The sequence below is a fragment of the Podarcis melisellensis genome (assembly GCF_964234715.1).
Source record: "Podarcis melisellensis genome assembly, chromosome: 10".
NCBI classification, from domain to species: domain Eukaryota; kingdom Metazoa; phylum Chordata; class Lepidosauria; order Squamata; family Lacertidae; genus Podarcis; species Podarcis melisellensis.
In genome coordinates, this window is record NC_138542.1 from 74,319,899 (window position 1) to 74,382,394 (window position 62,496).

The 62,496-nt window shown below is 45.4% G+C and overlaps 7 protein-coding genes across 7 annotated transcripts; all 7 read left to right on the forward strand.

Annotated features, from left to right (window-relative positions):
- Positions 1-4,036: 4,036 nt before the first annotated feature.
- On the forward strand, positions 4,037-5,032 carry LOC309379809 (olfactory receptor 5V1-like; the record flags this gene model as incomplete). Its single annotated transcript, XM_081929262.1, has 1 exon — positions 4,037-5,032. The coding sequence occupies one exon, from the start codon at positions 4,037-4,039 to the stop codon at positions 5,030-5,032; it is 996 nt and encodes a 331-aa protein (XP_081785388.1).
- Positions 5,033-8,421: 3,389 nt separating this feature from the next.
- On the forward strand, positions 8,422-9,357 carry LOC309378759 (olfactory receptor 5V1-like; the record flags this gene model as incomplete). The annotated part of the gene is made up of 1 exon (XM_081927394.1): positions 8,422-9,357. The coding sequence occupies one exon, from the start codon at positions 8,422-8,424 to the stop codon at positions 9,355-9,357; it is 936 nt and encodes a 311-aa protein (XP_081783520.1).
- Positions 9,358-18,716: 9,359 nt separating this feature from the next.
- Positions 18,717-19,652, forward strand: LOC309378760 (olfactory receptor 5V1-like; the record flags this gene model as incomplete). Its single annotated transcript, XM_081927395.1, has 1 exon — positions 18,717-19,652. One exon carries the CDS (start codon positions 18,717-18,719, stop codon positions 19,650-19,652), a length of 936 nt encoding a protein of 311 aa, XP_081783521.1.
- A 4,414-nt stretch (positions 19,653-24,066) lies between these two features.
- On the forward strand, positions 24,067-25,002 carry LOC309379384 (olfactory receptor 5B21-like; the record flags this gene model as incomplete). Its single annotated transcript, XM_081928499.1, has 1 exon — positions 24,067-25,002. One exon carries the CDS (start codon positions 24,067-24,069, stop codon positions 25,000-25,002), a length of 936 nt encoding a protein of 311 aa, XP_081784625.1.
- Positions 25,003-28,270: 3,268 nt separating this feature from the next.
- Positions 28,271-51,149, forward strand: LOC309378749 (olfactory receptor 5G9-like; the record flags this gene model as incomplete). The annotated part of the gene is made up of 2 exons (XM_081927380.1): positions 28,271-28,349; positions 50,194-51,149. The coding sequence occupies exons 1-2, from the start codon at positions 28,343-28,345 to the stop codon at positions 51,147-51,149; spliced, it is 963 nt and encodes a 320-aa protein (XP_081783506.1). The 5' UTR covers positions 28,271-28,342.
- LOC309378758 (olfactory receptor 5V1-like) lies at positions 38,985-40,551 on the forward strand (the record flags this gene model as incomplete). The annotated part of the gene is made up of 2 exons (XM_081927393.1): positions 38,985-39,963; positions 40,511-40,551. One exon carries the CDS (start codon positions 38,985-38,987, stop codon positions 39,918-39,920), a length of 936 nt encoding a protein of 311 aa, XP_081783519.1. The 3' UTR covers positions 39,921-39,963; positions 40,511-40,551.
- Positions 51,150-56,334: 5,185 nt separating the features above from the next.
- LOC309378763 (olfactory receptor 5V1-like) lies at positions 56,335-57,240 on the forward strand (the record flags this gene model as incomplete). Its single annotated transcript, XM_081927403.1, has 1 exon — positions 56,335-57,240. The coding sequence occupies one exon, from the start codon at positions 56,335-56,337 to the stop codon at positions 57,238-57,240; it is 906 nt and encodes a 301-aa protein (XP_081783529.1).
- Between the last annotated feature and the right edge of the window lie 5,256 nt (positions 57,241-62,496).

Below are 62,496 nucleotides of genomic sequence, written 5' to 3' on the forward strand. Positions count from 1 at the left end.
CCGTCGTCCCTTCTCCTTGTGCCCTCCATCTTTCCCAGCATCAGGGTCTTTTCCAGGGAGTCTTCTCTTCTCATGAGGTGGCCAAAGTCTTATCATGCTGACTATAATAATAAGGCCAGAAGGAGCCTGGGTTTCACTTTTCTCTCTTTCGGTCTCTCTTTCTGTCTGGTGTGGTGTTCTGTACATAATGTTAAGGTTTAGACTTATTCTAATTTGTTCTAAGTTTAAGTTAAGTCTGCTGCAACTGGATTCCTTATGGTCAGTGCCAGTCCTGAATGTTTGGGCTTTGTGACCATGATGCTCATTTGCCTTCAGTAGCAGTAAAGCTCTGCTGAGTGAAATACAATTGCCTCTGGTCTATTTTCGGGGAATCCTGCAACGGGTTCAAGTTTTTACTTGGCTAACTATACATTGGAATCTACCCTGGATCAATATTGAGTAGAATTTTCAATGACACATCCAACATTCAACATTCCCTTTATGCATTCTTTGAATTAAAAGGTGGGGAAGGAATACGTCAAGTGTGTAAATCAACATCTAGCCACTGAGCAATTCCTCCGATGGGACTCCCATTGCTCCATTCCTCCTGGCTTCCCCCCGGGGAGAGTGGCTTTCTTTTCCCAACCCTCCTTGTTAACTTGCTTGTTGCAGTTGCAATGAGAGCATCCCCTGGGTCCCACCTGGGCATAACTCCTCTCTCCCTGCCAGGGCTCCGCTAGTTGAATGCAATGCAGAGGGAGCCACCCGGCTCATCCGTGGCTCAGCTGGGAAGCAGGGATCTCCCTTCCAGAGCCCCGATGGCAGGCCCTCTCTTGCCACTCGGATGCCAGTGTGCTCTGGCCCCGTGAAGGTGGAGCAGGCAGGTGCAGGGAAAGGCTGGTGCAGAAGAAGGGGAAGGACGACCTGGAGCTGAGCATCCTGACGGGGCAGGAGCAAGCGCCCAGCCTCACTGGGCTCCCAGTGGGGGGGCCTCCAGGTTAGTAGCTTCACAGGACAGAGAGAGGACTGGGGATGGGGAGGCAATTCAGTCTGGTCTGCATTTGAAGGCGAATCTGCCCCATTCACACTTGCTGAAATGATACGAGAACAAGAACTCTGCTAGCCACCGAAATTTGCACTTCTCTGAATGTTGCAGAAAAAGGTGGGTTATAAATGCAATAAATAATAAATTCATTTATGGGACAATGTATATTGGGCTAGGGATGTGGGTGGTGCTGTGGGTTAAACCACAGAGCCTAGGACTTGCCGATCAGAAGGTCGGCGGGTCGAACCCCCGCAACGGGGTGAGCTCCCGTTGCTCGGTCCCTGCTCCTGCCAACCTAGCAGTTCAAAAGCACGTCAAAGTGCAAGTAGATAAATAGGGACCGCTCAGGCGGGAAGGTAAACGGCGTTTCCGTGCACTGCTCTGGCTCGCCAGAAGCGGCTTAGTCCTCCTGGCCACATGACCCGGAAGCTGTACGCCAGCTCCCTTGGCCAGTAAAGCGAGATGAGCACCGCAACCCCGCGACTGAACCTAACGGTGAGGGTCCCTTTACCCTTTTCCTATATATGGAGCTGACAAAGCAAGAGATTTCTCCCCACCACCGCCGCCCCTCCCCCAAATCTTATCCAATCCACACTTTTCAATGCACAAAGGAGTTTATAATTCTGTGCTTCCCATCCCAATCCCTGAGCAGTGAGATATTTTGGAGTGCAATGTTCACTTACGGTTGACTTTCCTTGGAATGGGAGGTTACTGGAGAGAGAAACTACCATGGAGTTACCATCTCCATGCCATAACATAGTAGCCGTGGAACATATAAGACTACATGAAGCTGCCGTATACTGACTCAGACCTGTGCTCTAGTCTCTGAAACATTTGCTTTATCAGCAAATATAGAAGCAGAATAGAAGTGGAGGTGAACAAGCCCTCTTTCTTCAGCAGACAGCACACCTCAAGAGATCATCTTGCGGCCCCCACCTGATTTCCAGTCTCTTCCAACTAGAAGTGTCACAGCATCATGGAACGGCCCTGCAAAAGTCATCTAGTCCACCCCTCTGCAATGCAGGACTCTCAGCTAAAGCATCCCCGACTGATGGCCATCCAACCTCTGCTTAAAAACCTCCAAGGAAGAGGAGTCCACCACCTTCTGAGAGAGTCCCTTCCACTATTGAACGGCTTTTACTGTCAAATAATTCTTCCCAATGTTTATTTCAAATCTCCTTTCTTCTACAGAGAGCTCAGAGCCCATGTGAGGGTTACAGTCTGGGAATTGCACGGGAAGCCAAAATTGCATATGGTCAAAACACACTGCGACCAATAGCTAGTGGAATTGCCAAAGTCATTTGTTCCCTGAGCACCTCCCCCCTCCTCTCCATACCCTTTCTATTTATTTTTGTGATTTTGGGTCATGTGCATAAAGCCTAATGCACACAAGTTAAATGCCCATAAGTTGTGGGCTTACTGTAATTTGGATCCTCCCCTCTGGAGCAGCAGAAAAAAAGTTTGCTCCACCTTCCATGTTCAGATATTTGGAGAAGGCTCTCAGACCTCCTCCCAGTCCTCTGTTCTCCAGGACACAGACTCCTTGCTCTCTCCCTTGGGGTCCATTCCAGCTCCCCAATTCTATGATTATGTCTTCAGCCCTAGTCAGAACACTCTAACCACCACATCCCATTGGCTTCCCCACATCCTCAAAGCAGAACAAAAGGTTCATTGCGTTGCCTCTTCCAAGAAAGAGGAGGAGACATCAGCTTGCTTGTGGTGCTTGTTATTCCAGGCTCCTCTCCGCCTTCCTTTCCTGACCAAGGCAAGTCCTGAAGAATAGAGATGAGGATTCTGGGAATGGAGAGGAAATGTCTCGGCCTCCAGCCAGTTGGGGGTGTCTCCAACAGCACCCCTGATTCACCCAAGCAGTGTTGTTCCCGTCCCCCCTTGAAGGGAGAGGAGAGACGTCCAACCATCCCTGGAGAACCCTAACCCACCCACCACTGATTCGTAACAGCTGGCCTTGGTACCAGACTACAAGAAAGAAGATTCCACCTAAACATTAGGAAGAACTTCCTGACAGTAAGAGCTGTTCGACAGTGGAATTTCCTGCCAAGGAGTGTGGTGGAGTCTCCTTCTTTGGAGGTCTTTAAGCAGAGGCTTGACAACCATATGTCAGGAGTGCTCTGATGGTGTTTCCTGCTTGGCAGGGGGTTGGACTCGATGGCCCTGGTGGTCTCTTCCAACTCTATGATTCTATGATTCTATGACTATTGGGTGGGGAGGAGAAAAACCGTTAGTTTGATGTGAATGATTTTTGGACTAGGGGGAGATGGAGGTGTTTTACTTAGTTTATTATTTGCATGTGGTCAGGGAAATAATAATAATAATAATAATAATAATAATAATAATAATAATAATAATAATTTATTTATACCCCACCAATCTGGCTGGGTTTCCCCAGCCACTCTGGGCAGCCTCCAACAAAACACAATAGTGCATCAAACATTAAAAGCTTCCTTAAACAGGGCTGCCTTCAGATGTCTTCTAAAAGTCTGATAGTTGTTCTTCTCTTTGACATCTGTTGGGAGGGCATTCCATAGGGCAGGTGCCACCACCGAGAAGGCCCTCTGCCTGGTTCCCTGTAACTTGGTTTCTCTCAGGAAGGGAACCGCCAGAAGGCCCTTGGAGCTGGACCTCAGTGTCCGCGCTGAACGATGGGGGTGGAGACGCTCCTCCTGTTTATATGGCTGGTTTCCCTCCCCTCCAATAGAATTTTAAGTGAAATATCAATATATAATATGACTCCCCCCCCTTCTCCACATGGTATTATGTATTGTATAATTTTCCTTTGCCATAAGACACTTGGAGACCTTCAGGTGACAAGAGACTAAGAAGTTTAATCAACAACAACACTGAATTAAATGGTCTTAGAAGACCGCTTACAATCATAGAATCACAGAACTGTAGAGTTGTAAGGGACCCCAAGGGTCTTCTACTTCACCTCCCCACAATTCAGGAACTTCCTCGGTTTCCCTTTTCTGCCTGGCAGCCTTTCCCTCAAACGCCATGCTTCTTTCTCTACAGATAATCTCCACATTTCCCATGGCTGGCAGCAGCAACTGGACCCAGGTGACGGAGTTTGTTCTTCTGGGCTTCTCCGGGATCACGCATGGTCAGACCTACCTGTTCCTGGTTTTCTTGGTGATCTACTTGGTCACCCTGTTGGGGAACCTCACCATAGTCGGCCTGATCCTGCTGGATCCCCACCTTCATAGCCCCATGTACTTCTTCCTCAGCCATTTGTCTTGCATGGACGTTTGCTACTCCTCCGTCACTGTCCCCAGCATTTTGGCCAACCTCCTCCTCCGCCGCCACACCATCTCCTACCACCCGTGCCTGGTCCAGATGTTCTTCCTGATGGCTTTCTCAGGTTCTGAGTGCTGGCTGTTGGCCGCCATGGCATACGATCGCTATGCCGCCATTTGCCAGCCTTTGCGTTACTCGCACCTCATGAGCCCGCGTGTGTGTGTACAACTAGCCACCATCGTCTGGGTCGTGGGCTTCCTTGACTCAGTGGTTCACACAGCCTTGGCCTCCAATTTACACTTCTGCGGGGCCTTCCAGATCCACCACATCTTCTGCGACCTCCCTCCATTGCTGAAAATTGCCTGTGGGAACAAGAGAGTCAATGAAATTGTCATCCAGGTAGCCACCATCTTTGTGGGCCTGAGCCCGTTCCTGGTAGTCGTCATCTCCTACATCTACATCTTGGCTTCCATCTTGCGGATCCGCTCCAACACCGGGCGGCGCAAGGCCTTCTCCACCTGCACCTCCCACATGATAGTGGTTGTCCTCTACTTCGGAAATGGACTGGTGAACTACTACCGCCCCAGCACAGGCTACTCTCTGGAGATAGACACCCTGCTCTCCACCATGTATTGCATCATCACCCCTATGCTGAACCCCCTCATCTACAGCCTCCGAAACAAGGAGGTGAAGGGCGCCCTGAGGAAGGTTCTGGAAAGCCAGAGGAAGTTCTGCACTTCCTCTCGCAAGCAGTGAGAGCGTAGGGTAGTGGGAGGGAAGGAGAAGGCGCCAGCCGTCTTCCCTGCAAAGCCCAGTGGCCCCAAAACAGGGCATGAAAGGAGGGGCTAGATTCCCTCAGTCTGTGGTTCTCACTAGGCTACCGGCCTTCCAGACTCCTTGGTTAACTCCTTAGTGGAAGGAGACAAACAAGAGGGAGTTAGTCCAAGAAAACTTGGGTTTTATTTGAAATTGTTCTAGACAATGATACTCAACAGGCCTTTGGAGCCAGCTAATATAAATAGATAAAGCCATTTTATTTCCCCAGAAAATCTTGGAAAATACTCTTCATTTTAAAATCTTAATTTATTTTCCGTTGCCGCTGATAGATTTTGTTATGACTGAAGCTTTATATTTTGTTGCTCACAGCTGTGTTTCTTCTTAATGTAAGTGAGCCAGAAAATGTTGTTGTTGGGTGGCAAATAAATATTGTCAATAAAAAACAAATACACAAACAAAACCACCAGTGCTTTGTGCTTGGATGCTGAGTTACGCCAAATCTTGAACTCCGTTGCGGTGAGTTGGGTGGGTGGGAAGAGGTGGGATTGGTAGGTTCGTGAGCAGGTGTAAATCTGTGGGACCCTTCCGCATCTGCGTGAAGAAGCTTGCCAGAATAAGAGTATCTTCAGTTGTTTCCAGAAAATACAAATAAGGGGCATCTGCCCTAACTGAACATGGATGCTGTACCAGCAGCAGCGCCTTGTCAGTAGTGGCGCCCGCCCTGTGGAACGCCCTCCCATCAGAGGTCAAGGAAATAAACAACTATCCGACTTTTAGAAGATACCTGAAGGTTGTCCTGTTTAGGGAAGTTTATAGTGTTTGATGTTTTATCGTGCTTTTAACATTCTGTTGGGAGCTGCCCAGAATGGCTGGGGTATAAATAATAACTAATTTTATTATTATACAAAACAGGGGCAGCCACTCTGAAGGCACTGCTCCAAACTGCCATGGACTAGGCTTTGGATATTTTAGGGACTTCAAGGATAGCCTCTTCTGCAGAACATGGTGACCTCCTGGGACTATAAGGGATAAGGTGGCCTCAGACAAAATGTTCCTTGCTGGTGGGAGTTTGTCCCCACAAGCAGCTTAGCTGCTGCAACCGGCAGCCTCAAGAGCAGCCTTGAGAGTAGCCTCACATAGAAGCACAGAACCATAGAGTTGGAAGGGACCCCAAGGGTCCTCTAGTCCACCTCTCTGCAATGCAGGAATCTCAGCTGAAGCATCCATGACAGATGGCCATCCAACCTCTGCTTAAAAACCTCCATGGAAGGAGAGTCCACCACCTTCCAAGGGAGTTCGTTCCACTGTTGAGCAGAAAGCTCTTCCTGATGTTGAGTCAGAATCCCCTTTCTTGTAACTTGAAGCCATGGGTTTACTCCTGCGTAGGAGTAAACAAACTTGCTCCATCTTCCATGGCAGAGCCCTTAATGTCTGGACCTCCTCCATGGAAGAAGACTCTCTTCCTCTCTGGTCCAGGCCAGCCCAGGACGCTGGCAGCCTCCCAAAAGCTGTGCCCTTCCATATCTTCTGCGTTGGCTACTGCTTCCACCTTCTTACTAGCCACAGTCACTAGAGTCTCTCACCAAGGATGATCTTCTCCTCTTTGTCCTATCTGCCTACAACGTTGGTGGCTGGCAGGTGAGAGACAGAATTTTAATTTCCCCATAGCTGTTCCTTCCTTGCTTTCTCACCTGGCTTAACAACAAACACACAGGAGCTCCAATGGTGAAAATGATTCTCAAAGGGAATTTCAATCTCGCCAGGAGGACACACTTTCCGTAACACGACTTAATAGCTCTGAGGTTACTGCTGTCCTCCTGCCCCCTACTTACCAGCAATTAAGGGTGCCCCAATTAAAGGACACCATCCATTGTGCTTGGCTCTAGCATACCTGCAAAAAAATCCTACTCCCATGGGGCATTTTGATTCACTGCAGCTGCAGCCTTCCTCTCTGTGGATTCTCTGTGCACAGACATCCCCATGGTCAACACACAAGGTAACAATTGCTCCCCTACAAGGAAAGGCAGCCAGCAACCCACAAGGCAGGCGGCAGAGAAGTTTGCTCACATGGCCCCTGGGATCACCATGAGATCTTCAAGGCCCTTCCTTGGTGTCGCATTTGGAGAAGAGATTTTGCCCAAGCTGCCTCCTCACAACTGGTTGTATTCAGAACTCCTAGCGGTGGGAAATTAGGGCCTTAACGTATCTTCTTCCCAGGGCAAACTGAAGTTCAAGGTCTCCATTTCCCAAGGTGAGGAGGAGAAGGAATCCAGAGTTGGTCAGCCGTCAGCAGCTAACTAGTTAGCAAGAAACGGTGAGTTGCCTAGCTGTCATTTACCCACCTTCCAAATGACTGGAGTCTTCTTTGATTGAGGGCAATGCAAGGAATGTGTTACCATGAAATGAGAAGGGAGAGAGAAGTTCAAAGAGGGACTGGAGCTCATTGCCAGAGCAGCTGCATTGCAAGCAGAAGGTCCTTGGGTCAACCTTTTGCGCATCTCCAATTTAAAGCATCTTGGGTACCAGGCAGGGGGAAAGGGCTTGTTCCTCACCTCTGTGCCCATCCCTGAGAGCTGCTGCCAGCCAGAGTCAGTTGTGCAGCTCGGGCTGGACTTTGGAGCCATGGGGACCCCCAAATGACCACCCAGAGAGTAGTAGTTGGTGGGGGCACCAGCAAACAAGCCCCTCCTGGTCCCTGCAGCATCCTTCCATTTGTTTGCTCTTTTTAAATTCATAGTTAGCAGCTAAGCATATGCAAGTATCATTAACAGAACAAGCATAATAGAGGTTTAAGCCACTGGTGTCAATGTGGTATTTTTTTTAAAAAAATCTTTTTTATTGAGTTTTGCCACTGAGTCCATTTACACAGGGGATCGTACTGAACTTTCTAGTGAAAGATTGGCATGTTTAATTCTTCCACTGAAATCAGTGGGAGTTGAAATTGTCTAATTGATATCTGTCATACTCCTGTTGTCCAACAACAGCATGTAGAGCTTGGTGGAGTGTGTGGCCAAAAATAAAAAAAATAAAAAAAAACATAAGGGAAGAGTCTCTGATTTACACTTGGCATACAAAGTCAAGTCAAGTCTGTTCTGAGGGTCAGGCAAACAGCAATCTACATTGTCAGGTGAGCCAGAGGTCAGGGATGACGGGAATTGTAATTCCAAACATCTGGAGGGCAGGAGTTTGCCTATGCCAGATCTAAGTGTTGCTGGAAGTTCTACCTAAGAAGGCTGAAGCCGGCTGGTTCTCATCAGTGCCTTCTCCTCAGATACAGATATCTTTCTATAGCAGAGTGACCCCTGAAGCCTTTTAACTTCCCTCAACGCCGCATTTATCTCTCCTCAGATCCCCCTCTTTTCTTCTTCATGGACACAGAGAATCAAACACAGGTTGGGGAGTTTAACTTCTTGGGTCTCTCCAGAGCCCCAGGGGACCAAGTCTTCCTCTTCTTGGTCTTCCTAGCTGCCTATTTGGCCATCGTCACAGGCAACCTCATGATATTAATCGTGGTCCTGATGGATTCGCGCCTTCACAGCCCCATGTACTTTTTCCTCTGTCACCTATCTTGCTTGGACATTTGTGTTTCTTCTGTTGTTGTGCCAAAGATCCTGGTGAACTTCCTGCGCCAGAGTCACACCATCTCCTACAACCAGTGCCTGGCACAAGCTTTCTTTCTGATTGGCTTTGCTGGGTGTGAGCCTGCCCTGTTGGCCGTCATGGCCTATGACCGCTATGCCGCCATTTGCCAGCCATTGCACTACAGCCGACTCATGAGGAACAGGCTGTGCATCCATCTCGCTGTGGCCTCCTGGGTCTGGGGCTTCCTGGACTCTGCAATTCATGCTGCCCTGGCCACCAAGCTTCGCTTCTGTGGAGCCAACCAGATTCCCCAAATCTTTTGCGATGTGCCACCACTGTTGAAAATCGCCTGCAGTGATACGAGCATCAATGAACTGGCCACTCACATCACCAGCATGTTTGTGGGCCTGGGTCCCTTCCTCTTCATCATCTTCTCCTATTTCTACATCTTGGCCTCCATTCTGAGGATTCACTCCAACACTGGCAGGAAGAAAGCCTTCTCCACCTGCGCCTCACACTTGGTCGTGGTCACCCTCTGTGTCGGAAACGGGTTCCTAAACTACAACCGCCCAAGCACCGGCTACTCTCTGGAGATAGACACACTGATCTCCGCGATGTTCTGCATCGTCACCCCCATGCTGAACCCCCTCATCTACAGCCTCCGCAATAAGGAGGTGAAGGAAGCCCTGAGGAAGGTTCTGAATTGCAGGGGGACAGTTTGAATCTCATTTTTGGCTCTCTGTAGGGCAGGGTCTCGTTGGAACATGTCTGCTTAGAACAGCGAAATTGATGAGTGTGAATTAAGGAAGAGGGAGAAAGTATAGACACTGACAAAGCCAATGAGATAGACTTTCCTATTATTATGGGTGGATAACACCTTCCAAGGCATGACTGGAATGTCAGGGTGGTGAGAGAGGGAGGAAGGGGAGGTGGGCTTTGCTTAGGGGGGCACCTCATTTGCTTCCAGCCCAAGGCTAAGAAATCTCATCTAACAGCTCTCCGGTTACAGTGTTTGGAGTGGGGCAATGGTAGGTGCAATGGTAGCATCTTGAAACCAGGAACATTTTTTCCACTGGCTCCATTCTTTTGTTAGTTCTTTGAGAGATAGAACATAGGGAGATGATAGGGAAAAGGTGTGTTTTTGGAGACTCCAGCAGGTGGCAGCAGAGGGCAGCTTTGATGGCTCTGTGGCGTCAAGCCAATAGGAATTGCTAGGGTTGCTCTAGGCTTCCCTTTCTACGTAAATTTCAGCAATAGTGATTTCAGCCAGCAATGCTTTGTCCCATGAAACATCTTAGAAATACAACATAATTCCAAAAATCCAAAGTGTGTTTCTCCCCTACAGCCAGCAATCCAGCCTCCATTGGCCTTAGAATGTGCAGCTCTTGGAGACCCATTTACGTCCTTTTAATTCTCTGCGGCATTCATAGAAACAACCACCGTGCTTTCAAGACGGCGGATTTGGAACTCCATAGATTCAGCGCATGATCAAAGGTTACACACAGTTTAGAGTAAAACAACCAACAGGTAATTATTAGCCCATTTAGGAGCTTAGAATCCCTTTAAAAACTACTGTGGAAAAACCCCGTGTTAGCAAGACATATTTAGCCATTTTTCCATTTTAAACCTTCATTAATACACAGGCATTTCCCATTTCTGTGTCAATTAAACCAGCTATACTTAACAGGCCCCACCCTCCAACCTTGCCTCCAACCTCTTCTGCTGGGGGGGGGGGGAGATGACTTTTCCTGGGCTTTTTCATCTTTTTTTCCTTAAGGGATATGACAATATCTTTAGCACAGAGGGGCAGCCATAACCTGGGACCTTTCTTTAGGCAGACTCATAGCTTGGGAAGGCGTCCCAAGAGCCATCTAGTGCAACGCCTTGCCACGGGAGTGCCAGGACCGGTCTGTATTCTCTCCTGACATGGTCGGCCTTGCAACACAACCACCCTCTCTACTCCCCACCCACCTTATCAGGCCCTTCAGATCCTCCCACCTGGCTCTCCTCACTGCATCACCTGGAAGCAGCAGTTGACATTTCCATTACACCTTAAGGAGCAGACGTGTGAATTGTTGTGTGTCACATGTCTGTTTAGATTTCAGCACAGCTCGCTGGGAGCTTCCGTTGTGTGTATAGCTTTTGCTTTTGGCTGTTCTCTCTGAGACAACATGAGAGAGAGATGACATGTTTCTTTGTCCTGATTTATGCTTAATAAATCGTAGTATGCTTCCACAAGCCTCACGCCTATTCTGTGTGCACAGTTCGATCTGCTGATAGTGTGCCCTGGCTCACAAGCCCGGGGCGCTGATTTACGTCGGGGCAGAGGTGATGGTCTCCGCAGCGGGATAGCTGGAAGGAGACGGCCCAGCGAGGGCTGGCCAGCTGGCCATCCAGCCCTCTGCATGCCGAGACTCTGGTCCTGAGATCCTCCCACCTGGCTTTCCTCACCGGATCTCCTGGAAGCAGCAGCAGATTCCCAAACTGAATGTCCCCACACCAGCTGTCAGGGCCCACATTGTAGCTGCTACATCAATCATTGAAGTTCACTCCTACCAGAGCAAACATTTCAGGTTGGAGAGAGTGGGGAAGAAGGGGAGGTGGGGTTTGCTTAGTGAGACAACTTCCTTTCTCCTAATCCGAGGCTCATCCAACATGCCTCCAAGCAAGGTGTTTGAATGGTGACATCTTAAAACCATGAAGTTTTTATAACTGGCTTCACTCTTTTATAAATTCTTTGAGAGATGAAAAACCTTGCTGCAGTTGATGTGGCTGCCAATAGAGGACCATGCCAACTGTGTTGCTTGATGACCTCTTACATGTTCATGTATATGGCAAGATATATGTACAGTGGTACCTCAGGTTACATACGCTTCAGGTTACAGACTCCGTTAACCCAGAAATAGTACCTTGGGTTAAGAACTTTGCTTCAGGATGAGAACAGAAATTGTGCTCCAGCAGTGCGGTGGCAAAATTAGCTAAAGTGATGCTTCAGGTTAAGAATAGTTTCAGGTTAAGAAAAGACCTCCGTAACTAATGAAATACTTAACCCAAGGTACCACTGTATTTATTTTCTTTTATAATTTTGCATGAATTCCTCCCCCCCCTTTAGATTATTTAAGATTTATAGCCTACTCCTCATTATTCAAACATCTGTTCCAGCACTCCTTTTCCTGTTGGGTTACACTTCCTTGGCTGGTTAAATTTATTCCCAAGTCAATTAAGGTTATTTAGCTTAAGTAATTAAACAGAACTGCTGGATCTGATGTCGTGATGCCAGTTTTTCAAAGTCTGATAGCTGTTTACACCTCCAGGTCCCCCCGCCACTCCCTTGCCTCTTGTCAGCCCCCTAGGAAATCCCACTGACCCTCCACAAGGCTCAACATCGCCCACTTTGGGACTCACTGTTCTGTGCCTTTTTCGAACTCGGGTCATTTCCATCCCCTTTTCTGAGCCCTGATCCTGATTTGTTTGCACAAAAGACTGTGGGGAGATTGGCTGACAGCGGCTATGGATCGAACGTTCCTTTGGGTTGGTTTGCAGTGATATGACATTTATATATTTTATTAAGTGCCTATCCTGCCCTTCCCTCCCAAAGGAGCCCACAGCAACAAATTGTTCTGTGATGAAAAAATACGATTAAAAATAAAATCAGAACATATGTAAAACATTCAAAAATTGCTACCTGTTATTGTCTCAAGAAACGGCTATCCCACATTTTCCAGCGCATTTCCTTATCCCTTACCTCATTCCCAAAAACTGATTCCTGGGGTGTTTCTCAAACAAAGTTTAAACGGACAGCATGAAAATGCTGGTGCGTCACTCAATCTCCTCCCCCAAAATAGCAGCAGTCTGGAAGGAACCTCACTTCTAAAGTGGCTCATCTACGTTCTCTCTCACACCCTGTAATTACTCTTTAATCACGTTGTGACTTTTGAAAAAGTTTTCCTCAAAATTCACCATTATTTTAGTACACCTAATATACACAGTCTGGTGTGCGGTTTGGCTTAATATGCACATTTTCGCAAGACAGTATTCCCTAAAATAGCACTTTTCTTGTACGTCACTTTGGGCAACACATTCCATACTTTGCCCCAGTCCATCCATTTTCTGCACACACAATTTGGCTGCAAAGCTGCATTGCAAAATTGGGGGACTTGAATTTCTCCCCTGCTCTAAGATTCACCCTTTTCTGCTTTGAACATAGCTATTCCCTGACCCCCTCGGGTCCCACCCTGCACCCTTGGCACCAACGTTTTCTACCAAGACAAAGAAACCCTGGGGGAGAGATGTCTTTCCCTGGGCTGCTTCATCTTTCTTCCTCATGTCGCAAATGCACATCACTCAGGGGCTCCTCAAACACTCAAGAACAGCCCTCTTTCCTGATAGAGCTGGACTCACAGGATGCAGGACACAGCCATGTTTGAGGGTCTCTGGTGGGGAGGCCAGCCGTAACTTGGGACCTTTCTTTGACAGAACATGAGTCCAAGCCTTGCCTCCCTCCTCTCCAGAGTGGGGAAAGGTGGAGACCTTAAAACCGACCTAGTCTCTCTCTCTCCTTCTTCCATCTCTGGCCCGGGGATCCTTCTTCCTGACTCTCCTCGCTGGGTGACCTTGAAGCAGGCGTAGCTTCTGAAAACAACGGTCTCTACAGCCTTCCAGGAGCAGCAGTTCATTTGGCAGGAAGATGCCAGGTGAGGAGCAGAGAAAGGAAGGGAGCCATGAATTGGCCCCCAGACCCAAGAAAGGTTTCGTTTGCCATGCTGCACTGGCTCCCGGTGGAGTACAGGGTCAAGTTTAAGGTGCTGGTTTTAACCTTTAAAGTCCTATGTGGCCTACGACCCTCGTATTTACGGGACCGCCTCTCCTGGTATGCCCTGTGGAGGACCTTACGGTCCACAAATAATACCTCAGAGGTCCTGGGCCTCAAGGAAGTTAAACTGGCCTCAATCAGGGCCAAGGCCTTTTGGCTTTGGCCCCAGCCTGGTGGAACGCTCTATCACAGAAGACTAGGGCCCTGTGGGATTTGACATCCTTCCACAGGGCCTGCAGGACAAAGCTGTTCTTCCTGGCCTTCAGTCTGGGCCCAGATTGATGCCCCTCTATGGGGCCCTCTAAGTTACCTCTTTGGCCCTTTTATCAGCTCATGTGGGACCAACATGGACAGCTGGCCCTGATGAATCTTGAGTTTCCCGACCACTATGGTTGTAATTCGTGGGCAATCATTAAATTTTATCCTGATTCTAATTATTAAGATGTATTTTAAAAAATTGTTTGATTGTGTTTCAATGTATTTGATATTTGATGTTAGCTGCCCTGAGCCCGGTCTTAGCTGGGGAGGGCAGGGTATAAGTAAAAATTTACTTACTTTACTTACCTACTTTCTCTACAGATAATCTCCGCATTTTCCATGGCTGGCAGCAGCAACTGGACCCAGGTGACGGAGTTTGTTCTTCTGGGTTTCTCCGGGATCACGCATGGTCAGACCTACCTGTTCCTGGTGTTCTTGGTGATCTACTTGGTCACCCTGTTGGGGAACCTCACCATAGTCGGCCTGATTCTGCTTTATCCCCACCTTCATAGCCCCATGTACTTCTTCCTCGGCCATTTGTCTTGCATGGATGTTTGCTACTCCTCTGTCACTGTCCCCAATATTTTGGCCAACCTCCGCCGCCACACCATCTCCTACCACCCGTGCCTGGTCCAGATGTTCTTCCTGATGGCTTTCTCAGGTTCTGAGTGCTGGCTGTTGGCCGCCATGGCATACGATCGCTATGCCGCCATTTGCCAGCCTTTGCATTACACACACCTCATGAGTCCGCGTGTGTGTGTACAACTAGCCACCATCGTCTGGGTCGTGGGCTTCCTTGACTCAGTGGTTCACACAGCCTTGGCCTCCAATTTAACCTTCTGTGCAGCCTTCCAGATCCACCACATCTTCTGCGACCTCCGACCGCTGCTGAAAATCGCCTGCGGGGACACGCGCGTCAACGAAATTACCGTTCACATAGCCACCATCTTTATGGGCCTGGGCCCATTCCTGGTAGTCGTCATCTCCTACGTCTACATCTTGGCTTCCATCTTGCGGATCCGCTCCAACACCAGGAGGCGCAAGGCCTTCTCCACCTGCACCTCCCACATGATAGTGGTTGTCCTCTACTTCAGAAATGGACTGGTGAACTACTACCGCCCCAGCGCAGGCTACTCTCTGGAGATAGACACCCTGCTCTCCACCATGTATTGCATCATCACCCCTATGCTGAACCCCCTCATCTACAGTCTCCGAAACAAGGAGGTGAAGGGCGCCCTGAGGAAGGTTCTGGAAAGCCAGAGGAAGTTCTGCACTTCCTCTCGCAAGCAGTGAGAGCGCAGGTTAGTGGGAGGGAAGAAGAAGGCGCCAGCCGTCTTCCCTGCAAAGCCCAGTGGCCCCAAAACAGGGCATGAAAGGAGGGGCTAGATTCCCTCAGTCTGTGGTTCTCACTAGGCTACCGGCCTTCCAGTCTCCTTGGTTAACTCCTTAGTGGAAGGAGACAAAAAAGAGGGAGTTAGTCCAAGAAAACTTGGGTTTTATTTGAAATTGTTCTAGACAATGATACTCAACAGGCCTTTGGGGCCAGCTAATATAAATAGATAAAGCCATTTTATTTCCCCAGAAAATCTTGGAAAATACTCTTCATTTTAAAATCTTAATTTATTTTCCGTTGCCGCTGACAGCTTGTGTTATGACTAAAGCTTTATAATTTGTTGCTCACAGCTGTGTTTCTTTTTAATGTAAGTGAGCCAGAAAATGTTGTTGTTGGGTGGAAAATAAATATTGTCAATAAAAAACAAATACACAAACAAAACCACCAGTGCTTTGTGCTTGGATGCTGAGTTACGCCAAATCTTGAACTCTGTTGCGGTGAGTTGGGTGGGTGGGAAGAGGTGGGATTGGTAGGTTCGTGAGCAGGTGTAAATCTGTGGGACCCTTCGACATCTGCGTGAAGAAGCTTGCCAGAATAGGAGTATCTTCAGCTGTTTCCAGAAAATACAAATAAGGGGCATCTGCCCTAACTGAACATGGATGCTGTACCAGCAGCAGCGCCTTGTCAGTAGTGGCGCCCGCCCTGTGGAACGCCCTCCCATCAGAGGTCAAGGAAATAAACAACTATCCGACTTTTAGAAGATACCTGAAGGTTGTCCTGTTTAGGGAAGTTTATAGTGTTTGATGTTTTATCGTGCTTTTAACATTCTGCTGGGAGCTGCCCAGAATGGCTGGGGTATAAATAATAACTAATTTTATTATTATACAAAACAGGGGCAGCCACTCTGAAGGCACTGCTCCAAACTGCCATGGACTAGGCTTTGGATATTTTAGGGACTTCAAGGATAGCCTCTTCTGCAGAACATGGTGACCTCCTGGGACTATAAGGGATAAGGTGGCCTCAGACAAAATGTTCCTTGCTGGTGGGAGTTTGTCCCCACAAGCAGCTTAGCTGCTGCAACCGGCAGCCTCAAGAGCAGCCTTGAGAGTAGCCTCACATAGAAGCACAGAACCATAGAGTTGGAAGGGACCCCAAGGGTCCTCTAGTCCACCTCTCTGCAATGTAGGAATCTCAGCTGAAGCATCCATGACAGATGGCCATCCAACCTCTGCTTAAAAACCTCCATGGAAGGAGAGTCCACCACCTTCCAAGGGAGTTCGTTCCACTGTTGAGCAGAAAGCTCTTCCTGATGTTGAGTCAGAATCCCCTTTCTTGTAACTTGAAGCCATGGGTTTACTCCTGCGTAGGAGTAAACAAACTTGCTCCATCTTCCATGGCAGAGCCCTTAATGTCTGGACCTCCTCCATGGAAGAAGACTCTCTTCCTCTCTGGTCCAGGCCAGCCCAGGACGCTGGCAGCCTCCCAAAAGCTGTGCCCCTCCACATCTTCTGCGTTGGCTACTGCTTCCACCTTCTTACTAGCCACAGTCACTAGAGTCTCTCACCAAGAATGATCTCCTCCTCTTTGTCCTATCTGCCTACAACGCTGGTGGCTGGCAGGTGAGAGACAGAATTTTAATTTCCCCATAGCTCTTCCTTCCTTGCTTTCTCACCTGGCGTAACAACATCCACACAGGAGCTCCAATGGTGAAAATGAGTCTCAAAGGGAATTTCAATCTCGCCAGGAGGACACACTTTCCGTAACACGACTTAATAGCTCTGAGGTTACTGCTGTCCTCCTGCCCCCTCCTTAGCAGCAATTAAGGGTGCCCCAATTAAAGGACACCATCCATTGTGCTTGGCTCTAGCATACCTGCAAAAAAATCCTACTCCCATGGGACATTTTGATTCACTGCAGCTGCAGCCTTCCTCTCTGTGGATTCTCTGTGCACAGACATCCCCATGGTCAACACACAAGGTAACAATTGCTCCCCTACAAGGAAAGGCAGCCAGCCACAAGGCCCTGGTGTCACCATGAGATCTTCAAGGCCCTTCCTTGGTGTCGCATTTGGAGAAGAGATTTTGCCCAAGCTGCCTCCTCACAACTGGTTGTATTCAGAACTCCTAGTGGTGGGAAATTAGGGCCTTAACGTATCTTCTTCCCAGGGTAAACTGAAGTTCAAGGTCTCCATTTCCCAAGGTGAGGAGGAGAAGGAATCCAGAGTTGGCTAGCCGTCAGCAGCTAACTAGTTAGCAAGAAACGGTGAGTTGCCTGGCTGTCATTTACCCACCTTCCAAAAGACTGGAGTCTTCTTTGATTGAGGGCAATGCAAGGAATGTGTTATCATGAAATGAGAAGGGAGAGAGAAGTTCAAAGAGGGACTGGAGCTCATTGCCAGAGCAGCTGCATTGCAAGCAGAAGGTCCTTGGGTCAATTTTTTTGGCATCTCCAATTTAAAGCATCTTGGGTACCAGGCAGGGGGAAAGGGCTTGCCTCTGTGCCCATCCCTGAGAGCTGCTGCCAGCCAGAGTCAGTTGTGCAGCTCAGGCTGGACTTTGGAGTCATGGGGACTCCCAGATGACCACCCAGAGAGTGGTAGTTGGTGGGGGCACCAGCAAACAAGCCCCTCCTGGTCCCTGCAGCATCCTTCCATTTATTTGCTCTTTTTAAATTCATAGTTAGCAGCTAAGCATATGCAAGTATCATTAACAGAACAAGCATAATAGAGGTTTAAGCCACCGGTGTCAATGTGGTATTTTTTTAAAAAAATCTTTTTTATTGAGTTTTGCCACTGAGTCCATTCACACAGGGGATTGTACTGAACTTTCTAGTGAAAGATTGGCTGTTTAATTATTCCACTGAAATCAGTGGGAGTTGAAATTGTCTAATTGATATCTGTCATACTCCTGTTGCCAGACAACAGCATGTAGAGCTTGGTGGAGTGTGTGGCCAAAAAATCAAAAATAAAAGAAAACAGAAGAGAAGAGTCTCTGATTTACGCTTGGCATACAAAGTCAAGTCAAGTCTGTTCTGAGGGTCGGGCAAACAGCAATCTACATTGTCAGGTGAGCCAGAGGTCAGGGATGACGGGAATTGTAATTCAAAACATCTGGAGGGCAGGAGTTTGCCTATGCCAGATCTAAGTGTTGCTGGAAATTCTACCTAAGAAGGCTGAAGCTGGCTGCTTCTCATCAGTGCCTTCTCCTCTGTGACCTGGAAGGCTGATCATGTGCAGGTGGAGTCACTCTTCCATCTCCCCCTCCAGGCTGCTGTTCAGCAGGTGAAGCTGACTCCTGGCCCAGGACAATATCAGAGTCACCCCTCTTTCCCCCCATCCTCACCCCTAAGTTTTAGACTTCGTAAAGGACACCAAGATAGTTCAATGCCACCCAAATGCACCTCCTTGTTTCGGTTGGAGATAAGAGACATGTGGATTTAGGGTTTTACCAAAATGGTGCATTTGAGGAGATAAGGGGAAAAGAATGTATAGTTGCCTCTTGGTATTATTTTTGAAATAAACTCTGGGGAAAGCAAATGAGAATGGGGGGGGGGGGAATCTTCTCCTGAACTGAACTTGATAGTACAGATATCTTTCTATAGCAGAGTGACCCCTGAAGCCTTTTAACTTCCCTCAACGCCGCATTTATCTCTCCTCAGATCCCCCTCTTTTCTTCTTCATGGACACAGAGAATCAAACACAGGTTGGGGAGTTTATCTTCTTGGGTCTCTCCAGAGCCCCAGGGGACCAAGTCTTCCTCTTCTTGGTCTTTCTAGCTGCCTATTTGGCCATCATCACGGGCAACCTCATGATATTAATCATGGTCCTGATGGATTCCCGCCTTCACAGCCCCATGTACTTTTTCCTCTGTCACCTATCTTGCTTGGACATTTGTGTTTCTTCTGTTGTTGTGCCAAAGATCCTGGTGAACTTCCTGCGCCAGAGTCACACCATCTCCTACAACCAGTGCATGGCACAAGCTTTCTTTCTGATGGGCTTTATTGGATGTGAGCCTGCCCTGTTGGCCGTCATGGCCTATGACCGCTATGCCGCCATTTGCCAGCCATTGCACTACAGCCGACTCATGAGGAACAGGCTGTGCATCCATCTCGCTGTGGCCTCCTGGGTCTGGGGCTTCCTGGACTCAGCGATTCACACTGCCTTGGCCTCCAAGCTTCACTTCTGTGGAGCCAACCAGATTCCCCAAATCTTTTGCGATGTGCCCCCACTGGTGAATATCGCCTGCAGTGATACGAGCATCAATGAATTGGCCACTCACATCACCAGCATGTTTGTGGGCCTGGGTCCCTTCCTCTTCATCATCTTCTCCTATTTCTACATCTTGGCCTCCATTCTGAGGATTCACTCCAACACTGGCAGGAAGAAAGCCTTCTCCACCTGCGCCTCACACTTGGTTGTGGTCACCCTCTGTGTCGGAAACGGGTTCCTAAACTACAACCGCCCAAGCACCGGCTACTCTCTGGAGATAGACACACTGATCTCCGCGATGTTCTGCATCGTCACCCCCATGCTGAACCCCCTCATCTACAGCCTCCGCAATAAGGAGGTGAAGGAAGCCCTGAGGAAGGTTCTGAATTGCAGGGGGACAGTTTGAATCTCATTTTTGGCTCTCTGTAGGGCAGGGTCTCGTTGGAACATGTCTGCTTAGAACAGCGAAATTGATGAGTGTGAATTAAGGAAGAGGGAGAAAGTATAGACACTGACAAAGCCAATGAGATAGACTTTCCTATTATTATGGGTGGATAACACCTTCCAAGGCATGACTGGAATGTCAGGGTGGTGAGAGAGGGAGGAAGGGGAGGTGGGCTTTGCTTAGGGGGGCACCTCATTTGCTTCCAGCCCAAGGCTAAGAAATCTCATCTAACAGCTCTCTGGTTACAGTGTTTGGAGTGGGGCAATGGTAGGTGCAATGGTAGCATCTTGAAACCAGGAACATTTTTTCCACTGGCTCCATTCTTTTGTTAGTTCTTTGAGAGATAGAACATAGGGAGATGATAGGAAAAAGGTGTGTTTTTGGAGACTCCAGCAGGTGGCAGCAGAGGGCAGCTTTGATGGCTCTGTGGCGTCAAGCCAATAGGAATTGCTAGGGTTGCTCTAGGCTTCCCTTTCTACGTAAATTTCAGCAATAGTGATTTCAGCCAGCAATGCTTTGTCCCATGAAACATCTTAGAAATACAACATAATTCCAAAAACCCAAACTGTGTTTCTCCCCTACAGCCTGCATTCCAGCCTCCATTGGCCTTAGAATGTGCAGCTCTTGGAGACCCATTTATGTCCTTTTAATTCTCTGCGGCATTCATAGAAACAACCACCGTGCTTTCAAGACGGCGGATTTGGAACTCCATAGATTCAGCGCATGATCAAAGGTTACACACAGTTTAGAGTAAAACAACCAACAGGTAATTATTAGCCCATTTAGGAGCTTAGAATCCCTTAAAAAACTACTGTGGAAAAACCCCATGTTAGCAAGACATATTTAGCCATTTTTCCATTTTAAACCTTCATTAATACACAGGCATTTCCCATTTCTGTGTCAATTAAACCAGTTATACTTAACAGGCCCCACCCTCCAACCTTGCCTCCAACCTCTTCTGCTGGGGGGGGGGAGATGACTTTTCCTGGGCTTTTTCATCTTTTTTTCCTTAAGGGATATGACAATATCTTTAGCACAGAGGGGCAGCCATAACCTGGGACCTTTCTTTAGGCAGACTCATAGCTTGGGAAGGCGTCCCAAGAGTCATCCAGTGCAACGCCTTGCAATGGGAGTGCCAGGACCGGTCTGTATTCTCTCCTGACATGGTCGGCCTTGCAACACAACCACCCTCTCTACTCCCCACCCACCTTCTCAGGCCCTTCAGATCCTCCCACCTGGCTCTCCTCACTGCATCACCTGGAAGCAGCAGTTGACATTTCCATTACACCTTAAGGAGCAGACGTGTGGAATTGTTGTGTGTCACATGTCTGTTTAGATTTCAGCACAGCTCGCTGGGAGCTTCCGTTGTGTGTATAGCTTTTGCTTTTGGCTGTTCTCTCTGAGACAACATGAGAGAGAGATGACATGTTTCTTTGTCCTGATTTATGCTTAATAAATCGTAGTATGCTTCCACAAGCCTCACGCCTATTCTGTGTGCACAGTTCGATCTGCTGATAGTGTGCCCTGGCTCACAAGGCCGGGTCGCCGATTTACGTTGGGGCAGAGGTGATGGTCTCCGCAGCGGGATAGCTGGAAGGAGACGGCCCAGCCGGGGCTAGCCAGCTGGCCATCCGGCCCTCTGCATCCCGACACTCTGGTCCTGGGATCCTCCCACCTGGCTTTCCTCACCGGATCTCCTGGAAGCAGCAGCAGACTCCCAAACTGAATGTCCCCACACCAGCTGTCAGGGTCCACATTGTAGCTGCTACATCAATCATTGAAGTTCACTCCTACCAGAGCAAACATTTCAAGTTGGAGAGAGTGGGGAAGAAGGGGAGGTGGGGTTTGCTTAGTGAGACAACTTCCTTTCTCCTAATCCGAGGCTCATCCAACATGCCTCCAAGCAAGGTGTTTGAATGGTGACATCTTAAAACCATGAAGTTTTTATAACTGGCTTCACTCTTTTATAAATTCTTTGAGAGATGAAAAACCTTGCTGCAGTTGACGTGGCTGCCAATAGAGGACCATGCCAACTGTGGTGCTTGATGACCTCTTACATGTTCATGTATATGGCAAGATATATGTACAGTGGTATCTCAGGTTACATACGCTTCAGGTTACATACACTTCAGGTTACAGACTCCACTAACCCAGAAATAGTACCTTGGGTTCAGAACTTTCCTTCAGGATGAGAACAGAAATTGTGTTCCGGCAGCACGGTTGCAGCAGGAGGCCCCATTAGCTAAAGTGATGCTTCAGGTTAAGAACAGTTTCAGGTTAAGAACAGACCTCCGGAACAAATTGGGTTAAGTACTTAACCCAAGGTACCACTGTATTTATTTCCATATATAATTTTGCATGGAATTCCCGCCCCTTTAGATTATTTAAGATTTATAGCCTACTCTTTATTATTCAAACATCTATTCCAGCACTCTTTGACCTGTTGAGTCACCCTTTCTCGGCTGGTTAAATTTATTCCCAAGTCAATTAAGGTTATTTAGTTTAAGTAATTCAACAGAATTGCTGGACCTGATGATTTGACTGGAAAGCTGCATTGCAAAATTTGGGGAGGTGTGGATTTAAATGCAAGCTGACTTGAATTTCTCCCCTGCTCTAAGATTCACCCATTTCTCCTTTGAACATAGCTATTCCCTAACCCACTCGGGTCCCACCCTGCACCCGTGGCACCAAGGCAAAAAAAAAAACCCGGGGGAGAGATGTCTTTCCCTGGGCTGCTTCATCTTTCTTCCTTGTGACGCAAATGCAGATCATTCAGGGGCTCCTCAAACACTCAAGAACAGCCCTCTTCCCGGACAGAGCTGTACCCACAGGATGCAGGCGGGACACAGCCATGTTTGAGGGTCTCTGGTGGGGAGGCCAGCCGTAACTTGGGACCTTTCTTTGGCAGAACATGAGTCCAAGGTGAAAGGTGGAGAGCTTAAAACCCACCTAGTCTCTCTCTCTCTCTCTCTCTCTCTCTCTCTCTCTCTCTCTCTCTCTCTCTCTCTCCTTCTTCCATCTCTGGCCCGGGGATCCTTCTGCCTGGCTCTCCTCACTGGGTGACCTGGAAGCAGGAGCAGCATCTGAAACCAACAGTCTCTCCAGCCTTCCAGGAGCGGCCACAGCTTCCCTCTGAGTTCATTCGGCAGGAAGATGCCAGGTGAGGAGCCATGAATTGAAGATGCCAGGTGAGGAGCAGAGAAAGGGAGGGAGCCATGAATTGGCCCCCAGACCCAAGAAAGGTTTCATTTGCTATGGGGATTGAGGGAGGAATCACTTATCTGTAGGCACCAGTTTGTTGAAAACCATGCAGATTTTAAACTGGCTTTTGTCTAACATGGTGCAGGGTGGTTAAATGAATCAAAGAAAAGAGAAAGGGAGTAAGCAATCTGGGAAATGGGTTAATAGTGCAGGCTGTCTGATTTAGAGCTGGCCACAAAGCGATGCAATCTTCCATGCAGGACAGCAAAACTTAGAAATGCTCACTGTTTTAAGCAACCTGCTTGGGTTGGATTCACCCTGTCCAGAGTAAGGATGGGCAAGTCTCTAATTTTCTCATATTTGCACAGCAGTTTGAGAATCGTTTCCTTCAACCCCACATGAAGATTCATCAGCATTATTGTGCAAAGTTCTCCCAATATATACATTTTTGTTTTTGCAAAGAAATTCCCTGCAATATAACCCCCCTCTCTCTATGTTATTTGCACTGTGATGTGTACTTATATGCTCACTTAACCCCAAGATATGCATTTTGTACACGCTACTTGAATGGAGAACTACTTTGCAAAATTCAGAGAAGTGTGAATTTCAACCAGTGCCTGAGTTTTGATTTCCATATTGTTTCAGCAAGTGCAAATTGGGTGGGTTTTCCTTTAAATGTGAGCCAGATCTAATACCATGCCCCCCAACCCCAGCCCAGAGTGATATTATGCTTCTTAAAATCCTGCCAAGGGAGGTGGCAATTAAAAAGACAGGTTGAGTACAGAGAAAAGGGAGCTTTGAAATGTTCTGTGGTGCGAGTTTTCTGGTGCTAAGTTCTGTGTTCTACCAGTCTCTATTTCTGCTTGTAGAAATTTGCTGGCTTGCTTTTGTTAAACCCCCTCGGTGTCTCTCCATGCCTGCTTTATTCAAACCTCTGCCATTATTAAAGCAAACAATTTTGGTCCCTTTTTCCCTCCACTCCACTTTAACTTCTGCCATTGTTTCCTTAAAGCAAGAAACCATACACTCCAACTTTCTTTTAAAGGTATGGATCTGGTTCTGTATTTACCTAGAAAGCATGCAAAAGACTCCTGGTGGGACAGATATCTGCTTATAGCAGGGCATCCCTCAACACCACTTTTCCCTCTTCTCAGATCCTCCTCTTTCCTTCCTCATGGACACAGAGAATCAAACGCAGGTACAAGAGTTTATCTTCTTGGGTCTCTCCAGAGCCCCAGGCGACCAAGCTCCCCTCTTCTTGGTGTTCCTAGCTGCCTATTTGGCCATTCTCACAGGCAACCTCATGATATTAATCGTGGTCCTGATGGATTCGCGCCTTCACAGCCCCATGTACTTTTTCCTCAGTCACCTGTCTTGCTTGGACATTTGTGTTTCTTCTGTTGTTGTGCCAAAGATCCTGGTGAACTTCCTGCGCCAGAGTCACACCATCTCCTACAACCAGTGCCTGGCACAAGCCTTCTTTCTGATTGGCTTTGCTGGGTGTGAGCCTGCCCTGTTGGCCGTCATGGCCTATGACCGCTATGCCGCCATTTGCCAGCCATTGCACTACAGCCGACTCATGAGGAACAGGCTGTGCATCCATCTCGCTGTGGCCTCCTGGGTCTGGGGCTTCCTGGACTCAGCGATTCACGCTGCCCTGGCCTCCAAGCTTCGCTTCTGTGGAGCCAACCAGATTCCCCAAATCTTTTGTGATGTGCCCCCGCTGTTGAAAATCGCCTGCAGTGATACGAGCATCAATGAATTGGCCACTCACATCACCAGCATGTTTGTGGGCCTGGGTCCCTTGCTCTTCATCATCTTCTCCTATTTCTACATCTTGGCCTCCATTCTGAAGATTCGCTCCAGCACTGGCAGGAAGAAAGCCTTCTCCACCTGTGCCTCACATTTGGTTGTGGTCACCCTCTGTGTAGGGAATGAATTGGTGAACTACAATCGCCCAAGCGCCGGCTACTCTCTGGAGATAGACACCCTCATCTCCACAATGTATTGCATCGTCACCCCCATGCTGAACCCCCTCATCTATAGCCTCCGCAATAAGGAGGTGAAGGAAGCCCTGAGGAAGGTTCTGAACTGCCGGAGGACAGTTTGAATCTCATTTCTGCTGCTCTATACCATAGTGTCTTCTAAATGTCAGGTAGTTGTTTTTCTCTTTGACATCTGGGGGGAGGGCGTTCCACAGGGCGGGTGCCACTACCAAGAAGGCCTTGCTTTCTCCTAATCCAAGGTTCATCCAACATGCCTCCAAGCAAAATGTTTGGATGGTGACATCTTAAAACCATGAAGTTTTTATAACTGACTCCATTCTTTTATAAATTCTTTGAGAGATGAAACACCTTGCTGCAGTTGACGTGGCTGCCAATAGGGGGCCATGCCAACTGTGGAGCTTGATATATAATGAGCTAAAGAAAATGTTTAAAAACACTTTTGTTAAAAAACCAGAAGCTTTCTTATTGGGTATAGTAGGTAGAGAGCTATCGAGACAAGATAAAAAATTGTTCTTATATGCAACAAAAAATTGTTCTTATGTGCAACAACTGCGGTAAGGATTTTGTTAGCCCAAAGATGGAAAAACAGGAGTTACCAACAAAAGAAGAGTGGCAGATGAAAATGATGGACTTTGCAGAACTGGCAAAACTGGGAGGAAGAATCCGGAACCAGCGAAACCAAGCATTCAAAAAAACCCAAAAAAACTGGAATAAATTTATATTATATTTGAAAGACAACTGTCAGCAATTAGCATCACTGCCAGGGTTATCTGAAGATTTGTAAGATGAAATTGCTGCCTATTCAGGTTGAGTAATATAATATTTTAGGTAATGATATAACTAGGATAGGAAATGAAGCGAAATGTAAAGATGCAAAGTTTAAAGTTTGTAAACCATCAGATGGGAGGAAGTCATTAGGCTCAGTTGAGCCAAAGAGATAAAATAAGAGGGTAGCATGTTACGTAATGTGGTTATGTGTAAAACCAATAAAAATTATATATATACACACACAGCCTGTGGAACTTGATGACCTCTTACATGTTCATGTATCTGGCAAGATATATGTATTTATTTCCATATATAATTTTGCATGGAATTCCCCCCCCCCTTGAGATTATTTAAGATTTACAGCCTACTCTTCATTATTCAAAGATCTATTCCAGCACTCTTTGACCTGTTGGGTTAGTCTTCCTTGGCTGGTTAAATTTATTCCCAAGTCAATTAAGGTTATTTAAGTAATCCAACAGAATTGCTGGATCTGATGTAGTGATGCCAGTTTTTCAAAGTCTGATAGCTGTTTACACCTCCAGGTCCGCCCGCCACTCCCTTGCCTCTTGTCAGCCCCCTAGGAAATCCCACTGACCCTCCACAAGGCTCAATATCACCCACTTTGGGCCTCACTGTTCTGTGCCTTTTTCGAACTCGGGTCATTTCCATCCCCTTTTCTGAGCCCTGATCCTGATTTGTTTGCACAAAAGACTGTGGGAAGATTGGCTGACAGTGGCTATGGATCGAACGTTCCTTTGGGTTGGTTTGCAGTGATATGACATTTATATATTTTATTAAGTGCATATCCGGCCCTTCCCTCCCAAAGGAGCCCACAGCAACAAATTGTTCTGTGATGAAAAAATACAATTAAAAATAAAATCAGAACATATGTAAAACATTCAAAAATTGCTAACTGATGTTGTCTCAAGAAACGGCTATCCCACATTTTCCAGCACATTTCCTTATCCCTTACCTCATTCCCAAAAATTGATTCCTGGGGTGTTTCTCAAACAAAGTTTAAACGTACAACCTGAATATGCTGATGCGTCACTCAATCTCCTCCCCCAAAATAGCAGCAGTCTGGAAGCAACCTCAGTTCTAAAGTGGCTCGTCTATGTTCTCTCTCACACCCTGTAATGACTCTTTAATCACGTTGTGACTGTTAAAAAGGTTTCCCCCAAAATTCACCATTATTTCAGTACACCTAATATACACAGTTTGGTGTGCGGTTTTGCTTAATATGCCCATTTTTGCAAGACCGTATTCCCTAAAATAGCACTTTTCTTGTATGTCATTTTGGGCAACACATTCCATCCTTTGCCCGAGTCCCTTCATTTTCTGCACACATTATTTGGTTGGAAAGCTGCATTGCAAAATTGGGGAGGTGTGGATTTAAATGCAAGCTGACTTGAATTTCTCCCCTGCTCTAATATTCACCCTTTTCTGCTTTGAACATGCCGTATTTTTCGCTCCATAGGACACACTTTTTTTCTCCTAAAAAGTAAGGGAAATGTCTGGGCGTCTTATTTAGCAAATGCCTTCCAATGGCGGGGGGATCTGCTGCAGTCGCCAGCAGATGATCCATGGTTCCCCTTCCTTCCCTCCTCCATCGCTCACTTTGAAGCAGCCAAGCGGGAGAGGAGACGCTTACACGAGTGTAAGCGGCTCCTGTCCAGTTGGCTCCTTTAAAGCAACCATGCTCTCTTTCCCTCACTCCCTCCCCGGCTCAGCGAGCTGAAAAGCTCCTTCTCCACACACCCCACACATGCTCCTTGTCCCTTCAGTGTTTTTCCTTCCCTCCCCAATTAAAACGTGGTTACAAAGCACGGATCCACATGGATCCTCAGGATTTTTGCATTGGGTCAAAAGTTCACCATCAGTTCACATAGCATGTCCATAACTACAGCCTGCACCCAAAAAAATCATGCACCCACTGTTGCCTGGGGCCGCAATGGCTCAAAAATGTGGTTACAAAGCATGGATCCATGTGGATTCTCAGGATTTTTGCACTAGGCTACCCCAAACTCACAGTCAGATCACATGTCTGTGGCCACAGCATGAAGCACAAAAATCATACATCCACTGTTTTGATCAGAATATTTTTTTCTTGTTTTCCTCCTCTCAAAACTAGGTGCATCTTTTTGTCAGGTGCACCTTATGGAGTGAAAAATATGTTAGCTATTCCCTGACCACCTCGGGTCCCACCCTGCACCCTTAGCACCAAGGTTTTCTACCAAGACAAAAAACAACAACCCGGGGGAGAGATGTTTTCCCCTGGGCTGCTTCATCTTTCTTCCTTGTGACGCAAATGCAGATCATTCAGGGGCTCCTCAAACACTCAAGAACAGCCCTCCTTCCTGATAGAGCTGGACCCACAGGATGCAGGCAGGACACAGCCATGTTTGAGGGTCTCTGGTGGGGAGGCCAGCCGTAACTTGGGACCTTTCTTTGGGCAGAAGATGAGTCCAAGCCTTGCCTCCCTCCTCTCCTGAGGGGGGAAAGGTGGAGACCTTAAAACCCACCTATTCTCTCTCTCTCCTTCTTCCATCTCTGGCCCGAAGATCCTTCTGCCTGGCTCTCCTCGCTGGGTGACCTGGAAGCAGCATCTGAAACCAACAGTCTCTCCAGCCTTCCAGGAGCAGCCACAGCTTCCCTCTGAGTTCATTCGGCAGGAAGATGCCAGGTGAGGAGCAGAGAAAGGAAGGGAGCCATGAATTGGCCCCCAGACTCAAGAAAAGTTTCATTTGCAATGGGGATTGAGGGAGGAATCACTTATCTGTAGGCACCAGTTTGTTGAAAACCATGCAGATTTTAACCCGCTGTTGTCTAACACAGTGCAGGGTGGTTAAATGAATCAAATAAAAAAGAAAGGGAGAAAGCAATCTGGGAAATGGGTTAATAGTGCAGTCTGTCTGATTTAGAGCTGGCCACAAAGTGATGCAACCTTCCATGCAGGACAGCAAAACTTAGAAATGCTCACTGTTTTAAGCAACCTGCTTGGGTTGGATTCACCCTGTCCAGAGTAAGGATGGGCAAGTCTCTAATTTTCTCATATTTGCACAGCAGTTTGAGAATCGTTTCCTTCAACCCCACATGAAGGCTCATCAGCATTTTTGTGCAAAGTTCTCCCAATATATACATTTTTGTTTTTGCAAAGAAATTCCCTGCAATATAAACCCCCCTCTCTCTATGTTATTTGCACTGTGGTGTGTCTTTATATGCTCACTTAACCCCAGGATATGCATTTTGTACGCGCTACTTGAATGGAGAACTACTTTGCAAAATTCAGAGAAGTGTGAATTTCAACCAGTGCCTGAGTTTTGATTTCCATATTGTTTCAGCAAGTGCAAATTGGGTAGGTTTCCCTTTAAATGTGAGCTGAATTGAATACCATACCGCCCAACCCTAGCCCAGAGTGATTTTATGTCTCAGCCTTATTCATTGGCTGTACATTCAGAACCCTCACCCCTCCACTCCTGAAAACTCAGTCTGGCACTCCTACTAAGGAGGAAGTTCCACTGAGTTGTGCATAATTCCCCAGGGCAAGAGGCAGGAGAGACTGAGAGCCCTGGAAATAAGCAGCAGAAGAAACATATAGACAATGATGCCTGGAGGGGCAAGGAGAATGTGACATGCTTAAATACAAGTAAGGTATAGAGGCAGGTAAAGAAAGGTAAAGGTAAAGGACCCCTGGATGGTTGAGTCCAGTCAAAGGCGAATATGGTGTTGAGGCGCTCATCTCACTTTCAGGCCAAGGGAGATGGTGTTTGTCCACAGACAGTTTTCTGGGTCATGTGGCCAGCAGGACTAAACCACTTCTGGTGCAATGGGACACCATGACGGAAACCAGAGTGCACAGAAAAGCCGTTTACCTTCCTGCCACAGTGGTACCTATTTTATCTGGTTGCACTGGTGTGCTTTCAAACTGCTAGGTTGGCAGGAACTGGGACAGAGCAATGGGAGCTCACTCCATCACGAGGATTCAAACCACCAACCTTCTGATCGGCAAGCCCACGAGGCTCAGTGGTTTAGACCACAGCGCCACACCCAAGACAAGGCTACATGAGAGATGCCAGCAGAACTGTAGGAAAGTCATGCCCCTCACACGAGAATGCAGGAACATTCAAGGTGTGAAATGAGTTTTCTGGCGGTGCAGATGGGTCTCCTTCAAAGAGCTTGATAAGGCACTTAGACAATGAAGGGAGAAGACTGTCATGAATTCTATTCATATGAGTCCAGAGCAGATCAATAGTTAGCCAAGTAAAAACTTAAACACTTTGCAGGATTCCCAAAAAATAGACCAGAGGCAATTAATATTTCATCCAGCAGAGCTTTACTGCTATTGAAGGAAAATGAGCATAATGGTCACAAATCCAATACAATCAGGATTACACTGTCCATAAGAAATCCAGTTGCAGCAGTCTTAACTTAAACTTACAATAATTTATAAGACAAAAACCTTAACACTAAGCATACTATGTACAGAACAACACATCAGAAGGAAAGAGAGATAGAAGTGAAATCCAGGCTCTTTCTAGTCAGCTTCTCTGAAGGAATAACCCAAACATCATGAACCTTCTGCTTGTCTCTAGGCAAAATAGAAACTTACATGTCAGCTAGAAACTTCCAGCTTACACCAGTTTTTTTCACACAGAAAAGCTTCCAGAACCCTCTGGAATTAGAATAGGAAAGATCAATACTTACTGCACCCAAGAATGCAAACGGACAAGTCTATCCATGGCTACTGGCAGGGGTAGCTAAACTTTAGCCAGAGGTTTCAGAGCACTGAAGAACACTTGCTAGGCTCACACACATCGCCTTTCTCACAAGAGGCAGCTGTGGAGTGGGAGAGGGAGACGTGTGAGTACGCTGAGAAGAGACAGGCGCTGAACAGGGGAAAGGTGACTGTTTTAAACAATGGCAGAATCTGAGTGAATCAAGGATGCATGGATGTAGAATTGTGTTTTCAAATAATTCCAGAAGTTAGAATAATACAGGAATGGAGGAAAGCAGAGGGGGTGGGGTGGTGATTTCAAACAAGGGCAAAGGTGTGAGTAGAGTGAACAGGGGATGATGTGGGGAGAGGTCACAATTTGTTTATTTATTATAATTTTAAAATTAATTTTCAATATAAGAAATATCACATCAAATAAAGTAAACATTAAAAAATAAAAGAAATTAAAAACCTTACAATACTGTTTACACATTCAATAAAACATCCAAATGTGGGATTTCTCAAATCCCTTACTCCCCTCTGCCCCTTCCCAGGGTTCCATTATTTCATCATAAATTCATGCATGTCAGGGTAATGGTATTAATCTTATTGTATCCAATTCTATCTTTTATAATCATATTGCAAATGTTTCTTGGTGTTCAGTTCTGTGTTCTACCAGTCTCTATTTCTGCTTGTAGAAATTGACTTGTTTGCTTTTGAAAAACAAACCCCCCTCATTGTCTCTCCATGCCTGCTTTCTTCAAACCTCTGCCATTATTAAAACCCACAATTTTGGTCCCTTTCTCTCTCCACTCCTCTTTAACTTCTGCCATTCTTTCTTCTGCCTTATTTACTAACAGTTATTAGCCAGCGGGTTGTGTTTGCATTTTTGTAGATTGTTTCTGTAAAGCAAGAAACCATGCACTCCAACTGTGTTTTATTTTTATTTTTTTTCAAAAAAATTATTAATTTTTGCAGATTTTTTTATAAAAAAACAAACAAACAGACAGACAGACAGACAAACAAACAAACAAACAGACAAAACATACATCTCCACCATAAGTAAACCAAACTTCATAACATTGCTAAGTGACTTCCTCGTATCCCCCTGGTTGAATTTCAGTGTATATCATTTTAACGGTTTTCCAAAACCTAAATTCTTAAAAATTTAACTTAATCACTTAACATCTTTCTTTCTTAACCATTCAACTTTAAACATATTAGTTCATCACATTACATATTTAAATCCTAAGCTTATCTGGTAATTGCAAGCTTTCCAATTAAGTATATTTAACATGTTTAACTAAATAGTCTTTAAATTTCATCCATTCGTCCTGGTAGTCCTCCTCCTCCCGGTCGCGGACTCTTCCAGTCAGGTTAGCTAGCTCTGTAAAGTCCATCATCTTCATCTGCCAATCTTCCACTCTTGGTACTTCTTGTGTTTTCCAGTTCTTAGCTAATAAAATTTGAGCAGCAGTTGTGGCATACAAAAATAATTTAACACCTTTCTTGGGCAGTTCCAAACCTGTTATTCCAAGAAGAAAGGCCTCTGGTTTCTTAATAAATGTATATTTCAACATTTTTTTCAGTTCATTATAAATCTTCTCCCAGAAGTCTTTCACCTTGGGGCAGGTCCACCACATATGAAAAAGGTACCTTCTTTTTCTTTACATTTCCAACAGAGATTATCACTATTATGATACATCTTGGCTAATTTTACAGGAGTTAAGTACCATCTATACATGATTTTCCTAATATTTTCCTTTAATATTGTTCATGCAGTGAACTTGACCCCTTTCTTCCACAATCTTTCCCAGTCTTCAAACATTATATTATGTCCTACATCTCTTGCCCAATCTATCATTACTGATTTAACTTGTTCGTCTTTTGTATGCCACTCCAGCAGTAAATCATACATATTAGACAATTTTTTTACTTTGGAATCCAACAACTCCAAATTAGATTTTTCAGAAGCAAAACCATTTTTCTTATCTAATTTATACAATTCATTAATCTGATGGTAATGTAACCAATTTATCTTGTCCTTAACTTGATCAAATGGTTTTAATTTATAACTCTCTTTCTCCTCTAATAGTAAATCCGAATACCTCAACCACTTGAAATCCACATTTAACTTTTTCTGGGCCTTCGCCTCCATCAGTGAGAGCCATCTGGCCGTCTTCCTTTCTAAAAGATCTTTATATTTTATCCATACATTATACAGAGATTTCCTAATTACATGATTTTTGAAAGCATTATGGGCCTTTACTTTATCATACCATAAATATGCATGCCATCCAAACAAGTTATCGAAACCCTCTAAATCTAAAACATCAGTGTCTTCTAATTTTATCCAGTCTTTAATCCAGCAAAAAGCAGCAGCCTCAAAATAAATTTTCAGATCTGGCAGGGAGAATCCCCCTCTTTCTTTGGAGTCTGAAAGTAGTTTATATTTGATTCTGGGATTTTCTCCCTGCCAGATAAATCTAGATAAAGCTTTCTGCCATTCTTTAAAATGTTTCACATTGTCTATGATTGGGAGGGCTTGAAACAAAAATAACATCTTTGGCAATACATTCATCTTAACCACTGAAATTCGGCCCATTAGTGACAGTTTCAAATTTGACCAAATCTTTCAATCCCTTTTTATCTCATTCCACAATTTCTCATAATTATCTTTGTATAAATTCAATTTTTCCCCAGACAGGTTTATATCCAGATACTTACTTTTTCTAACAAAATCCAGGCCCGTCATTTCATGTGTTAGTTTTCTTTCATCATTACCTAGATTTTTCTCCAATACTTTGGTTTTGCTCTTATTTAACTTAAATCCCGCTTCCTGCCCAAATTTCTGTATCAACTCCAGTGCTTTTACTGCACGGGAGTCTGGATCGTGTAATGTCAGTACTAGATCATCCGCAAAGGCTTTTAATTTATATTGTTTGGATCCTATTTTTATACCCTTAATTTGTTCATCTTTTCTAATCATACTTAGCAGGACCTCCAGGACCGAAATAAACAGCAGAGGGGAAAGTGGGCACCCTTGCCTGGTTCCCTTTTCAATTCTCATTTCCTCCAATACCACATTATTTACAAAGATTTTAGCTTTTTGTTCCTGACAGATCACTTTGATACCATTTAAAAAGTCTTGACCAACCCCCATATTTTCTAAATTATGTAACATAAAACTCCAAGATACATTGTCAAAGGCTTTCTCTGCATCAATAATAATTTTTTTTTTTTATAAATTTTTATTGGGTTTTCACATTTTATAAAGACAAACAACACATATGACTTCCCCCCACCCCCCCACATACATCCCACTTCCCCTGTTTAAATCAGCAAGTTCTTATTTCCCTCTTTAAACCTATTCTCCTTATTCTCCAATTTAGTTCTCCCTATTAGGCCCAATATTATTATCCTATTCTCTTATATGCAATAAATCCTTTTTCTAAGATCAATCGAAATTTTTATACCATAAATTCCCCTTTTTTATATTAAAATATGAGTCAAATTTACAATAACCAAAAGTTCTAAAATTTTTAAGAATCTGTTTTCCCCTCCCTCCCTGCCCGGGTATCTGTCCCTTCCCAAATAACTCTCCTCTCATAAAACTCCTAGCCAGGATTCCTTACATCCACCGCTCTCAAATCCTTTTCAGTCTCTCTCAGGCTTTTCTGCCAATAGTCCTCTTTGCTGGTCTTCAGGTCTCGAAGGGTGTCTGTCACGATTGCTTCGTCTTCTCCCAATTCAAACCTCATTAAGGAAACTTGTTGCCAGGACTCTACCAAAAATCCCCCAAGCTCCAAATAATCAAGGCCAGAAAAGAGGAGGAAGTCCCAGTTATGTTTCTTTATTCCTTTAAATTTCAAAATTCCATGGTTTCCGGGGACTTCTTCCTTAACTTTTCTCCTCAGTTTCGTCTGTTCAAGTTTTGTAATCCAAAGGGTTTCTTTGTTTCCTGGCGGCATAGATTTCTGTTCAAGATTTTTTGTCCACACTTTCCCTCCTCCGACTTCCTTTTCCACCAACTCCAAGGATATCCTTTCTGGTTCGACTGCGGGGACTTTCAAAAACAAGTCTTTAGTTCCTTCAACAGGATTGCTTATTTTAGAACTCAAGGACGTAAGTTGTTTATCCATTTCCATGGTCTGCTCTTGCAAGATTCCCACGAGAAAGAAAGCTCTCTCTATTTCTGCTAATAATTTTCCTTCTGCAGCCATTGTAATGTCACTAGTTTCCCCTAGGGGGGTTGCCATTGTTCAAAGTTCTACGCCAACAATCCTTTTACCTGTTGTTTATTTACTTTGTTTCAAGTCACATCTACTTATATGTAACACCTTTAAACCAAAGAGATACAATTTTATCCTTTATTCAGCTGTCTGACAGCTCAGTTGACAGCTGTCAAACTCCGATTCCTTCAGGCTAGGTTGATGCAGGACGCTCCCCAGTCCAGGGGGGGGGTCACAAAAGTTTCCAAAATTCGCCTCTTCCCTCCAGCACAACTTAAAAAGATAAAAGCTTATTCTCAGAAATTAATGGAATCTCTTATCAGTCTCAATCGACACAAGATCTTTTTTTTCCGATCTTAGGTTTTTGCTCCTTGCTTCCAATTGCCTGTATGAAGGGGGGGTGCGGACTTCCCTTTAGCACATCCCCCCCGATCGCCCAATTAAAAAAAAATTTTTAAAGTCCAAATTTCCTTCTACTCACGGGGGTGTTTGTTTCCAATCCAAATTTCAGGTAGAAAGTTGACGTTCTCCGGTGAATGGCTTGCGGCTTCACTCCACTGAGATAGCGGTTTACTCTCAGCACCACACCACCCCCCGTACCTTCTCCGCAGCCTTTAAAAAGGCTCTTCGACTGTCGGGGGGGCGCTTAAGGTGCCCGCTGAGTCACCAAGTCCGCAGGTATCAGCACCTGCGGTTTCTGAGGGTCCCCGCGTCGCCGGCGCGGCAAGACCCGTCCTCAGTGGAGCCGATTCCCTCCGGAGCTCGGAGGGAATCCGCCATTACACCGATCACGTCAACCCGGAAGTCCTCTGCATCAATAATAATTAACATTGCTTTACAATTCTTTCTTGCTTCCAACTTTTCCAGAATGTCAACCACATTCCTAATATTATCTTTCATATGTCTTCCAGGCAGAAATCCTGCCTGGTCCTTGTGTATATATAAAGATAAAACCTTCTTAAGCCTGTTAGCTAATATATTTGCAAAATTTTTATAATCCACATTAAGTAAGGAGATTGGTCTATAGTTCTTGACATTGGATCTATCTTGGTCCTATTTGGGAATCAGAGTAATATAAGCTTCCTTCCAGGTTTCAGGTGCTTTGCCCCCTCTCGTAGAATCAGATTACAAACTTCTACCATAGGTTGGATAAGCCAGTCCTTCAGTGTCTTATAATATTTCGCTGATAGACCATCTGGTCCTGGTGCCTTGCCAGGTTGCATTAAATTTATCACATGTTCCACTTCCTGTCTTGTAATTGACCCTTTTAGTAGGATCTTTTTATCCTCTGGAATCTTCTGCAAACCATTAATTTGAATAAATTGCTCAGTTTTCACCTGGTCCTCTTTATTCACAGTTTCTTCTAGTATTTATAAAAACATTTTCTTATGTCAGCAGGGTTCTCCACAGATTTTCCTTCTGTTACAATATTTGTGATAGTACTTTGCTTTTGCCTCTTTTTCAATTGCCAGGCTAAAGGTTCCCCACATTTGTTTGCCAATTCAAAGTTCCTTTGTCTCATCCTCTTTAATTTCCATTCTATTTCTTGGTTTATAATCTGTGAATATTGAATCTGAAGAGCTTTAATTTCCTTTTGTATCTGCAATTTTTTTGGATTTCCTCTGAGCTTCTTCTCTTTCTCTTTTAGTTGATCCAAAATTTTATCTTTTTGCTCATTTTGTATCTTTTTCCTAATTGAATTTTGTTGGATAAAGAATCCTCTCATTACTGCTTTGCTGGCATCCCAAATAACCCTTGTTTCCATTCCTTGGTTCATATTAAGTTCAAAATAATCCTTTAGAGTTTTTTGGGCTTTAGTTACAATTGAAGTACTTCTCAACAAATCATCATTCATTCTCCATCTGAAGGAGCCCTGTACAAACATCTTCAGTTGCACAGAAACTGCATTGTGGTCAGAGCAAATTTTAGGGCAAATTTCAGTTTTTAGTACCTTGGGAACCAAGTCTCTGGATAACTATAGATAGTCAAGTCTCAAAAATGATTGGTTTGCATCTGAGAAAAAAAAGTAAAGTCTTTTTTCAGTTTGATTTCTGACCCTCCATATGTCTAACAGATCAAATTTATCAGTTATATCAAAGAAAGTCTTGGGTAGTCTGGTTCGAAATCTTTTGTCTCTGAGTCCTATCCATCAAAGTAGATGCCACTCCATTCAAATCTCCCATTAAAATTAGTTTATAGTCCAAGTATTCCAGAAGGCTTGTTTCCAAATTCTTAAAGAATTCCGCTTTGCCATCATTAGGTGCATAGATTCCTAATAACAAGTAGTTTTCACCCTGTGCGGTAATAATAATAATAATAATAATAATAATAATAATAATAATAATAATTTATTATTTGTACCCCGCCCATCTGGCTCGGTTTCCCCAGCCTCTGGGCGGCTTCCACAGAAACCAAAAATACACTAAAATATCACACATTAAAACTTCCCTGTGGTAATTTCCACTGCTATGTGTCTTCCCTCCTCATCTTTAAAAATCAATTTTGGATTCCATTTTTCTTTTATATAGAAAACCACTGCACTTTTTTTAACTTTAAGACTTAAGACTTTTATTTATTAGAATTTTTCTATGTAATCTCGTGATGTGTGTTTCCTATAAACAAATTATATCCAAATTCTGTTTTTCCAGCTCATGATAAACCTGTCTCCTTTTTTGAGGAGAGTTTAAACCATTTACGTTCCAAGAATAAATTCTCAAAGCCATAATGTCAAATTAAGGGGATGCCGCTTCTCCCCCGACAGCACAATAGATTTGTCCTGTATTTTTAGGCCTTTTTATAGTGGTGTCCCAGAATAATATATCTTTGTTCCTTGGTCTTAAATGCAGTCATAAGTTATTTTTGTGCCCTTTTTAGGCCCAAATCTATAGGCTTTTTCTATCCACAATTCAACTTCTTCCTTTTTCAAGTCCCACCATGCCACGAAAAAATCCGCCAAAAATTCCCTGAGTTTCTCTTCATCCAGATGTGGGACCCCCCTCAATCTTAAGTGGGATTCCTTTTCCTTCATTTGAAGAAAAGCAATTGAATTTGCATTTGCATTTTGTAATCTTTCCAGATCTGGCACTCTGACTGTCTCAAGCTGTGCCAACTTTGTATCATGTGTAGTAATCTCAGACTTAACTTCTTTCAGTTCAGCTTCAAATCTTTTGTCCAACTTTTCTATGTTTGCTGTATTGTGATTTAAGCCGTCTCTAATATCATTCAGTATTGTCATAACCGATTCCTCAAATGGTGGATTCTTTGAGCCACATCTTGTTTTGTCAGCACACATAGTAACTCAGGAATTTCAAGGTCAGTACCACAGCTTGATGTAGTGAGAGAGAGAAACAAGTTCCCTCCACTAGTCCCACAGGTGCCAGCCCAGCTAGACAGACAGCAGCCCCCCTGTTCTTTAGGAACAAACTGAGAGAGGAAATGAAAATTTTGAAATCCCTTTCTTTTTCCTTGTAACAATTATAGACAGTCCTGAAGGGAGATGACACTTTTAGCTACTTAAAAATATGTCAGGATAGCCGCAGGACACAATTTAGCAGAGTCAGTGCAAACGGAGATTAAATGTTTCCTCTTCCATTGTGACGTCACAATCAAGTCTAGTCTTCCTCCTGGGAGGTCCGCTGCAGATTGAAGGAGGCTTTTTCCTCAGTAGCAATCACACAAAGTTTATATTTTCAAAAAATAATTTCCCCCTTATCCTCCTTAAAGGGGGGGATTTTGCCTGCAAAGTTTCAAAGTTTTTGTTTCTGTTTAGGCTTCGGTCTTTGCACACCGATTCCAGTTTCTTCCAACAAAAGGGACCACCTCCATTTTTAAGCCTCTTTTTTCACTGATCAAATTTTCAAATTAAGACTTTTGCTTTACTAACAGTTCTGAATTTTAAGTCCTTTTTTAAAAGAAGAAATTGGCCGCTCACAATCGCCAGTCTTGAAGCTTCGCGCAGTGAAGGAAGCAGTCTTTTCCGCTGTGCCGCGTCTCCGACCCCGCTTGCTCACGGAGCTCTTACGAGCTTACCGGGGAGCAGGGGAGTCACAAAAAGGCACCCGCCAGATCCCCAGGTCCTCAGAATGCCCAATCTGAGGTTTTTTGGGGGGAAACCATGACACTCTCGTGGTCTCCCCTTGCTTCAATGTGCTCGGGCTCTTTCAGCCGAAAGAGATCCTGACTGCCATTACTGGGCGACCAACCGGAAGTCTCCCAACTGTGCTTTAAAGGTATGGATCTGGCTCTATATTTACCTAGAAAACATGAAAAAGAATGTTGGTGGGACAGATATATGTTTGTAACAGGATGACTACAATTGGGCTTCCTTCAACGTCACTTTTCTCTCTTCTCAGATCCTCCTCTTTCCTCCCTCATGGATGCAGAGAATCAAACACAGGTTGGGGAGTTTATCTTCTTGGGCCTCTCCAGAGCCCCGAGTGAGCAAGTTCCCCTCTTCTTGGTCTTCCTAGCTGCCTATTTGGCCATCATCACAGGCAACCTCATGATATTAATCGTGGTCCTGATGGATTCGCGCCTTCACAGCCCCATGTACTTCTTCCTCAGTCACTTATCTTGCTTGGATATTTGTGGTTCATCTGTCGTTGTGCCAAAGATCCTGGTGAACTTCCTGCGCCAGAGTCACACCATCTCCTACAACCAGTGCATGGCACAAACATTCTTTCTGGTCGGGTTTTTTGGATGTGAGCCTGCCCTGTTGGCCGTCATGGCCTATGACCGCTATGCCGCCATTTGCCAGCCATTGCACTACAGCCGTCTCATGAGGAACAGGCTGTGCATCCATCTCGCTGTGGCCTCCTGGATCTGGGGCTTCCTGGACTCAGCGATTCACGCTGCCCTGGCCTCCAAGCTTCGCTTCTGCGGAGCCAACCAGATTCCCCAAATCTTTTGCGATGTGCCCCCGCTGTTGAAAATCGCCTGCAGTGATACGAGCATCAATGAATTGGCCACTCACATCACCAGTATGTTTGTGGGACTGGGTCCCTTTCTCTTCATCATCTTCTCCTATTTCTACATCTTGGCCTCCATTCTGAGGATTCACTCCAACACTGGCCGGAAGAAAGCCTTCTCCACCTGTGCTTCACACTTGGTTGTGGTCACTCTCTGTTTAGGAAACGCATTCCTAAACTACAACCGCCCAAGTGCCGGCTACTCTCTGGAGATAGACACACTGATCTCAGCGATGTACTGCATCGTCACCCCCATGCTGAACCCCCTCGTCTACAGCCTCCGCAATAAGGAAGTGAAGGAAGCCCTGAGGAAGGTTCTGAACTGCCGGAAGATGGTTTGAATCTCATTTCTGCTGCTCTATACCAGTGTCTTCCAAAAGTCTGGTAGCTATTTTTTCTTTGACGTCTGGTGGGAGGGCGTTCCACAGGGCGGGTGCCACTACAGAGAAGGTCCTCTGCCTGGTTCCCTGTAACTTGGCTTCTCGCAGAGAGGGAACCACTAGAAGGCCTCAGTGCTGGACCTCAGTGTCTGGGTGGAACGATGGGGGTGGAGACGCTCCTCCTGTTTATATGGCTGGTTTCCCCTCCCCTCCAATAGAATTTTAAGTGAAGTAACAATATATAATATGACTCCCCCCCCCCTTCTCCACATGTTATTATGTATTGCATAATTTTCCTTTGCCATAAGTCACTTGGAGACATTTAGGTGACCAGAGACTAAGAAGTTTAATCATCATCAACAACACTGAATTAAATGGATCAATGGTCTGAGGGGGTAGAAGGCCGCTTTCGATCATAGAATCACAGAACTGTAGAGTTGTAAGGGACCCCAAGGGTCTTCTACTTGACCTCCCCACAATTCAGGAACTTCCTCTGTTTCCATTTCTGCGTGGCAGCCTTTCCCTCAAACTTCATCCTCCTTTCTCTACAGATAATCTCCACATTTCCCATGGCTGGCAGCAGCAACTGGACCCAGGTGACGGAGTTTGTTCTTCTGGGTTTCTCCGGGATCACGCATGGTCAGACCTACCTCTTCCTGGTGTTCTTGGTGATCTACTTGGTCAACCTGTTGGGGAACCTCACCATAGTCGGCCTGATCCTGCTGGATCCCCACCTTCATAGCCCCATGTACTTCTTCCTCAGCCATTTGTATTGCATGGACGTTTGCTACTCCTCTGTCACAGTCCCCAGCATTTTGGCCAACCTCCTCCTCCGCCGCCACAACATATCCTACCACCTGTGCCTGGCACAGATGTTCTTTCTGATGGCTTTCTCAGGTTCTGAGTGCTGGCTGTTGGCCGCCATGGCATACAATCTCTATGCCGCCATTTGCCAACCTTTGCATTTCTCATACCTCATGAGCACGGGTGTGTGTGTGCAACAAGCCACCATCGTCTGGGTCGTGGTCTTCCTGGACTCAGTGGTCCACATAGCCTTGGCTTCCAATTTACACTTCTGCGGGAGCCTCCAGATCCACCACATCTTCTGCAACCTCCCACCACTGCTGAAAATTGCCTGCTGGAACAAGCGCATCAGCAAAATTACCGTTCACATAACCACCATCTTTATGGGCCTGGGCCCATTCCTGGTAGTCGTCATCTCCTATGTCTACATCTTGGCTTCCATCTCGCGGATCTGCTGCAACACCGGGCAGCGCGAGACCTTCTCCCACATGATAGTGGTCGTCCTCTACTTTGGAAGTGGATTGGTGAACTACAACCACCCCAGAGCACGCTACTCCTTGGAGGTTGACATACTCTTCATTTTAAAATCTTAATTTATTTTCCGTTGCCGCTGACAGCTTTTGTTATGACTAAAGCTTTATATTTTGTTGCTCACAGCTGTGTTTCTTTTTAATGTAAGTGACCCAGAAAATGTTGCTCTTGGGTGGCAAATAAACATTGTCAATAAAAAACAAATACACAAATACACAAACAAACAAAAGTGCTTGTGCAGTGTGCTTGGAGGCTCAGTTAAGCCAAATCTTGTACTCTGTTGCGGTGAGTTGGGTGGGAAGAGGTGGGACTGGTAGGTACATGAGCATGTATAAATCTGTGGGACCCTTCCCCAACTGTGTGAAGAAGCTTGCCAGAAGAAGAGTATCTTCAGCTGTTTCCAGAAAATACAAATAGTGGGCATCTGCCCTATCTCAATATGGATGTTGTACCAGCAGCAGGGCCTTCTCAGTAGTGGCACCCACCCTGTGGAATGCCCTCCCATCAGATGTCAAGGAAATAAACGACTATCTGACCTTTAGAAGACACTCGAAGGTAGCCCAATTTAGGGAAGTTTATAATGTTTGATGTTTTATCGTGCTTTTAATATTCTTTTGGGCGCTGCCCAGAATGGCTGGGGTATAAATAATAAATATGTAAGTGACCCAGAAAATGTTGCTGTTGGGTGGCATATAAATATTGTCAATAAAAACAAATCCACAAACAAATCCACCAGTGCTTGTGCATTGTGCTTGGAGGCTGAGTTAAGCCAAATCTTGTACTCTGCTGCGGTGAGTTGGGTGGGTGGGAAGAGGTGTGATTGGTAGGTTCATGAGCATGTATAAATCTGTGGGACCCTTCCCCAACTGTGTGGGAAACCAGAGCTTACAGGGTAAACCAGATCAGTTCCATCGTCCTGCCTCTGAGGGGCAGAGAGATCTACATCCAGGATTTGTTTCTTTGTTCTGTTTGTACTTTCACTTTTTTCTGGGACGGAGGATGCCTTGCTCTCCGGAAACTGGCTGAATTTATTGCTGCTGTAAATAAAGCTTCTAGCGTATAAAGAAGCTGAGTGGACTCTTGATTTATGCATACTATGCACACACAGAGGGCAGAAGACCAATTCGCTGTGTTTTACTGTGCTGTGCTCAGAGGTCCAAGGGAGCAGAGATACACGACGGAAGCCTACTGGACCTTCACCCTGAGCAATATTTACAGGTTATGGACTAGTCGTGCTCCGAAGGAAAGGGAGGTTTCTGCGAAGGCTGTGCTGTGCCTGTGTCTTTAAAGAGCTGCAGAGAAATCCAGCTAGAGCTTCTGCTATGCTGCGTGCCTTTTAAGGCAAGACAGAGTGCTCGCTGGGAAGAAAGGATCTTGCTGAAGGAAGCATCCCCTTGAAGCCGGCTAGCGTGAGTACTAATGTCCGGGAGAGGAGATGGCAGAGCTTCAGGAGACCTTTAATGTCCCATTTGAAAGGCTCAATGGGCAGAATTGGGAGTACTGGTCAAGAAGAATGAGGGCATGGCTTCTGGCCAAAGGGCTCTGGCACTGCACACAAGCCCCACTGATCCAGGCTGCAAACGGAGCTGCTGCAGCAGACGTGGAGGCTGCTCTGAGAGAGATCAGTGGGTGCTGTGCATGCTGAGGGCTAATGTGGATGCTTTGCTGTTGCACCACCTTGAGGGTCTCAAGACGGCTCAGCCTGCTTGGCAGGTGCGGGAGAGGATTTGTGAAACCACAGCGGGAGCCGAGGGCCAAGTTTCTGGGAGCTGCTTCTTTGTCTCGGGGTGGCTATGTGATGAAGAGGCCTGTAGACAGAGAGCAGGGGTTCGAGCAGGCCCAGGCTGTCCTGCATCCAAGAGTGGGGGTGCAGGGAGGAGTGGAGACACTGTGAAAGCTTTTTCTTTGAGATGTTGCTACAGATGAAGGTCCCCCTCCCATCTCGTGAGAGACTGTCCGGTAGAGGCACCAGAAGGATTCAAGGTCATCTCCCATGGCAACCACCAGATTAGCACATCTGTGAAGCGTGGGAAGCCGAGAAAAAGGGGAACTGGCAGAGACGGTTTGGAGCAAAGGCACTTGGCAGCTTCCATGGCAACAATCAAGGACTGTGACCAGGGCAACGTGCTGACCTTTGTGATTGACAGTGGAGCATCGCATCACCTAGTGCCCTCTGGTGGTTTTTTGTGTAACTGCACCTCTGTAAAATCGGGGGGGAGTTTGCCTTGCAGATGGAAGCAAATGTGCTTTGACTATGTCTGGCTCACTGTCTTGTTCTTTCTTACAGGCATCGGTTGAGGTTTACGTTGTCCCCGAATTGTCCTGTTGTTTGTTATCTGTTTCTGCTCTTGTTGCTGATGGTTTCAGAGTTTGTTTTGAGAATAACATGTCTCATTTCCAGGGGTGGGCGACAGCTGATCAGTGTGGAATGCAAAGATAGGCTGTTTGTGCTACAAACCTCTCTTGCAGGTCCAAGTACCACTGAGGCAGCACAAGCTCAATGTGCCAATGTTCCAGTCCATGATGTGTGCCACCATCTTTGGCACAGAAGAATGGGTCACGTGAACTGGGGATACATGAAGAAGATGCCAGGGTGCACTGAGGGGTGCAAAATGAAGTCATGTGCCAAATTTCTTGATTGCAGGGCCTGTAAACAGGCAAAAGTGAAAACGTGTTCTTATCGTAGGTCTGACAGGGTAACCACCAAACGCTTTGAACTGGTGCACGCAGATTTGTGTGGCCCTATGCCAGTGGCCAGTGTGGGTGGGGCCAAATTTACTCTTTCTCTGGTGGATGATTTTTCACAAAATGGCTGTTTTTTTACAATCAAACACAAGAGTGAGGCTGCATCGATAGTGAGAGACTGAATAACAGCAGTTGAGTTGCAATACTCATTGCGTGCTTTCAGACTGATCACGGTAGGGAGTTCACCAGGTCTGCGCTGCAGAGTTTCTTCTGCCAGAAGGGGAAACGCCATAGGTTGAGTGTCGTGCACAGTCCCCAACAGAATGGTGTTGCAGAATGCAGGAACAGAATGCTTCAGGAGATGTCAGCAACGTTGCTTTTTGATGCTGGGCTCCCCCAGAGGTTTTGGGGGGAAGCATGGCGGAACGCTTTGTTCACTTTGAATCGTCCTTTTTGTTCTATTGTAGGGGACACACCCTATTTTCTGCTCCACAGCAAGAAGCCCAAGGTTCATTTCTTCCATGTGTTTGGCTGCAAGGCTTGGGTCCTTGTGCCAAAGGCCAAGCGCAGAAAGGGTGGCCCCAGGTCCCAAAAGATGATTTTCTGTGGGTATGAGCCAGAGAACAAGGGGTGGAGATTTGCCTATCCAAATCAGTCCAGGGTTCTAATCAGCAGAAGTGCTGAGTTCTGTGAACAGAGCGGGTGGACCCGTATACATGGGAACCCTGACATTCTTTTTTAAAAAAATATTTATTGAGATTTTACAAAAAACCAAAAGTTTACAGAATGAAATAAAAAAAATGTAAGAAAGAAAAAATAAGAAAAAGAAAAATGCAAAAATTAAGAAATAAAGATTACAAGATAAAAAGAAAAATTAAAAAGAAATCCATTTTTAAGTATCTTTGAACTCATTTGCTTGTTTCGTTGACCTCCTCACACCTTCCCTTTTTGTATTCCCATTTACATAATCAAATCAGCAAATCCTTGCCCTCTTTCATTTATCTTAACTCTAAATCTTCACATATTATTATATATTTTCATATCGATCCATTTTTGCATATTCTTGTTAACTTTGTTGCTAATGCCACTTATTTTCAATCCAACATCATTTTAACATTCATTAATTTTACAATATTTCTGCAGATGGTCTTTAATTTTCTTCCAATCTTCTTCCACCAGCTCTTCTCCCAGGTCTCGGATTCTGCCAGTCATTTCCGCCAATTCCATACCTTCATCTGCCACTCTTCCAGAGTGGGTAAATCTTGTGTCTTCCAATACTTTGTGATGAGTATTCTTGCTGCTGTTGTTGCATACATAAAGAAAGTTCTATCCTTCTTTGACACCAATTGGCCGACTATGCCCAGGAGAAAGGCGGGAACCCTGACATTCTTTTAGGGAGTCTGCTTGATTCTGCTGATGAAGAAGAGGTAGAGGCTGAACCTGCTGCTGAGACACAGAGTCCTGACCCAGAGCAGGAACAGGGAAGAGCTTCTCCTAAAGCTGTGTAGCTTGAACAGAAAAGTGCTCCTTCCTCACCTACAGGTCCAGCTGAGAAGTCCAGAAGGCACAGTAAGTCAGAGGGGGAATTCTCTGACAGCAAGGAGTTCTGACTGGCCCTAGCGGGTCAGAGGGGGTACCTGAAGTAGTGCTGAGATGTTCCGTCCGCACAACTAAAGGTAAACCTCCAGACAGGTTTGCAGTCACAAACGTGTGGGTCAGTATGGCTCAATGTGAACCTGAGAGTTTTGAGGATGTTCAGAAACTGCCTCAGGAAGAAGCCAGGAAATGGCATGAGGCAATGCAGGAGATAGGCTCAATGGAGTCTCTGGGTGTGTTCTCCCTCAAGATGCTGCCGGCGGGCAAGCAGGCCGTGAGCAGTTACTGGGTTTATCGTCTTAAACCCACAGCAACAGGGGAACCACAGTACAAGGCTAGGCTAGTAGCCAGAGGTTTCACACAGCGGAAGGGGCTGCATTACACTGAGGTATATGCTCCTACTTCCAGGAGTGAAACTCTGTGCATGCTTTTAGTTATTGCTGCACAAAGAGGTTTTCAGGTGCATCACTTTGATGTGGATGTGGCCTATTTGAACTCAGACCTCCAGGAGGATCTGTACATGCTTCCTCCTCCAGGGTTTGAAGGCTGGATGCTGTGTGGAAATTTCACAAGTCAATTTACAGGCTGAAACAGTCGGCCAGGACTTGAAACTTGCATCTGAATGAAGCCTTAGAGTAGTTAGGTTTCAAGAAGAGTCTTCCTGACAGCTGCCTGTACCCAAAAGGGTCAGGAGAGTCACAAGAACTGGTCTTGGTGTTTGTAGATGACATAATTCATGTCTTAAGGGCAGACAAACAGGTCAGAAGTTTGCCAAAGAGCTTGGAAAACGTTTTCAACTCAAGAACCTGGGTGCAGTGAAGGTCTACCTAGGGGTACAGATAGACAGGTCTGAAGATGGAAGCTTCTTGCTCAGTCAGAAAGGCAAGATTAAGCAGTTGCTCGAGAATTTAAGAATTTCTGATTGTGCAGGGGTTAGGACACCCATGGAGACAAGCTACGTGAAAGACAGTCAGCTAGGAGAACGCATTGAGTTCGAGAATGCTGAGATCTTTCAGTCAGCTCTGGGTAGTCTGTTGTATCTTTCCCAGTAGAGCAGGCTGGACATTGCTTTTGCTACCAATCTGCTTAGCCGGGAAGCTACAAAACCCAGTGTAAATGCCTGGAATGGTATTAAGCAGGTGCTAAGATACCTGCAGGATACCAAAGACGTCCTGCTCAAACTGTCAGCTACAGGTGACACCAAGCTCACATGTTGGACAGATAGCGACTGGGCGAATCTGGACGACAGGAAGTCTGTATCTGGAATGGTAATAAAGTTTGGGGAATATTCAGTTGGGTGGAAGTCCCAGAAGCAGAGTCTCATTGCGCTGTCCTCTACTGAAGCTGTGCTCAGCTCACTGTCAGAGTTGTGCCAGAAACGGGAGTTCTACAGGTGTCTGGTTCAGGAAATCTGCCGGGAGTGTTGCTTGCCCATCACTGTTTGGGAGGACAATCAACCCTGTCTGAAGTTGGCAGAGTCTGGGCAGTCTAAGGCCAGAACCAAACATCTGGACATACGTTTCCAGAATGTGTGTCAGAGTGTTCAAACAGGCTTGGTGAAGTTGCAGTACCGTCCAAGCCAAAGGAACTTAGCAGATGGGTTCACAAAACCTTTGTGCTTCTAGCATCGTGGGGAGTTGTGTGAAGGTTTGGTTTTGGGGTAAGTGGTGATACTTACAAGCCCCCAGCAGCACAGGACGAGAGGGGGCGTGAGGGGAACCAGAGCTTACAGGGTTAACCAGCTCAGTTCCAGCATCCTACCTCTGAGGGGCGGAGAGATCTACATCCGGGATCTGTTTCTTTGTTCTGTCTGTACTTTCGTTTTTGTCCGGGACGGAGGATGTCTTTCTCTCCGGACACTGGCTGAATTTATTGCTGCTGTAAATAAAGCTTCTAGTGAAGAAAGAAACTGAGTGGACTCTTGATTTATGCACACTATGCAAGCACAGAGAGCAGAAGGCCAATTCACTGTGTTTTACTCTGCTGTGCTCATAGGTCCGAAGGAGCAGAGATGCACGACGGAAACCTGCCGGACCTTCACCCTGAGCAATATTTCACACCAATTGCATGAAAAAGCTTGCCAGAATAAGAGTATCTTCAGTTGTTTCCAGAAAATACAAATAATGGGCATCTGCCCTATCTCAACATGGATGTTGAACCAGCAGCAGGGCCTTCTCAGCAGTGGCACCCACCCTGTGGAATGCCCTCCCATCAGATGTCAAATAAATAAATGACTATTTGACTTTTAGAAGACACTTGAAGGTAGCCCTATTTAGGGAAGTTTATAATGTTTGATGTTTTATCGTGATTTTAATATTCCGTTGGGAACTGCTCAGAATGGCTGGGGTATAAATAATAAATTATTATTATTATTATTATTATTATTATTATTATTATTATTATTATTATACAAAACAGGGGCAGCCACTCTGAAGGCACTGCTCCAAACTGCCATGGACTAGGCTTTGGATATTTTAGGGACTTCAAGGATAGCCTCTCCTACAGAACATAGTGACCTCCTGGGACTATAAGGGATAATGTGGCCTTAGACAAAGTGTTCCTTGCTAGTGGGAGTTTGCCTCCATGGAAGAAGACTCTCTTCCTCTCTGGTCCAGGCACAGCCCAGGACGCTGGCAGCCTCCCAAAAGCTGTGTCCTTCCACATCTCCTGTGTTGGCTACTGCTTCCACCTTCTTACTAGCCACAGTCACTAGAGTCTCTCACCAAGAATGATCTCCTCCTCTTTGTCCTATCTGCCTACAACGCTGGTGGCTGGCAGGTGAGAGACAGAATTTTAATTTCCCCATAGCTCTTCCTTCTTTGCTTTCTCACCTGGCTTAACAGCATCCACACAGGAGCTCCAATGTTGAAAATGAGTCTCAAAGGGAATTTCAATCTCTCCAGGAGGACACACTTTCCGTAACATGACTTAATAGCTCTGAGGTTACTGCTGGCCTCCTGCCCCCTCCCTACCAGCAATTAAGGGTCCCCCAATTAAAGGACACCATCCATTGTGCTTGGCTCTAGCATACCTGCAAAAAAAATCTTACCCGCATGGGATAAATTGATTCACTGCAGCTGCAGCCTTCCTCTCTGTGGATTCTCTGTGCACAGATATCCCCATGGTCCACACACAAGGTAACAATTGCTCCCCTACATGGAAAGGCAGCCAGCCACAAGGCGGGCAGCAGAGAAGTTTGCTCACATGGCCCCTGGGATCACCATGAGATCTTCAAGGCCCTTCCTTGGTGTCACATTTGGAGAAGAGATTTTGCCCAAGCTGCCTCCTCACAACTGGTTGTATTCAGAACTCCTAGTAGTGTTCTGAACTCCTAGTTTTCTGAAGGAAAAGGCCAAACATCAGGAACCTTCTGCTTGTTTCCAGGCAGAATAAAAACGTACTTGTTGGCTAGAAACTTCCAGCTTGCACCATCTTGCATCACACAGAGAAGCTCGCAGAACCCTCTGGAATTAGAATAGGAAAGATCAATACTTACTGCAACTAAAATTGCAAGCGGACAAGTCTATCCATGGCTACTGGCTGAGGTAGCTAAACTTTAGCCAGAGGTCTCAGAGCACTGAAGAACACTTGCTGGGCTCACACACATCGCCTTTCTCACAAGAGGCAGCTGTGGAATTGGAGAGGGAGACCTGTGAGTACACCGAGAAGAGACAGGCGCTGAACAGGGGAAAGGTGACTGTTTTAAACAATGGCAGAAGTTTGAGTAAATCAAGGATGCATGGATGTAGAATTGTGTTTTCAAATAATTCCAGAAGTTAGAATAATACAGGAATGGAGGAAAGCAGAGGGGGCGGGGTGGTGATTTCAAACAAGGGCAAAGGTGTGAGTAGAGTGAACAGGGGATGATGTGGGGAGAGGTCACAATTTGTTTATTTATTATAATTTTAAAATTAATTTTCAGTATAAGAAATATCACATCAAATAAAGTAAACATTAAACCTTACAATACTGTTTACAAATTCAATAAAACATCCAAATGTGGGATTTCTCAAATCCCTTACTCCCCTCTGCCCTTTCCTGTGCTTCCATTATGTTTCTGTAATAGTATTAAACTTATTGTATCCAGTTCTATCTTTTATAATCATATTGCAAATTTTTCTTAAAATCCTGCCAAGGGAGGTGGCAATTCAAAAGAAGCGTTGAGTACAGAGAAAAGGGAGCTTCAAAACGCTCTGTGGTGTGAGTTTTCTGGTGTTCAGTTCTGTGTTCTACCAGTCTCTATTTCTGCTTGTAGACTTGTTTGCTTTTGAAAAACAAACCCCCCTCATTGTCTCTCCATGCCTGCTTTCTTCAAACCTCTGCCATTATTAAAACCCACAATTTTGGTCCCTTTCTCTCTCCACTCCTCTTTAACTTCTGCCATTCTTTCTTCTGCCTTATTTACTAACAGTTATTAGCCAGCGGGTTGTGTTTGCATTTTTGTAGATTGTTTCTGTAAAGCAAGAAACCATGCACTCCAACTGTGCTTTAAAGGTATGGATCTGGCTCTATATTTACCTAGAAAATATGAAAAAGAACGCTGGGTGGGACAGATATCTGTTTATAACAGGATGACTACTATTGGGCTTCCCTCAACTTCACTTTTCTCTCTCCTCAGATCCTCCTCTTTCCTTCCTCATGGATGCAGAGAATCAAACGCAGGTAGAAGAGTTTATCTTCTTGGGTCTCTCCAGAGCCCCAGGCGACCAAGTCTTCCTCTTCTTGGCCTTCCTAGCTGCCTATTTGGCCATCCTCACAGGCAACCTCATGATATTAATCGTGGTCCTGATGGATTCGCGCCTTCACAGCCCCATGTACTTCTTCCTCAGTCACCTGTCTTGCTTGGACATTTGTGTTTCTTCTGTTGTCGTGCCAAAGATCCTGGTGAACTTTCTGCGCCAGAGTCACACCATCTCCTACAACCAGTGCATGGCACAAACATTCTTTCTGATTGGGTTTTTTGGTAGTGAGCCTGCCCTGTTGGCCGTCATGGCCTATGACCGCTATGCCGCCATTTGCCAGCCATTGCACTACAGCCGACTCATGAGGAACAGGCTGTGCATCCATCTCGCTGTGGCCTCCTGGGTCTGGGGCTTCCTGGACTCAGCGATTCACACTGCCCTGGCCACCAAGCTTCGCTTCTGTGGAGCCAACCAGATTCCCCAAATCTTTTGCGATGTGCCCCCGCTGTTGAAAATCGCCTGCAGTGATACGAGCATCAATGAATTGGCCACTCACATCACCAGCATCTTTGTGGGCCTGGCTCCCTTCCTCTTCATCATCATCTCCTATTTCTACATCTTGGCCTCCATTCTGAGGATTCACTCCAACACTGGCAGGAAGAAAGCCTTCTCCACCTGCGCCTCACACATGGTTGTGGTCACCCTCTGCGTCGGAAACGGATTTGTAAACTACAACCGCCCAAGCACCGGCTACTCTCTGGAGATAGACACAGTGCTCTCTTCAATGTATTGTGTCGTCACCCCCATGCTGAACCCCCTCATCTACAGCCTCCGCAATAAGGAGGTGAAGGATGCCCTGAGGAAGGTTCTGAACTGCCGGAGGACAGTTTGAATCTTATTTCTGGTTCTCCGTAGGGCAGGGCTTCACTGGAACATGTCTGCTGGGAACAGTGAAATTGATGAGTGGGAATTAAGGAAGAGGGAGAAACTATAGACAAAGTCACTGTCAGGGATTGGACTCAAGAGGGCTAGGGGGAGATGGAATGGTGAGACCACCCCCCCTTTCTCCTGATGCTGCAGAAGGAGGGGAATACATGTTTGAATTTCAGCAGAGCTTTGAGGAGTTTGAGGAAAGCTACAGCTCAGAGACAGGTAAACAGAAGAGTTGGGGAGTGTTAGAAGAAGGGGGGGGGGAATGTGGAAGGGGAACCAGCTGACACCTTGTCACTGGAGAGTATTTCTGGTCAGGGGCTCTCAGAGCCAGGAGAAGGATGAGCCCAAGCAGAGTGCAGAATGGGGGAGAATAATCACAGGGAGAAGGCCAGAGGACTATAGAGTATTTTTGCAGCTCTATAGTCCTCTGGCCTTCTCCCTGTGATTATTCTCCCCCATTCTGCACTCTGCTTGGGCTCTTCCTGTTTAATTGCCTTGCATTTACTCCTATTGAATTTCATTCAGTTATGACCCAGTTCCCCATCTGCTAAGGTCATCTTGAATCCCAATTCTGTCCTCTGTGACATTAGCTACCCCTCCCAACTTGGTGTCATTTGCAAATTGGATGAGCATCCTCTCAGTTCCTTCATCCAAATCATTTATAAAGACATTGAGCAACAGTGGACCCAGGAAAGTAGCCTGCGGTACCCCACTAATCACTTTTCTCCGGGATGATGAGGAACCATTAATGAGTACTCTCTGGGTTTGGTCATGCAATCAGCTACTAATCCACCTAACAGATACCTCATCCAGCCCACGTTCTACCTGCTTCTTGGGGGACTTTGTCCACAGCCTTACTGAAATCAAGATACACTATGTCCACAGCATTCCCCTGATCTAAGCCAAGCACGTTTATCAAAGTCAAAAGTGAATACATGGAAATATGAAAGAACACCAAAGTAAAACCCGTAAAAGCCCAACTCTCTCCAACATGCAGATGAGTGTGGCATGCTGGGTTCAGACAGTAGGGTTTCCCTGGACTTTCTGCTTCCACTATATGGCTGGGTGCATTTTCTCTACAGCTTTATGCATATAGAGAGAGGCTGAGCAAGAGGTGGAACGTTCATGATGCCAGAGCACTCACTGCATTCTTGTGGAGAGAATGCCAAACTGCTATGTCAGTGGTTCCCAAATATTTTGGGAGCAGTACCTGTGATATTTCTGGGTCCAACAACAGGTATTGACAACAAGGAGTCATTTTATTTTACAAACTTTTATTCAGAGGAGCCTCTAAGCTGTGAGGGGATCCACTAGGGTAGGGGTGGCCAACTCCCAAGAGAGGTTCAAGTCAAAGTTGTTGAGCTTTTTCTGCCAGTGTGTCCAGTTCATTTTGTTGTCTTTTTAGATAATTTGTAAAAAGCTCCCCTTCTTCCTTAAAGTCGCAGTGGTCAGTTCTGCGTAAGTCATCAATTTTTCTTGCCTCTGTTCTTTCGCTGGGACTTCCTCATTCTTCCATCCTTGTGCTATCAAGACTGGCAGGGTTTGAATAAACATACACAAATTTATTGGTTGATAACATGATAGATAGATAATGTAAGGATATGTACAAGTGTATAACATGCAGAGAATAATATGTGCTGAGAAATCAGAGAGAGGAGTCTCTGGGGCGGAGGGTTTCATGGGGAAAAGGGGGGGGGCAAATAATGAATATGATATGTTTTGAAATTTTGTTTTGCTGAAATTGTTAATAAAAATATAATTTTTTAAAAAAATGTTGAGCTTTTTTTAGGGAGGAGGAAAGCCCCGTTTTAAAAGGTTTTTGGGAGAAAAAGGAACAGCCACTCACTAACAAGTCGCTGGGGAAACAAACAGCCTCACTGAGAGCCAGTGTGGTGTAGTGGTTAAGAGCGGTAGTCACGTAATCTGGGGAACTGGGTTCACATCTCTGCTCCTCCACATGTAGCTACTGGGTGACCTTGGGCTAGTCACACTTCTTTGAAGTCTCTCAGCCCCACTCACCTCACAGAGTGTTTGTTGTGGGGGAGGAAGGGAAAGGAGAATGTTAGCCGCTTTGAGACTCCTTAAAGGGAGTGAAAGGTGAGATATCAAATCCAAACTCTTCTTCTTCACTGAGTAAACTCCGTCTTCTGTTCTGCAGATCGTGCAACGATGGAGGGTGGGGTGAGGTGGCGGGGCTGGATTTGATTTTACCAACACAAGGAAAAAGACCCAGCGATCAGCAGTGATCTACCAAAACCTCCTTGGGATTGACCTGTTGGACATCCCTGCACTAGGGTGTTGGGCAGAAGTGGGGCAAGGGCAAGGGTTTCGAATGGTGAGCAGGGAGTGAACGGGGAGCAGCCACTAGATATATGTAAAATGTGTATAAAAGAGTTCTGTAAACCCCATGCTTTCTGCATTGTAGGAGGGAGGACTAGATGACCATTGGGGTCCACTCCAACTCTGCATTTTAGTATCCTATGTGATGCAATAGAAGGCGGATCGCCGAAGAATGGATGCTTTTGAATTATGGTGCTGGAGGAGACTCTCGAGAGTCCCATGGACTGCAAGAAGAACAAACCTATCCATTCTGAAGGAAATCAGCCCTGAGTGCTCACTGGAAGGACAGATCCTGAAGCTGAGGCGCCAATACTTTGGCCACCTCATGAGAAGAGAAGACTCCCTGGGAAAGACCCTGATGTTGGGAAAGATGGCGGGCACAAGGAGAAGGGGATGACAGAGGACGAGATGGTTGGATAGTGTTCTCAAAGCTACCTGCATGAGGGAGGCAGTGGAAGACAGGAGTGCCTGGCATGCTCTGGTCCAGGGGGTCACGAAGAGTCGGACACAACTAAATGACTCAACAACAACATGTGATGCAATATTTCTGCTGCATAATTTTATGTATGTTATACATAAATGTTATATGCATAATGTTATATGCATTGCTGTATGTACTGGAAACCTGGAGTGTTTTATGTGTATCGTAATATATATAATAATAAAACCAGTGTGGATAAGCTTGAGATTTTCAGGAGATTCCACCACTAACTTCTGCACACCTTGAGTTCCCCCAAAGTCTGTGCTGATCTCTCCCTCGTGTGGATGATGTCATTTAGGCCACACAATCAGGGCAGCCCAGGACTGGACTTTGAAAATAGGGGGAATGATGCCATTCTCTGGCTCTGATGTCATTCTCTGCAGCTCCATCACACCTCCTTGAAAGTCTCACAGTAGCTCCTGTTTTCTTTGCGTTTTCCTCTCCTGCCTCACTCCCTGCAGATTTCCTCTGCAGGGGTGTCCCCAGGGCCCCTGCCTCGCAACATATCCTCACCTGCCAAGACACCTCTGTCCCCATGCAAGTGCAGAAACTTTGGAGCCGCTGCAGGCTCTCCAAAGGTAACATTGGCAGCCTTCTTCCAGAAAATGGGGGTGATGCTTGTGGTGGCAGGTGCCCAACCAGCTCACCTGGGCTAGGTGGAAAGCTGGCGTTTCTAATGCCCCCTAGTTAACTCCTCGCCAGGTAGTCTTGGGAATAAGCCCTGAGATGGACTGACAACGATGCTGAACTACTGAAGGTTCTGTGGGCATCGAGGCAGATTATGAGAAGGCGCAAGATGCAAGATCTGTAGGGGAAGTTTGGAGCTGAGAGCGACCTTCTACAGAGTCAGATCTCTGGTCTTCTCCAGGGCAGAGCAGCTCTGCAGGTTCTTGAGCAACCTTAAGTGAAGATGCTCTGCGCTGAAAGTGAGCGTCAGAAGTCTTCACTGGTCTCGGCATCATTAGCCCTTCCTAGCAGGGAGCAACAGGACTTGGGTTCAAGGAAGGAACAAGAAGGCAAGAAAGGAGATGTCTCCCTGTGGGGCCTGGTGAGGAGGTGAAGCTGTGCAAAGGGGGTGGGAATGGGTTGTGAAATATTTCTTTGAACCTAAGGAATATTGTGGGGTGGCTGGACCTCACTGAGGGAAGGATGAATGGCATGCTAAAAGCCCTAACTGTAGTGGGACACAGGATGGAGGCAGTGGAGTAGCGTGGGGGGTGCAGGGGGGCGGCCGCACCGGGCACAACATCTGGGGGTTGGGGTTAGGGTTAGGGGGCGCAAATCCACGGGTTAGGGGGTGCAAATTACTTGCCTTGCCCCGGGGGCTGACAACCCACGCTAGGCCACTGGATGGAGGTAAGTTACCATACTTCCTTATCTGCAGCTTTTTCAGTTGCAGATGATGGGAAAACAAGAACATCCAACATGCTAAGCTGGTTAGAATTCAGGCAGACATCAAGACTGTGTTATTGTCTCTGGCACTTAGGTGTAGTGGATCTCGTGGTTTCTTTCTCCCCGACTCTGCTTTATTTTATTGCCTTTAGACAATTCATTAAGTAATTCAAATATCTGAGCACTGAAATCAAATCAGGAGGTTCATGCATTTTCTCAGAGTTTATTAAGCCAAACCTCTACATGTTTTCTGTGTGTGTGTGTTTTAACCTACTGACAGAACAGAAGTCATTAGCAAGTGCCGCTGATTTGAGATGTGAAAAGACATCCACAAGCAAGACGGTGGCCTTTCAACTGACCTGCCCCTCTCTCTCTGCCTGGAGGCTCCCCCTGAAGGACTGGCAAAGGGATGGGTGATGCTGTCACATTCAGGGTCTCTCGGTTTCTCATCTTCCCAGTCTTAAGTTGAGTTCCCCACATCAGTTTGTAAATTGTCCTTGGGAGAATTTATCAACATTTTACAATGAATTTATCCTAAAACATATTTTTGTATGCCATTATGTCTAATGCACACCTTTTGCAATGCAATTTCCCTTCATTTAGCCTGCCTTTGTATGCTGTTTTACCAATATATGCTGAATTTGTCCATTTTTGTACACATTACTTGGCTGGAGAGCAGTGCTGTTGAATTTTGAGCAAAGAATGGCTGTGTTTCAGTCTGTGTGTTGTTCTGGAAAGCGACAAGCTTTTAAATGCAGTCAGAATCAGATTTATCTCCATCCCCAGAAATGAACCAGCAAAAGATTGTTGGTGTTCCTCATTATTGATGCTGAATCCAGGGATAGGCAAAATGTATTTCTTGTACAGGTTCCTTTCCTTGCAGGTGAATTCCATATCCTTGATGGAAGCCAACAACCAGACCACGCAGGTAATGGAATTTGTCCTCCTGGGTTTCTCCGGCATGCTAGATGGCCAGAGATACCTCTTCTTGGCATATTTCACCATCTACTTGGTGACCATCACGGGTAATGTCATGATCTTCACCCTGATCCAGCTGGATTCCCATCTCCACAGCCCCATGTACTTCTTCCTCAGCCACCTGTCCTGCTTAGATGTTTGCCTCTCGTCTGTCACAGTCCCCAAGATCCTGGTGAATCTTTTATACCAGCAACACACCATCTCCTACAATCAGTGCATGGCCCAGATGTTCTTCCTGATGTCCTTCACGGGGGCAGAAGCTGTGCTGCTGGCTGCCATGGCTTATGATCGCTACGTCGCCATCTGCAGGCCTTTGTACTACTCAGGCCTCATGAACGCCAAGGCTTGTGCCCAGCTGGCCACTACCGCATGGGTTTGGGGCTTCCTCCATTCCGCTTTTCACACCGCTCTGAGCTCCAACTTGCACTTCTGTGGGCACAACCAGATCGGGCACATTTTCTGTGACGTCCCCCCATTGTTGAAAATTGCCTGTGGAGACCTGTACATCAATTTCATGGCGACTCAGGTAGCCAGCGTTTTCATAGGACTAGTCCCCTTCCTGGCCATTGGCCTCTCATATTTCTACATCCTCTCCTCTGTCTTGCGGATCCCGTCCAATGCTGGCAGGCAGAAAGCCCTTTCCACTTGCGCCTCTCACGTGATCGTGGTCACCCTTTACTTTGGGAATGGGTTGGTTAACTACAACCAATTTGGACAGGGCTACTCCTTGGAGACAGGCACTTTGATCTCCACCATGTACTGCATTGTCCCCCCTGCGCTGAACCCCCTGATCTACAGCCTCCGCAACAAGGAGGTCAAGGGAGCCCTGAGGAAGCTCCTGGAAAGCCAGAGGAAATGACACACTTCTTCAAGCAGATAGTGATGTCAGAAATGAGACTCTCAGAGTTCCCTGGCTGCTTAAGACTTGCAGGCATGCTTGGATGGTAGCAAACTGTGGGATGGAGATCAAGGCAGGCCCATCCACCACAGCTGGTGCCAGGGTAGCCCTGCCAGAGCCCTGCCAGAGCCTGGCATTTGCCTGGCCACAATGGCCACCACAGAAGGCAGCCCTGCTCCCTTCATGGCACAAGTGTTGAACAATTCCCCCATCTTGTCTTTTGGGTGGAACAGCGGGAGTGGAACTGTTTGTAAGTGAGTGAATGAATGAATGAATAAAGAAACAACACTCTAAACTCTGGCACAGAAATGTTTATGTATATTTTTAAAATGGAACTTGGGAATCCTGATATGGTGCACAAATCACCAATATCTCTTGCCCATCGATTGACAAGAGCTCATTTTCCCTACGTAGTTGCCATCAGTTTATACATTTTTATTGTGTGGTGTGTGTTTTTTTAAAAAAGTTTTTTATTAAGTTTCCATTTACCAAATTAAACTTATCATACCAATTAGTCCAAATTACATCAATACACATAATAAAGTCCAAATGTTTTCCAAATTATAATTTTTTTGTGGGGGGTACCCATGCTTCGCGATCGGCCAGAGTCCAATCATCTATATTTCTGCTGCTTTCATGTTTACAATGATGTTTTCAGTCCCATCTTCTCAACTCTTTGTCGTTACTCATTTTCCTTTTCAGTCACCTCCGAGTTCTCTCTATACATTTTTATTGTTGCATGTCTCATGTCTGAAACACTCACGTTTTCAAAAATGTCAGTGCTCAGCATCACTAACAAATAAGTCCAGTCCGGTACTAAGACCCACAGTGCTATTTATTTATTTTTTGGTTTAGTCATGTGTGAATATATTTGGGGTTTCTTGTATAGTCAAACCCTTGATGGCTAATAGCCTTGGATGGTAACTGGGTATTCCATGTTATTGGAATTTAACCATGTCGCTAGTGCCCTTAACCTGTCTTGCTGAGAACTTAAAAGAGTTGTTATGCAGTAATTTGATCAATTTTGATTTCTCCGAGACTCCATTTCTTTGGCAATCTTAATTTCAGCTCTCAACATTTCCACATCATTTTGCAAGTTTGTGAAAAGTTTTCTTGAAAATTCATCAGGAATTTAGTGCAAATCTTTGCAGATATACACATATCTCTATGTCATTGCCTAATATGCACATTTATGTGATTTCCCTAATTTAATGCTTTCTGTGTTATTTTCACTGGCACATGAATTTTTATGAACATTTTACTCTAGTATATCCGTTTTTCACACATTCATTGGCTGGAGAACTGCATTGCAACATTTGTAGAGGTGCAAATTTCAATGTATGGATCTGCATTTCATGTTGTGTCTCGTTTCAGGGGTGCATGTGCAGATTAAGTGGCATAGTTCAGAAGGCAGAAGCTGGGAAATACTGAATGGGGAACAGCTAGGAGAAGAAAACACTGGGAGGGAGAGGGTTAACAGATTCACTGTCTCTGGAAAGCATTCCTCCACTCTCCCCAAGGTCAAGAAGAGCTCAGAAAGGGTCAGAACAGGCTTCAAGTAGCGGGCTTCAAGTTAAATAAAACTAAAACTAAAATGATGGTTAAGTTACAGATAGGTAGCCGTGTTGGTCTGCCATAGTCAAAACAAAAAAAATTCCTTCCAGTAGCACCTTAAAGACCAACTAAGTTAGTTCTTGGTATGAGCTTTCTTGTGCATGCACACTCTGTGTATCTGAAGAAGTGTGCATGCACACGAAAGCTCATACCAAGAACTAACTTAGTTGGTCTTTAAGGTGCTACTGGAAGGAATTTTTTTTGTTTTGATGATGGTTAGGAATATGGGAGAAGATCTAAGGAGGCAGCTAGAACTCCAATCGGGAATCAAAGAAGCAAAAAAGATAAAAAAGATAAAATATCTAGGAGTGTGGCTAACAATGAAAAATATAAACTTAATGGCTGATAACTATATGTCAGGGAACTGCCATCGGAAGGACAGGAGGTGGAAGGGCTCACAGAGGTTAGGAGAGACTTAGCAGCAGAAGAGGGAACCAGCAGGGGGAGAGAAGGAGCTCCGAGGGAAAGTGAGTCGGAGGGATGGCTCAGAGGCACTTCCAGCGAAAACAGTGGGGAGGTTTCAGGACCTCTTATAGGGACACCCACTCCTCGCCGGAAACTGTCGCGCCGAGAGTCCAGAAGACGCGTTTCCGTTAAGGAGCTTTTATGTTGGAAGAGATTCCGTAAACGCCCACTGTCGGATTCTGCCAGCGATTGACGGAGCCGTGCTTAAGGGGCTCCGTTATAGACAGAGGTTTGCTAACCTGGCCAAACTCTGAGGGACTAAGCTTTTACGCACAAGCAGCTCATCATCCCATCACACTATACAAACACCTGGAAGGAAATCCAAAAGGAACTAGATACTTGGAATAGGATAAAACTCTCCTGGTCAGGCAGAATGGCTGCAACCAAGATGTGTATATTACCGAAACTTCTATTTTTATTCCAAAATGTCCCAGTGATTAGAGGAAGTGCAATATTTAAAAATTGGCAAAAAATTCTCTCTAAATTTATATGGCAAGGTAAAAGACCGAGAATTAGATTTAAACTGCTAACGGACAGAAAAGACAGAGGAGCATTCTCGGTCCCAAATCTGAGACTTTATTATGAAGCCTCGTGCCTTTGTTGGCTTAGAGAATGGGTTACCTTAAAAAACACAGATCTGCTAGATTTAGAAGGCTTCGATTTAAGATTTGGTTGGCATGCTTATCTCTGGCAGAATAAGGAAAAGGTGCATAAAGGCTTCTCAAACCACATTATCAGAGGAACATTGTTAGAAGCGTGGGAAAAGAATAAAAAACTACTGGAAAAAAATACCCCCTGGTGGCTATCCCCTATTGACATATTAACTACCAAAAAAACAAACACGGAAGGTGAGAGATTGACCTATGAAGACCTCCTGGAAAGATTGGAAAGAGGATGGAAAATTAGATCTTATGAAGAGTTAAAAAGCGAATTAACAGGTTGGCTGCAGTATCATCAAATTAATGATGATTGGAAGAAATTTAAAGTTTATCTTAAGAACAGTTGTAAAATTGTTGAGTGCTAAAATGTCAAGGGGAAGGAAGATGCAGAATTGCAGCTGAAACTGTTTGATAAAATTATGATGAAACTCAAGAAAATAAGTTAACAATATAATGGGACCAGGGGGTTGCTGAAAAACTGTAAAATAAGGATGCAGAGAGGGGGAGGTATGGGGAAGTCCATGAAAGAAGGTTTATGAAAAGGAGGATATGAAAATATATATATGTTTGTATGTGTTTGTTTGTGTTGCTTGTTTTAAAATGAAAAACCAATAAAAATATTTATTTAAAAAAAAGTATCATCAAATTAATGCCTTATGGAAGGAAGATAAAAAGACTGGAATGAATGAGAAAAAAATCAAAGTTCCAGGTAGAGATAATAGAAAGTAAAACTAAACTGCTATCTAAAATGTATAATCAGCTATTAGAGTGGGACACCAAGGACAAAGAGGTTAAGGAGGTTATGGTAAAATGGGCAATAGACATTGGATATCATTTGGATTTTGAAAAATGGATGAAGTTGTGGACTAAAGGAATGAAATTTACAGCCTGTACTGCCCTCAGAGAAAATATGGAAAAGATTATGTATCGTTGGTACATCACCCCTGTGAAATTGCAAAAAATGTATAAGACTGGCGACAAAAGGTGTTGGAAGTGTAAATCTAAAGAGGGAAGCTTCTACCACATGTGGTGGAAATGTGCAGCAGTTAAAAAAAATTGGGATTCCATCTACAACGAACTAAAGAAAATACTTAAATACACTTTTGTCAAAAAGCCCGAAGCCTTCCTTCTGGGAATGATCGGAGAGGAGATTAAGAAAGAAGATTATATAATGTTTCAATATGCAACTGTAGCTGCCAGGATTCTGTTAGCACAAAATTGGAAAACCCCAAATACCCCGACCGTTAAAGATTGGCAAATTAAATTATTTGAGTATATGGATCTGGCAAAAATGGCGCAGAACATTAGACAGCAAAAAGGTATAAGGTTTATCGACAATTGGTCTAAATTCATAACATATATGGAAACAAATTCTAGAGATATAAAAATCACAGTAGGTTTAATATAACCCTTGCGATGTGTTTATGTTAAAAAATGAAAAACTGCAGAATGGATTTAATATTCACATAACCCAAAACCAAGATGGAGGGAAGTCAAACGTTATTTATTGTTAATTAATGTTTGTTTTTTGGTTGGTTTAGGTGTTTTGATTTGGTTGATGTTTTCTGTTCTTTTTTCTGTTTTTGGTATGTGTTAGCTATTTTTCTTTTTCTTTCTTTGCTGTTGTTTGGTTATAGAAAATGAATAAAAAGAAGTTAAAAAAAAGAAAGGGTCAGAACAGAAAGTACAGAGGGTACAAACTCAGATTACAAGACGTAGACGTGACGTAGATTAATAGGGACGTAAGGAGGTGGGGTCATTAATTGGGAGCACCGCCATTCCTAGGAGATGGGTTCTTCGTTCTCTCGCTGTGGTTATTAAAGTTTCCAACTGGTAGGAAGACTCCTTTTCCTTTGATCTGCTTATCTACTGCCATGGGGGAGGAAGCCAGTTCCCTGAAGCCTGACACCCATGTAGGCCGCCTTGAGCTCCTTGGAGAAAAAGATGGGATCCATCAATCAATCAATCAACAGTGGGTCAACAAGAGAGGAGGCACAAGTGGCTCCTGCACTCTTCCATTTGTTGATTTATTCTAACACCTATGATAGAATGTAAGAAAGCAACTCTCTCCAGCGTCACTGGATGAAGGCCAGGTTATTTCTGTTTTGGGTACCACGCTTGAATGTAGGGGCATACCTGAGGGTTGGCCAGGTTGGTCTCTGCCAAAGGCCCAGGCCCAGGGGAGCACAAAAATTGTGCCTCTCCACTCTTGCTAGGAGTCCACCTGCCCGTCTGTGCCCTCCCTGAGGTGATCCTCTGGGCAGCCAACATCTCCTTGAGAGCCAGTGTGGTGTAGTGGTTAAGAGCGGTAGTCACACAATATGGGGAACCGGGTTCGCGTCTCCGCTCCTCCACATGCAGCTGCTGGGTGATCTTGGGCCAGTCACACTTCTTTGAAGTCTCTCAGCCTCATTCACCTCACAGAGTGTTTGTTGTGAGGGAGGAAGGGAAAGGAGTTTGTGAGCCGCTTTGAGACTCC